We start from the raw sequence: 72089 nt of genomic DNA, 5'->3' as shown, positions 1-72089 counted from the left end.
CATAGTGATCCTGTATGTGTCTGGAGTGTTTGAAAAACTGAGGAGGATCTTCAACAAACACCAGATCCTTGTCTTTTTTAAGCCAAATAACACCCTCAGACAAAGACTGGTCCACCCGAAAGACCTCACACCACACAGCCAGAAGAGCAACCTGGTGTATGCAGTTACACACGTGAACAAAATTGTTGGTACCCCTCAGTTAAAGAAGGAAAAACCCACAATTCTCACTGAAATCACTTGAAACTCACAAAAGTAACAATAAAAATTTATTGAAAATTAAATCATCAAAAACAGCCATTACTTTTGAATTGTTGATTAACATAATTATTTAAAAAAACAAACTAATGAAACAGGCCTGGACAAAAATGATGGTACCTCTATAAAAGATTGAAAACTATTTGACCAGAGTGACATGATTAACTCAGGTGTGTCATTTAATTGACATCACAGGTGTTTCCAAACTCATAATCAGTCAGTCTGCCTATTTAAAGGGAGACAAGTAGTCACCCTGCTGTTTGGTGAAAAGGTGTGTACCACACTGAACATGGACAACAGAAAGCGAAGGAGAGAATTGTCCCAGGACATCCGAAAAAAAATTATAGACAAACATCTTAAAGGTAAAGGCTATAAGACCATCTCTAAACAGCTTGAAGTTCCTGTGACAACAGTGGCTCATATTATTCAGAAGTTCAAGACCCACGGGACAGTAGCCAACCTCCCTGGACGTGGCCGCAAGAGGAAAATTGATGACAAATTGAAGAGACGGATCGTTGGAATTGTATCCAAAGAGCCCAGAGCAACCTCCAAAGAAATTAAAGATGAACTCCAAGGCCAAGGTACATCAGTGTCAGATGGCACCATTCATCGTTGTTTGAGCCAAAGTGGACTTCATGGGAGACGACCAAGGAGGACACCACTGCTGAAAAAAACTCATAAAAAAGCGAGACTGGAATTTGCAAAAATGCATGTTGACAAGCCACAAAGCTTCTGGGAGAATGTCCTTTGGACAGATGAGACCAAACTGGAGCTTTTTGGTAAGGCACATCAACTCTATGTTCATAGACTCAAAAACCAAGCATACGAAGAAAAGAACACTGTCCCTACGGTGAAACATGGAGGAGGCTCAGTAATGTTTTGGGGCTGCTTTGCTGCATCTGGCACAGGGTGTCTTGAAAGTGTGCAAGGTACGATGAAATCTGAAGACTATCAAGGCATTCTGGAGAGAAATGTGCTGCCTAGTGTCAGAAAGCTTGGTCTCAGTCGCAGGTCATGGGTCTTCCAACAGGACAACGATCCAAAACACACAGCCAAAAACACCCAAGAATGGCTGAGAGAAAAGCGTTGGACTATTCTAAAGTGGCCTTCTATGAGCCCAGATCTGAATCCCATTGAACATATGTGGAAGGAGCTGAAACATGCCATTTGGAGAAGACACCCATCAAACCTGAGACAACTGGAGCTGTTTGCTCATGAGGAGTGGGCCAAAATACCTGTTGACAGCTGCAGAACGCTCACTGACAAATACAGAAATCGTTTAATTGCAGTGATTGCCTCAAAAGGTTGTGCAACAAAATATTAAGTTATGGGTACCATCATTTTTGTCCAGCCCTATTTCATTAGTTTGTTTTTTTTAAATAATTATGTTAATCAACAATTCAAAAGTGATGGCTGATTTTGATTATTTAATTTTCAATAAATTTTTATTTATTGTTACTTTTGTGAGTTTCAAGTGATTTCAGTGAGAATTGTGGGTTTTTCCTTCTTTAACTGAGGGGTACCAACAATTTTGTCCACGTGTGTAAATGCAGCGAGGAATGCTCAGATCTCTACATAGGGGAAACCAAACAGCCACTTAACAAGTGCATGGCTGAAGTCAATTCCTCTGGACAGGATTTGGCGGTCTTCCTTCACCTTAAGGAAGAGGGACACTCATTTCAGGACACCAATGTTCAGATTTTGGACAGGGAGGACAGATGGTTTGAGAGAGGAGTAAAAGAAGCCATCCGTGTCAAAGTACAGAAGCCATCTCTGAATGGGGTGGTCTGTGACATCATCTTTCGCCAATTTACAATCAGGTCCTTTCAAAACTCCCCAAAAGAACTACACAGCAGATTGACTCATGTGAAGTGGCTCATGCTAATGACCATCATTAGCATACGAGGGCTTAGTGACATCTGTGAAATTCGCATTTCAATGACCCCCATCGATACTCCCAATAACAATCGTTGAGGAGCCAGACAGGTTTTGGCAATGGTCGTTGGAATATGAATAGCACTGACCCCACCTCACAGAGGTTAAAAGCTGAGGCAACACCAACCACCACCAGAACTGAAGAAGCCTCTTGGATGAGAGGCGAAACGTCTTCAAGGAACTTTCTTAAAGTCCGGTGGATTGATTTAAACAACTTTGGATCACAGGACCCACAGTATTTACTGCCACCAGCCCGGTGCCACAGGACATCCCCAGACGTCCTGTGTCCATGCCTCACTGGGCCAGAGGAGTTTTAGCAGCATAAAGGGGACCAACACAATATTAGGCAGGTGGTCATAATGTTATGTCTGATCGATGTAGTCAAGCACAGTATTATTTAACTGACTGGCCTCAACTGGCCTTTGGAGAGTTGGCCATGCACTTTTCAGCAGTATGACTACAATAAGAAAGGAAGCAGAAATGTTCTTACATTCACCTCTCTGCTTGTAGGGGATCTAGAGATGTTCATCATTTAGTGATTAGATTAAAGGTATAATATGTAACATGTCCCTAAACATGTTGTTGATTTGTGTACTCACATTAAACCATATCTTTCCTACAAAGTTCAAATTCAGAAATACATAATTTTATTCAATGTAACAGTGAGTTACACTTTCAGTCACCTGTCAATGGCATCATCACTTTACCTGCTGTAGCAAGGAAAACATAGTAAACACTGGAAAGTATAGAAGGAAGAAGCAGGAGTCAGCAAACTGGTTAGCTAGCCACTCTGTATGAGCATACACAGTATCGACTGGTCAGACTTGCCTCCTCTTCATCAGGGTTAAAAAACCAAGATGTCTGAATTCCAAACTTGCCTAAGTCCATCATGCATGTACAACCTATGCCTCTTACTGCCTAAAGAGTAGGAGCTGCAGGTGGCGTTGCTTCACGGGCTGCACAAACAATAAAACAATTGCACTTCCCTGACATCTGAAAGAGAAAAGATTTGTTGTACTGGTAAATGTGGGGTGATAATATTTGTACAAATATGTTCTAGCTGAGCAGCTGTTTTCAGCAGATGGTCAAATGGTAACTACAGGGTCATTCCATATGAAATCAACCAATTTTAAGAAAACTTCCCACCTGACCCTCTCAGATTTTGCTGAGGTCAATATCAGCATGTGGAATAGGTGGTATCAAAAAAATAAAAGACATCATGTGAAATTACAGGAATTTCCCTAAATTTTGACACCAAGCACAGCTTGCTTCTATAAACCCTTCTATGTTTAATGTTAACCTTTGAATCCGAAGGTCGGACAGATATTTTTGATTTTTAGCTGTTCATATTGCATGCATTACATACCATAGCACTTTCATTTTATACAGATCCAATCATTAGATAGCCAAATTATACCACATAAAATTTGTAATGGATATGATGATTAGTTTTTGTGTAATGGGTGGCCAAATGTAGCAGTTTAGAAGTTCGTGATGGATAAAATCGCAACTTTGTCATTCTCTGTAACATCCATCCATCCATTCTCTATACACCACTTTATCCTCATTAGGGTCGCGGGGGTATACACCACTTTATCCTCATTAGGGTCGCGGGGGGAGCTGGAGCCTATCCCAGCTGACTCGGGCGAAGGCAGGGGACACCCTGGACAGGTCGCCAGTCTGTCGCAGGGCTACAAATACAGACAAACAATCACTCTCACATTCACACCTACGGGCAATTTAGAGTAACCAATTAACCTCAGCATATTTTTGGACTGTGGGAGGAAGCCAGAGTGCCCGGAGAAAACCCATGCATGCACAGGGAGAACATGCAAACTCCATGCAGAAAGATCCCAGGCCCAGGCCGGGATTTGAACCAGGGATCTTCTCATTGCAAGGCGAAAGTGCTAACCACTACTCCACTGTGAAGCCCTCGCTGTAACATGCAATTATAAATATAAATATATTCACATTTCTGAGGACTATAGGTCACTGTGAAATGATTCTGAAAATTTCAGATCTCTATCTTTTGTTGTTCAGAAGTTATAAAAGTCTGAAAATGGTCGAAAATTTCAAGTCTTAATTTTGGCTGCAATAATAGGGTACCCCCTACCTACTTCAAATGGCCATAACTTTGAAACTAATGAAAATAAAGCATTCAAATTTTGGATTTTCCCATCATATATAATTTACTAAATGCATGTAAAAACTTAGCAAAATCTGAGAGGGTCAGGTGGGGACCACTGGTTGAAATGATATGGAATGACCCTACAGTGAATTAGTTACAACCATTACATACATCTGGTATGTGTATTGCTTCATATAAAATCATTGACATTGGACGTCACTGTGTGGAGACTGGGCTAACATTGGTTTCATATCTGCTTGATATTATTATTGTCACTTTTGAAAACACCAGCCTGTTGATAAATTAATCTAGAATTGGCAACATTCCACAACCCATAGAACCATTGAGGGAGCCATTTTTACCTGCTGCATTGATAATCACAATTATGTTATTTCATGAAGACGATAAGTTGTTCATTTTCATCTATTTTTTAAATAAAAAGTTACATTTGAAAAATAGTGACTTAAAATTTGTTTGCTGGGTTTATTACATGTACAGTGGTTTTAGGGTTACTCATTACAGATACAAATATGGTTTCCTATGAGGGCAAAAATTGATCCTTCAGTGGTTTGAGGTATAAATGATGCGTTTTCTTTTTATCCAAAATTCCCCATAATTCATGAAATGATACATTTGCCACTTATAGGAAAAGTCAGAAAGTGAGAGATCTAAGGATTCTATTTTTGACAGAGTTACATGGATTTGAAAATGGCAAGGGGGTAAAATTAGTGGTTCTAATGTTAACTGTTAGATGTGTCCAATACATCTAGTCTGGTCTAATCTACGCACTCTAATGAAGGATTGAAGTTGTGCAGCTGTTGTGTGTTCTATAATTTGAATTCTGTTGGACCAGTTGCTGAAAAGCAACAGACAATTTTAATAAAACTATTATTTTGTGAGTTAATTTTTAAGTCAAATACTGTGATGTTTATTTACTTAAATGACATTCCCTAATGTACCTGCCCCTGATTTTTGTATGAACATGTGTCACTGGTAAGAACACTGACACAACTTTTTACCTGGAAAAAGTTACCACTGCATTTTAACAATTAATAAAGCTGGCCAGTTACTGATTAAGGAAACTGTTGCTACTTTGAATCGTTAAGGGAAAGCCTTACCTTTCTCAAATGTATCTTGGAAGCAGGAAAAAAAAGACAAACAGGATATTGTCAAAGCAGTGTACTATAAAAGCTGTTGTTTTGTGCAAAGCTACCGAGACTGCGATAGAACAAAGACTTAAGTGAAAATTTTTCTTACTTCTCTGTGACTGAGTTTCCATAGATTGGGATGAACAAAGGGAATAGATAGGGGGCAATGCAGGTGGAGACCAGCAGACAGGTCTGACTCTTCAGGAGGCTCAGGGAGGAACTGTACAGCCACAACCAGCTCTGAGGAACAAACCCTCTCATTATCACCATAACACAATACATCAACAACCCAGTGTGTACAAAGGAGGAGTTAGAACTGCCCACTACTCACCAGTTTTGTTCCTTCAACAGCATTTTTATACCTAGAGAAGCTGATCCAAGGGCCAAAAACAACAGTGCCCACAAAGAGAGCATAGCCCAGGAACTCAGCTAGGGAGGGGAGGGGGCCCACTGCTCCTCTGTCCAGGTCAAAGGCTAAAGAGATGGCCTTCATGGCTACCACCATCTGAGAGCCTTACAAAACACACAAACCCAATGTTATCTTTCCATCTCTTCAGAGAGCATTACCTTGACTTACCCTAACCCTAATCATTATTACTACTTTCCGACCTCTAACATTTACCCTAACTCTATGAGTGATTTAGATTATGAACACTGGCTTTTTAAGCCCAAAAGGGTGGCAGATCCCCACAATGTCACAGTCAGTACGTTTACATGAGATCTTTAATTCCTCTTTAATTCAGAATTAAAGTTAATTCTGCTTTAAAATCTCCTTGTAAACACTTAATTCCGAATTAAAAAGTTAATTCCAAATAAACTAATTCCTGTGTACATTCTATTCATGTATATAGTTAACTCCGCTTTAGTAAATTCTGGTCATTCTGTGCATGCTTGGTTCTTCACCTAACAATGTAGTGACATACATGTTCTGCTGACCTGACTGGCGCAACAGAAGTAGTATGCCATTGTCAAGTTGCTGTTTCAAACCGACAATAAAAAGGAAAGTGAAAAACGTGCTCATTAGTTGTTCCTCCATGTTGCTGGGGAAAAGAAACACCGCGGCAAATGAAGTTTGTTTTCTTCCGGTAAACAGAGACATGTCATGTCCACTCCCTGTCCAATCAGAATCCTTTCCAATGCCCAAACGTGAGGTCCATGTAAACCTTAATTTAGAATTAATATTTCCATGTAAACACGAAGCACAAAAATTCCGAATCAGTTAATTCCGAATTAATAATTTCGAATTAAAGAACTTCGTGCAACCGTGCCTAGTGTAAAGAGAGTTACACCACTACAACAAGACATCTGCCAGGTGGATGGTTGGACAAAAAGGCATGTGAATTACATTATCGCTCATCATGATCTCCCTGACATATGTACTTAGAGTAACAGTAGCTTGTGTTTAGGAATTAAAGCAGAAGTTGCCTCTCAAAAAAACATCTGTTTTTTGTCATTATTATGCAGGTATATTATGGACATCATCTATTCCTTAAGGAGTATCTATGAGTTAAGTTGGAAGCTTCCACTAAATATTGGCTTTAAGTTTTCATGTCAACAAGAAAACTCTGTCTCCTCCTAATTAAGGTAACTAGGTCATAAATTAACAAAGACTGTTGATACCCAAACTTTGTCCTTGCATTCTACATACCTCCTATCAGTGTGAAACCGTTTGAGAGCTTGATACTTTCTCATTAAGATATCTTGAGAAAGGTCCCTGAAAATGTAATCACTTCATGTACTCTATATGGAGTACCTAAATGTCAGGTTTCTAGTAAATAATGTTCACAAGAATCTGTCTACAGAGTCAGATACCTGCATGAGGACATCATGTACCACAGTGTTGATGGGGAATTCCTTGTTGTTCAAGATGTAATGGCACAGGGGAGGGCTGCTTGTTCTACTTTAACAATGACCTTTTTTTGCCAGATCCTGATATTGCAACATGTTCTGTGAATGTAGCTACAGGGAAAATAATTAGCAATATTTCCTTTTCTTGAAGTGAGAAAATACTTCAGTAGTCCCCTTACACATCAAGGTAAGTTCAACTCAGTCTGAAAACTATTGTTTACTGCTTTCTTTACTCTTAAAAAAACAGCCTTGATTTTGTATTCTTTTGGAGTGATCTTGATTTTATTGCTTTAAAAATATGATCATAATACACATTTGCAACTTGTTTCCAAGCTTAGATGTAGTATGGAAGTTGGAACTGTCTTAAACAATTAATTTTAGGGTTTTATATATGTATATGTATATACATATATATATATATATATAAATTCAGTCTTAACACCAATTAAGAAATGTACTGAGTAATACTTGGTTTATAACCAACAGAGTACTATAATGCAAGGTGCAATGTTTAAATTGTGACTCATTTCTTTACTCTTAACTGCATCATTCATTTTATACCATTTTCATTATATTTCTGACACACCCATTAGTCTGTGCTTTCATTTTCATGTTGCTGGAATGACAAATCACATATTACATTACTAAATGACTTCCTAAAATTTCCCTCTATATTCTGAAAGGCTAGTACACATTCCAAAAGTTATTACTTCAATGGTCCCTGTGTTCAGTGTTTCAGTATTTTCTCACAGTTCAGGAAGTACTGCACACAACCTTCTATACCAATATTTTTTCTATACTTTTCTCTAATTTATATGACCATAAATTGGATACTTGTCATTATCATAACTATAAACTATGCCGAGGTGTGTGTCTAATGTACTTTATCCACTCTTTAAAACACACACTGTGAGTTGCTGTGGTCAACAATATTATCTTTTACTATATAATAGTAAAGCTTAATCCTTCACACCATGCAGTAGCTGTGTGAAAACTAATTTATTAGAAACGTATAACATCAATAAGAGGAACTCAAAAGAAAAAAAAACACAAACACAATCTGAACAAAATTATTTCATAGTTACCTCTTATTTTATGCCAGGTCACCACATCAATTAAATGCAGCTCTCTGAAATGAAGAGGTATGAAATAATATTAAAAGACTTGATTTCTACACCAGATTGTAAAGTGTTTAAAGAACAACCAAGGAAATTAATTACTGGGAAAATTTGTACAAAATAACTGTGCAAATTAACTACAAAAGGAAAGATCGGCATTGATCGTACTGTCATGAGCAAAAACATTACCATGAGCAGGCACGTAGCCACACTCTCACAAACTATCTGATAGACATTCATCACTATGGCAGATTATTTACTCCCAAATTAACTGCTAAATCAAGATTGTACCTATTCTTGGACAGATCTTTTCATTTGAATATCTAATGACAATTACAATAACTTCACAATATTATTTAAATCTAACTTTATTTAGCTGCACTAAACTTTTTTCTTTGTAATGTTGTCAACATTGTCGGTCAGTTAGATGAACACTAGCCCCTGTAAGGTCTTGTCATGATTTTAGCCATATTAATATATACAATGAGTCATTATTCAACTAAGGTGCAGGAATTTTCAGGGTCTGACTTTCACAAACGGATGCTCTGATCATGTTTTACTACAACTATACAACTTGTTTAATGTTTTTACCTCATTAAACAATGTACAGGTCACACTTTAGACCTTCTCCATCAAAAATTTTGATCAGTTTTACAGCTGAATAGTTTTTCATGGAGATAAACAACAAGCTTTTTTCTTAGATTTTCAAAAGTGTCCTAAAATATTTTCAGGAAGTATCCACAGAGAGAAAATGTCTTATTGCAAATCTGTTGCAGCAGGAAGGTCTGGACAGTGTTAAGCATTTAGCAGCAAGGTTGAAGCAAGTGACGTAACGATATCAGATTCTCTCATCAATCTTAACTTCTCTCAGGATGCTAAATAAACATATTTTGGTTGTTGTGCCATTCAAAATAAATATCATTTAATATTGATATATTGTGCTCTGATGTATTATGCTATTTTCATGCTTTGGTCCTGCTTCTAAATGATTCATCAGTGGCACAAAACCTAATTCCTTTTCATCAGCAACTTCAGATACATCTGCATCTGCAGAGGTGTTGTCATGAAATCCCTCCAATATCAAAGAAGCTGTGTAAACTACTTTGTAAATGTAAACAATCTTGTGCATCATATATGAATATTTCACAGCAATGTCGACAAATTTATAGTGAGGGTCACGAAATAAGCGGCAGCCAACCAGTTAATGTTAAAGTGAGTGTAAACCCCACAGTAGAATACTACAGTCAGGTGGTTGTCTTTTCTCTGTATCAACTGAATAGAGCAGAGCCAGTGTGGCATGCAGGCAACTAGTGGCTCACCACCGCAGTCACTAAATGTTCTCTCACCCCATTAGGAGGTAGATGAGGATGACCGCTGAGAGGAAGATGCCTCTGCTGCTGGAGTGTCGGCTAAGAAGCAGAACGAGGTAACAGAGCGCACTGAGCAACAGCACCCACAGCATATGCAGCTCAAAGAACAGGTAGAGGCCATACATCCCAGCCAACACTGACACTACATGTTTCACAGTGGACGCAACACCTTAGGAACAAAAGCACAAAAACACGTAGAATCTCAAGTCCAGTGGCCTCATGTTTATATAATAAGACCACAATCTCACTGAAATAACAATTGTTCATTCCTTGCAGAAATTGTTGAATTTGTGTAGAGTTTTGCCAGGACAATAAACACGTTCATCATCATAGCTACAGTCCACAAAAATTTCGACACTGAAAAAGCTCACTGTCAGTTGATCACTTTACAAGGTATCAAATGCAGTCTTTCAGCTGAGGATAGGAATGCTGCTGAAATCCATATAGTCAGCACACACAAAATCCACATTTCTTTACAATTACATCAAGATCAAAAATACGTAAGACATGTCTCTCTTTAAATGTTCCTACTTGCCAATATGTAGTCAGTGCAGCTCACCCAGTCTGAAGCAGAGTCTGCAGATCAGGCAGAGGAGCAGCAGCCTCCAGACCTGCTGCAGGCCCTGTTGGACTGTACTGAGACCACAGCTCTCAGCCAGCTGCTGCCACACTGCCAGCCTGCTGGACATGTCTACCCTGCAGCTGCACAAATGCACACAGAAACTAACAAACACGCAGAGAGAGAGGGAGGGAGGGCGAGAGAGAGACAGACCATTACAAAATGTAGTATAACTTTCATCAACCTTTATAAATGACTGCATGACAAAAATAAATAAATAAAACAATAATTACTTCAACCAAAACTACACACCACAGTGGAATGGACAATCTTGCAAATCAGTGAACATGACGGCAATATTGGATTTTATGCTAAAAAAAATTAAACAATATGGCATTTGAGAAAGTAGGGCTTACTGGTTGTGATCTTGGAGCACAGATAGGCTGAGATCAGAAAATGAACAATGAATTATTCACCGACCCACCTGCACACTCAAAATATGCAGCGTGTAGTTATTACCTCGGCATACATTTCACCCAGCCAAATCTAACTTCCAATTTAACAAGCATTAAATGACTAGTAAAGTTCGACTATAAGAACGTTTCTAACTTTGAGAACTCTAACAGCGGCGTTAGTTATATAGCGTCACCTTTAACTTATTACTGAGGTCTGTTGTTGGCTCTGTTAAACAAATCACAGCTTTGAGTTAAACATAACACTTTACGTTAATAGTTTAAGTGAATTTAAATGGAACAAACCACTACCATAGCTTAGCAATGATTTTTAGATAGCAGAGATGCTAACCTGAACTGTAGAAGGAGGGGAACGTATGCCCGTAACTTGACTTCTTCTTCGTTTTTCTTCTTCTTCTTTGGTTTATTGATGATTAGCAAACCACTTTACAGCGCATTACTTCCATCTACTGGACGGAGTGTGGAAAAGAAGATTGGCAATAAAAAAACGAGATGTAACAAACTGTAACTTATTTACATCAGCTCTGTCTTTAACACATATCATTTGTTGGGTATATATTTGCCATGAGGTTATTTTAGAAGGACTCTGATCTGAGGCTAAGCTTTGCTTCTTGAAGTGCTTCTCTTAATCCCCTCCTTTTTTCCTGATGGACACTACATTCTGTTAACACTTGTTAAACCAACTCTGGCTGATGTCATCCCGCTGAGTGCTTGCCTTCAGTATGGGATGCCCTGTCTGCCCTATCCTGAGACAGCTGACCACAACTTCTTTATTTTGGTTTCTACCCACTCTCGCTCCAGCACCCACAGACCTTCCTTGGTTAATAACATCTGAGAGTTGTTTCTGAGATTTTTAGCCATATCACATATCACATTGTAGATACAAACTGCAGCACTTGTGTGTCCACTCTGTCAACTTAATGAACCATCAGTAAATACAATCCTCTTGTCTGCTAAAAGTTGTTCTATGTAGTTTTGAGCTATGTACCAGGCACTGGGATAAATGGTGCCACAAACTGTCAGGGAGGGACAGGAAACTTTGGACAATATTGTACATTGGACTGTGGGAGGAAGCTGAAGTACCTGGAGAAAATCCACACTTGTACAGGGAGAACATAAAAACTCCGTGCAGAAAGATCCCAAGCACAGGCCGGGATGCGAATCTGGTATCTTCTAGCGGCACAGCGACAATGCTAACCACCAATCCATTGTGCAGCCCCATCCTCAAAACAAGCAATTAATTTTTTTTTGCACTGTCTTGCCCTACATACCTGAGGTTATTGCTCTGACATCTCCCATTCTGCAAAACTCCTTTCATGTGGTCAAAGTTAAATACATTCTTTTCAGTGACATGCAATTCCCAGAGGAAAAGAAAATTCAAAAAGAGATCTCAAAAATGTCTCATTTACTTCTCTTAGACAACTTTGAGATCTGTGTGACACCAAACTGAGACTAAGGCTTATTTCTCCTGTGTCTCATTTTTTTCTCCTGAGCAATAAGATGCACTAAATCTCAGTTTAGTCTCCTTTAAAGTTTCAGAAGAGATCTCAACAAGCTCTCATATAATTATCAGAGTTTCTCAACTTTTGTGTCTCTTTGTGATCTCAGGCAGAGAAATCAGAGAGCTCTCTCTAAGAACTCCATCTATTCTCATCCCAGCTTCAGTTCATGCATCTCATACTAAGCTCAGAGAGAACAAATGAAGAGATCTCCACAAGCGGTCATTGAATTCTCAGACTCAGACCAAGGTTTTGGTTTTTTTTAATCATCTATCATGTTGACTTTATTGTAATCCACATGATATTTTTTTAATTAATTCATAAAGATTCAGATTACTTTATTCATCCCAAAAGGGAAATTCATTTGCCTGTCAGCTCATCTACTATTTGCTATAGAATTATAAAGCCTGATCGTTGTGGGTACAAAGATCTTCTATATCTTTCCGTCCTGCAGTCCAGAGAGAGGCCCATCACGATATTATGAGTGGATGATCCGTGGTGTTTAGAATGATAAATCCAGTCAAGTGGGAGGAGAGGGTGACATGATTGAAGTCACCATATATTATTATAAGTGCCTCAAGATGTTTAGGCTGTATCCTGGCAACTTCTTATTTGTTGCAGCATTTGTAAGGTGTGTGTGTGCAGATTAATACATGCATAGGGTGGCATAGCTCAGTGGGTAGAGTGGCTATCTCACACCCAGAAGGCTGGGGTTCAATTCCAAGTCTGTCATGCTCATGTGGAGCTGTGAGTGAGTTTCACATATTGCTCCACTATTGTTCATTTTCTTTTCCAGAGGAGAAATAAAGGAGCCATTAAACACACTGTATTGAGATTAGCAAGGTATCTCCCACAAGTCTCAAGTATGACTCTCTCTAATTATCCTGTCTCACCTATTTCTCCTAGTGAATTTTAGGAGAAACGTATGAGAAACCTTTAGACAAAATAGAAACTAAAATGAGGCTGACATGAGAATCTCAAATTTGTCTCCTGAGCTGTAGAAGAGCAAGCTTTGAGCAGTAAAATTTTCCTCTGGGTTTGCCCCAATTCCCTATTAGTCAGACAGCACTTTTTTTTTAACTAAATTGTATTTGATTATTGTATTCTTTTTTCTCTCTATTGTATTCTTTTTCTCTGCCAATGTAAACTGTAAATTAAAATTTAAATGGTGCAACCCTTTTCACTCCTTTCTCCTACATCCTTAGGATTATCCCTTCCTTATTTCTTTTCCTAGCAAGAAATACTGCTAGAATTTGCCCTACTGACCTCAGTCATAACCCCACTCTGCACCTTGCAGTTTTGTAACTGCATGCTCCATATTCCTTCCCCTCATTCTAACCCTTCATCTGCAATGGCTCGCCTATATTTATTGCTACTTTCGAGAAGACACCATTGATCTTAATTATGTAAAGTAGTAGACTTATCACACAGTGAAGTATGCCATTTCCAACCCCGTACTGATCTGACAAGTCTGACCCAGTCTGTGCTTGGATCTTTTTCCTAAACAGAAAATAGTACATACAGTTCAAAACTTTCCTTCCACACGCCATCTTATGTACCGTGAATAACAATCCTTCTATCCATATCATATCATAGGCCTTTACTATGCAGAAAACATTAAATAATTGACTTTTTTGCTTTTTTGTCACTGAATCCATGATATTCCTTCCTTTCCTAAAACCCCTCTGACAACCTGCCAGAATTTATCCCTTCTCAAAATCATACAACAAACTGAGGTAATTATCCTCTCTATTATCTTGCATATCTTGTATCTTGTGAATAAGTCTGTTTTGTGATTTGTGATTCACATCCTTAGCTTTCAGTCCCTCTTAAGCTTCCATAGATCATCCATGTAGTTGTTTCCTGTAGTGTACTGTACTTCCCTGCATAGATATGAATATATATACACAGGGCCGGATTGGGAGTCAAATTCGGCCCGGGACTTTTTGGACCAGACCAGCCCACCTGTGCAATCGCCCCCCGCCCCCCCCCCCAACCTCTTCAACAGAGTCAGAATCTAAATTGCTTACACTTGTATATGCTTCTTTCCTCCCACTATGTGGTGGACTATGTGTTGACATTTGAAATGCATCTTGAAACCATGAAGGCACCTGTCTTAATTCAATTAATTTCAATTCAATTAATTTGTGACTTCTGTCTTCTTTCTCTCCCTCTTGCCCTCTGTTATCTCACAGCACTGAGATTTGTCAAAGAAATGTAAAGTAGGCTACTTTACAAATGAAACGCGTTATTATTATTAATATTATTACTATTGCTACTACTACTACTACGACTATTATTATTATTATTATTATTATTATTACTATTACTACTAGGCTACTACTACTACTATTATTATTACTACTAGGCTACTACTACTAATACTACTACTACTACTACTACTATTATTATGTAGCACTACACTGTGGTCTTCTTTACCCATTCACACACACACGCTTTAGACACCAGCTCATAGAGTTGATTACAATTCAGACCATAAAAAATCCTTTTTCAAACATTTTACCTGTGACACACACATTAAGACCATCGGGAAAAAATATAATATGCAGATGGAAGAATATAAATCACATTTAAATATTTTGGCAGCTTAGTTTGAACACTGGTGTGAAGCAATCCAGCACTGCCGAGAAAGGCGTCAAGTGAGCAAGCACTCGTATTTAGGGGAGACTGTGTATACTTGACATTACGGTAATATAGAACTGCGGGAAAACTGCTAGTTTCCACAGACTCATTCCACTTCAGTCTTGTACTAGACCTCAACAGGAAGACCCCCACTCAATTTGGGGTCAATCTGATGTGCCATTTCAAAATAAAATGCTTTTAAAATCTTCATATTATTGCAAAATTATATACTATCTAATTTTGATAGTATTCATGAGTCTGTGGAAACTAGCAGTTTTCCTGCAGTTCTATGTCAAGTATACACAGGCTCCCCTAAATACAAGCGCTTGCTCACTTCACGCCTTTCTCGGCGGTGCTGGATTGCTTGACACCAGTGTTTGAACAGCTACATTTTGTCAGCGGATGCGTCCATGGAAATGACTCGAAAACACGTGAGGACAAGAAAAGTCAAAGTCTTGAGTGTCGTCCAGGTCCTGTCGTCAGGACAATACTAACTAGCCAGGGTGCTTGAGTGTGTGACTTCTTTCAAGTTCATGCAATTCTATACCATGGCCGAATAAATTTGTTTTCGTTGTTGCGCCCAATACGAGCTGCGTTTGTATTGCAGGAGACAGCTACATTTGACTAACTAGCCAATTAGCTTCTAAGGCAACCGTGGATAGACCTTGGGCTTGGGCTAAGAGTTTACACCACCGATGCTAACAGCTTGATATTTCTCTACTAAAGGCAATATATTCAGACATCCTTGAAGATATAGTGAAATGCAGGATTCTTTCATGCTCCCCACTCCAGCCTCGCTTTCTTCACATCGATCTGCATCCTCATTCTCGCTTATTGGCTCAGCCTCTTCATCAACAGGTGGCCCCTGTGCCTGTGATAGACCGGCAGCGGCTACAGCAAACATTTCTGTTATTGTTTTAGTCTGTACGGCCAACGCTTCGAGAGGTTTTCTTCTCTTTTCTCTGAGCTTTTCAGCCCCTCCTTTACGTTTTTTGACGTTCTTCTTCTTCTCCAACTGCCTGGCTGGGCTTTACTGCACACACCGTAATATCAAGTCTAAACTCTACTCAGCCCAGAGCTGTCACCTGAGGCCGGGGCTGAGCATGCGTGTGGTGTGACGCATGTGGGCCTGCATTCCTGTATTCCTGTACAGGGCTGATGAATGGTTGGACGCTCATCCCATTCGGCCGCATATGGATAAATAACCAAAACATTTTTTGCCTTTTTATTGTGATAGTCGCAGTGAAGAGTGGCAGGAAATGGGGAGAAGAGTAGGGGGAAGACATGCAGCAAAGGGCAGCAGGCAGGAATCGAACCCGGGCCGCTGCGTCAGAGACCAGCCCCTGTACTATGGAGCCATAATGCTGACAGTAAGTTTTGGCATTGAAAAATGTTGAATTGAAAGCGAAAATACAAACATTGAACTTTCAATCTTACTGGCAGTGTTTTCGCGGAGCCATAATGCTGACAGTAAGATTTGGCATTGAAAAATGTTGAATTGAAAGCGAAAATACAAACATTGAACTTTCAATCTTACTGGCAGTGTTTTCACGTGAGGGGCGGGGGCTGGGGGGGGCGTGGCTTATAGCGCGAGAACGCGCTTCTTGTTTTTGAGGAAAGGGGACAGGAGGAGATTGCCCTGTGCTGGCTAACGCCATTTTCGTTTGACCAAGCATGGATCAGAGTTCACCTCAGGGGCGGATTGAACGTTATGTCATTCGGTCGTTTGACCGAAGGGCCGGTCCACATGTGGGCCGGTACGCTGGTATTTATTAAATAATTTTGATTATTGGGCACCCGACGCCCGTATAGCTTATAGGGTTAAGCAGGCGACCCATGTATAGGGGCTAGTTCGGGTTTGATTCCTGCCTGCAGCCCTTTGCTGCATGTCATCCCCCTACTTTTCTCCCCATCTCCTGTCCCTCTTCACTGCGACTATCACAATAAAAAGGCAAAAAAAAATATTATTTTTATTTGTTAAGCTGCCAAAATATTCAAATGTGATTTATATTCTTCCATCTGCATATTATAGTTTTTTCTCGATGGTCTTAATGTGTGTTTCACTGGTAAAATGTTTGAAAAAGGATTTTTTATGGTCTGAATTGTAATCGGGGGGGGATTTGAGTCGATTGCACAGGTGGGCTGGTCTGGTCCAAAAAGTCCCGGGCCGAATTTGACTCCCAATCCGGTGTTCAACATTAACTGGTGTTCTGATCAACTGGTGATATTCAGTGAGCGAGGCAGCTGTTACAACGGCAACCAGAGCCCTAGAGATAGTAAGAGTTGCGACACTCCCATAGGGTGCCGTTGTACGCTTTCTTCCTGTCTACTTCCGGGTGGTGGAGGCTTGTTTAGTTCCAAGCACCGCTTCGACAGTGACAGCCACCGTTCATTTGCACTGCAGGTCGTTGAGTATATGTGGAGGTAAATTAATGAAATGCCTACCTCTTTTGAATTGTCAACTGCCTATATTTTATCAGAGGCTCTTTATGATGCATATGCTGAGCTTTATTTGTATTTGCGCAGCGTAATTATATATATTTTTTATCTTGGTAGACAACCGAATTTCTGCTACTTTTTTTTAGCTCGACTCTGCTGTTAGCTGTGAAGTTATCTCCAGGGATATATTGACGGATTAATTGTTGATGAGTCGCTACCTCTTTTTAATTTTAACGTCTTTATATTATATCAGAAGCCCTTTGTGGTGCATACATTTATCTGTATTTGTGAATATTGGCAGATGACCGACTTTCAGGCATTGCCATGTGCTTGTTAGCTCTTCTTTGAAAGCTACCTAGCTACATCGCTACCTCTTTTTAATTGTCAAGACTACGTCCTTTATATGAGACCCTTTATAATGCATAAACTTATACTTGTAAGTATTTAACAAATATATTTATGAATATCTATCGTATCTATCTATCCGCCCGTATCCCGAGAGCCCTCACTGAAGACATGAAGACCCTCATTGTTTCTCCCATTGTCAATAAAACATACTATTTCATTCATCAAAGCATAATGAGTTGTTATTCTTGAATATATATTTTGTGTATGTCTTAAAATGGTTATAGTGAGTCAACTCCTGCCTCATGAGAAGTGGCTGGACACTATCTGCTGAATGGACTGTTGTTACTCTGCTTTTCAATAACTCCCAGACTATGGGTAAGTGAATCAGAGAAATATAGACATTGTCTGGAAATACAATAATCCAGCTGGGCAAAAATTAACATCTTCAATCATCTTACATTTCTGTGTAAAAGTCGATTTTCCATGCTAACACGAATGTGAAACATTCCCTCCAAAACCCCAAAAGTGTCTTTAATATGTCACCTTACGGCTCAAAATGTAAAACTGACATTTACATACATACTCCAATGAATTAATAATCAAACAAGTACTTGGAGGTGTGATTTTATTCCTTTTTTACCGTGAAATCGCCGCTCTCAGTCCCATAGAAGGAAATGACAGCGCTGCCTGTTTGGAACTATTCAGGCTTACATGAACCACGTGACCGCCCCGCTGCGAGAGCATGAGTGTCGCAACTCTTACTATCTCCAGAGCTCTGACGGCAACACATAGCATAGGTGACTGTACCGATGCCTGTTCAAAACACACAGACGCCAATAAACTGTTCCGAAATGTTCTTGTTGTCAGCTTTAACGTTGTACGTTGTCGTTATTGCTCTGTTTGGATTCACGGCTGTTCAGTCTACCAGTAAAATACTGGGTTTAATGAGGACTTCCACCTAACGGAGTGAAAATATCACTTCACTGTGGTAGAGTGTGACGATCTGCATCAGATTAACGGGTGACAGTCTGTGGCCTCAGTCAGAAACAGTAAGAGTAGGTAAGGGGTCCTGAAAAGCCACGCCTACGAAGCATCCGTCTCAGAAACCCTGCTATCACCAGTTGATCGGAACACCAGTTAATCTTGAACACCGGCCCTGGGACTTCAAAAACGCCAGTAAGTCTGTTTCTCTTTGTACGTATTAGCATATAATATTTTTCCACACAGAACCTCGTGGCGTTAAAACCACTTTAGGCTTCATATTATGCTAATTTAGCAAACGTGCTAACATTCTCTAAGCTAGCTAATGTAAAAGGGCTTTGACTCATTTCTACAGACACATTTCCACTCACAGGAGGGATTCTTCATCAACTTAAATATTATTATTCAATATTATTTATTAAATAACCCCTTTAAGCTGCAGTCAATTCCAGCCATTTTCAGTACAAAAAATCGCTAATATTCTATTTGTAAATAAAAATATGACGAGAAATACAGGGACTATTGGACGCGCATCGCGAGGTGCATTTCCTCGAAAACGACCTATCCGTGGATCATATACCGTCTTCAAGACATGTTTTGGACAAAATAGTTTACTGGCTTGTTTCGTCTGGATGTCCAAGGTTGGATTACGGCCGTTTTTTGTGGAATATTTTCATCTGTGTGTAATAATGAACCCGGAAATGTGAGTCGCACTGTGTACATTGAAGCCGTGTATAGAGACCGGATGGATGGATATTCGTTGTTTGTCGGACAAATGTGTTTATATTACCCGCTGTGGTAATCACATCTGAAAGTGGTTTATACCGGCGGATTCATGAGAATCTAAGCTTTCCATCGGCGTATAGTGTTTGTATAATCGCGTTTGCAGTTTCAGACATTTAGCAAATTGCTTATGCAGATCTCAAACTGTACCGCGGGCGGGACACTGAAGCGCAACTGAAGCGCAACGGGTTAAATAACTTAAATATTATTTCACCACAACTTAGCCCCTCCAGAAAAAACGCAGGTAAAAATCCTTGATTCTGCGGGCTAAATCTTTGATTATGCATTAGCTAGCTTAGAGAACGTTAGCACGTTTGTTAAATTAGCATAATATGAAGCCTAAAGTGGTTTTAATGGCACAAGGTTCTGTGTGGAAAAATATTATATACTAATACATACAAAGAGAAACAAACTAACTGGGGTTTTCGAAGTCCCAGGTCCAGGTGAACTCTGATCCATGCTTGGTCAAACGAAAATGGCGTTAGCCAGCACAGGGCAATCTCCTCCTGTCCCCTTTCCTCAAAAACAAGAAGCGCGTTCTCGCGCAATAAGCCCCGCCCCCCAGCCCCCGCCCATCACGCGAAAACACTGCCAGTATGATTGAAAGTTCAATGTTTGTATTTTCGTTTTCAATTCAACATTTTTCAATGCCAAAACTTACTGTCAGCATTATGGCTCCTTTTTTTCGTAGGACAGATCCGGGAATCTCATAAATATTAATGAGCCGGCTGATGAAGGCGCCTCGTGATTGGCTGGGATGAACGCGCTTCGTGATTGGCTGGTAATCCGAGTGATGAAGGCGCTTCCGTGATTCGAGGTGAATCTGCGTGCGGAGCCTGTCATATCAGTCATCTGCTGTTCTCTTTTCTGTTATGCATAATGTCATATACTTAAAATCATCAGAAAGAGCACACTCAGGAAAGTTATTATTTTAGTCTTTTTAACGAGAGAGGATAAAGTGGATAAAAGGGTTTAAAAAAAATGCACCAGGACTGAACTAAACAGGCATGTGTATTGCAAAGTCAGTAGGCCTATCTTGTCCTTGTGCCCTCCTCTTAGCTCTGACCTGCGGCACAAACAGCAAACAAAACAAATGGCGGAACTAACAGCCAGCAAACTACAAGTATTTTTTTACCTTCAAAAGTAGCGACAGACTATTACATATTAACAACTTAAACAAAACCCTGACGTATTTTCTGCGTCTGTCAACACAGACACTGCATGTCACAGTCACTTTAATGTTAGCGGACTCTGTTGAATGGCTAATTTACATAACCACAAACACATCTCACAATATCACAGTAAATCGAGTTTGTGGGTTTTTTAAATTCATGCTGAATTAAAGAGCTGCTCCTCACCATTCACGAGTGTTTGTTTCATATTCGACATCCTTAACTTTATCTTGTAAATTAACGTCCGAAATTAAATGGGAACATTTGCAATGGAGTTCGCCAATCAGCCGCTTCCACCACTGAACGCGGTAAACTAATTAATAGGAACTGGACTTCAAACAATTTAGACACAGCGTTTAAAAGCGTAAAAACTACAATATCTAAAGTGTGAGAGGAGACAGTGTATTTTTGGTTAAATTATACAATGTTTGCCGTCAAAGTCATTCATATAAACTGCCTGTAATGTGCAGCAAATAGTAGTTAACCGGCGCCAGCTCTTCAGTGACCTTAACAGTAACTTTAAGATATCACTTCACCCACATCTCCTCTATCTGAAAGCTGTCCATGAGCTGTTTGTCTGTCTGTAGTATAAATAATGATGTTAGTTTATTTCCTGGTAGTCGGATCTACCGTCACGAAAATGGACCAATAAGATGACAGGAGACTATGAATATTTATGAGATTCCCGGATCTATCCTACGAAAAAAATATCGCCCCCTGTACATGGGTCGCCTGCTTAACCCGATGAGCTATACAGGCGCCAGGCGCCCAATAAACAAAATTCTTTAATAAATACCAGCGCACTGGCCCAGATGTGGACCGGCCCTTCGGTCAAACGACCGTATGAAATAACGTTCAATCCGCCCCTGTATATACAGTGGGTACAGAAAGTATTCAGACCCCTTGAAATTTTTCACTCTCTGTGCCATTGCAGCCATTTGCCAAAATCAAAAAAGTTCATTTTATTTCTCATTAATGTAAACTCAGCACCCCATCTTGACAGAAAAAGCAGAAATGTAGAAATTTTTTGCAAATTTATTAAAAAAGAAAAACTGAAATATCACATGCTCATAAGTATTCAGACCCTTTGCAGCGACATTCATATTTAACTCACATGCTGTCCATTTCTTTTGATCCTTCTGGAGATGGTTCTGCTTCTTTATTGGAGTCCAGCTGTGTTTAATTAAACTGATTGGACTTGATTAGGAAAGGCACACACCTGTCTATATAAGACCTTACAGCTCACAGTGCATGTCAGAGCAAATGAGAATCATGAGGTCGAAGGAACTGCCCAAGGAGCTCAGAGACAGAATTGTGGCAAGGCACAGATTTGGCCAAGGTTACAAAAGAATTTCTGCAGCACTCAAGGTTCCTAAGAGCACAGTGGCCTCCATAATCCTCAAATGGAAGAAGTTTGGGACGACCACAACTCTTCCTAGACCTGGCCGTCCAGCCAAACTGAGCAATCGTGGGAGAAGAGCCTTGGTGAGAGAGGTAAAGAAAGAACCCAAAGATCACTGTGGCTGAGCTCCAGAGATGCAGTCGGGACATGGGAGAAAGTTCCACAAAGTCAACTATCTCTGCAGCCCTCCACCAGTCGGGGCTTTATGGCAGAGTGGCCCGACGGAAGCCTCTCCTCAGTGCAAGACACGTGAAAGCCTGCATAGAGTTTGCCAAAAAACACATGAAGGACTCGTGTGGACACATTATGCAACTGCAGAAGCATAATGTTTATTTCAACCAGGTTTCCTGAACACTTACAGCATTTGAGAGTATGTATGTGAAATGAATATTACTGAGAGCTAACAGCATTGTACATGTAACACTAGAGTTACATTTGTTTTATGGAACATTTCTGACTGGACAAAATTGTCCCAGCTGTTTCTTATTGAATACCCTCTTGATATCAAATTGGGGAATACCTTCGTCTGTGAAAGTGGCAACTGATCCAACACTTAATTCCAGATTAAAATTCTTAAATTATGTTTTGTGAAACTGTTCTTACCATCACCTGCCTAACAACAGCAGAAATGAGTCCAAATCAAGAAATGAATTGCTGAATACGAAGAAAAGATAATAATACTGTGCTAAGAAGTTGATCTCTCCTTTCATCAGACAAGGCTGAAGTAGAGGTGGCGATCATTTTCAGCTCTGCGATCTGCCGTATGGTATCAGAACTCAAGATGAATGACATATGTTTTCCATCAGTCACTGCCTTTAAAAGTTGCCCTTTCATTTAACACTCAAATGCTGATGAAGGCAAGACTAGATTAAATTCAACTGATTCTTGCTGTTGAGGAGATGCTTCTAATAGATTATTATAGTTGTTATAGGTGACAATATTATTCATCCTTAATCAAATGTTTCTGTCAAAGATGCTTAGCAACTTTACACAAATCAACTACAACATTACAGCTACCTGGTTCATACTGTGTAGGTCCCCCTTATGCACCCAAAGCAGCTCTGACCCATTGATGCTTAGACAGGTGTCCTTTGGAAGTGTCCTGGGGTGTCTTTTGGGCTCTGTGGGTTGCAGAATGGGTCTCTGTGGATCGGGCTTGATCCACTGCAACCCTTGATCCAGTTTGTAGTCAGGGGAATTTGGAGACCAAATTTGCAACTTTCAATTGCTGTTTTATGCTTTTAGGCAAGATGGTTAGACTAACCATGCAGAGCACTCGGCAAGTGTTCCCACTTACCATTCACAATAAAGTGATGGCGTTTTTGTTTTTAAGATTTCAACTGAGGGTGCAAATTATGAAGCTATGGATGTTATGCATACTTTCTTAGTAGTTTTTGCAAGTAGTAGTTTGGCAAGGCCACAACTGTCATAAAGTGCTGTTGCCATGCATCACACAGATGCACAACTGGGTTCATATATTGTGGTAAAACAGTTTGAAAGGCTATTTCTAGGTGGCAAGGGTACTTCATGCTACTTCATGTTACTCAACACAATTTTTTAAAATGTCCAAAGCAGCTTTGTTGACAACTCCTCTCAAAACTTCATCCACCAGCCACTGAAACATAGCTGAAACCATGTAGTCCAAATGGCATTGTTCTGAAACAAGAAATCTTCTAGGGACCCTAACTGTTGAACACTTTTGGGCTTCATGGACTACAAAAAAGAAAAAAAGAAAATCCCATTATGTCTGCAGTGCCTGCACCATGGTCATATTATCACACCTGAACTTGTTTTGTCATTCTTATCCAGGTAGTTTTCTCATGACTAGATCCTTGCTTGTGTTGTAGCTACTCTAAGATATATGTCGCTAAAAGATTAAAGTATCTGCTAAATGAAACTGTAGAATTGTCAAAGTTGGTTGATGGCATCTGCCAATATGCTTCAAGGTCAAGTCTTGTCAGGTACTTACTGTTTCACAAGCACTAAATCAAATCCTCACTCTTGGAATAGAGTAGGCACCAAAACATGAACAGCATTCAATTTAGAGAAACTAACACAAAATTTCTGTTTTGTGTCATCAGCACACGTACACTTCTAGATTGGTCAATGAGAACCCATTACAAGCATGTCCTCCATCTCATGCTTCAGTGCAGGCATCAGCTTAGCAGGAACTCTGGAGGTGGTGCCCATGATGGCTTGCTGGTTAGGTCAATGGAAACACATGTCGTGTTGAATGAGATATGTGGAACCTGGCTTGGTGCTGAAGAGCCTCCAGCTCCCCTAACTGGTCTATTGACAGATGACAGCACTCAGGGATTGACTGCTCTTCAACTTGAGCAGGAAATAACTGCTCTTGTGGTTCCTCCTCCTCCTATGCAAGCCCACAACTGTGTTCATGATGCAGGTCTAACCAGTCAATGTTTCTTCAGATTCACATGAAAAACCTGGTGGTTCTTACGACAATCTGGAGTGTTCAGTTCATAGGTGACAGGACCTACTGTCCTGTTGATCACATAGGGCCACTTAGCTAGGAGACTGCTCTCTGTAATGGGAAGAAGAAGCATTTCTTTCTTCTTCTCTTTTACAAAATCTTCTGCCAAGCCACTTTGTTGTGGTTCTGCTTTTGATGCTGCTGAGCAATGATCAGATGAATACTGGCCAAATCCTACAACTGTTAAATCTTGTCTCACATCTTTTACATATATGTGGGAATATTAAATCTTTTTCAGGTTTCGGTTCCTCCAAGGCCTCTTTTAGCACATCCAGTGGACCCCATACTGCATGACCACACAAAAGCTGGAATGGAGAAAAACGTGTTGACATTTGAGGCTCCTCTCTGTAAACGAAAAGGAGAGATGGGAACTGTCGGTCCCAGTCAGCCCTTGAGTCTTCCACAAGCTTTCTCAGTATGGATTTCAGGGTTTTGTGGAAATGTTAAACAAGATTATCTGTCTGTGTGTAGTAGGGGTTGGTTTTGAGGCCTGAGAAATAAGCAAAGGATGCAGCTTTGGTATTCCCTCAAAATAGTGACAGAATCATTGTACTGTAACATTTGCTTGTAGGGAGAAAAGAAATAGTATTAAAATGGAGATTTTACTGAAAAAAAAATAGCAGGGCTGAGTTCTGCATGGTCCACATCCTCAGGAAAACTTGCAAATTTCAGAGTGTTAGCTTGCTAGCTTGGAGGTTGTTGTTGTATACCATATAGAAGGGAATTTAGAAAATTATAACAGTAGAAGGGAAGATCAAAGGGGCCAGAAATGAATGAGCTTAACCCATAGCCTACATCAGTGAGTCAGGCTACGCATAGCCAGATCGATCTCCACTAACCAAACTCAACTTTTCTCATTGTGAAACTAAAGCTAACATTTAAATGTAACTGGAAAACTGCTCAGAGGTACGTATCAGAGTGACATCCACATGAATGCAGGTTTGGAGACTTCCCAGCAAAACATTTCATTGTGACAAGATGATAATAGTTCTTCACTTCACCTGACAGTGATTTTAATGTTGTGGGTGATTCAGTATATGTAAGTGTAGAACAAGACCTCCATGTTTATTTATGGTTTACTTGTTTTGTCTTTTGTTGTTTTTGTTGTTTGTCCCTTTCTAAAATCAACTGTAAAGAGTTTCAAATATGTTTGCATTTTCAAGACATTTAACATTTGCTATAAAATACAGAATGATATAAACAGCAACAAAATATATGTCTTTTTATTCATAGAAGGTGTGCCTTTTCCAATTTAAAAATATTTGGTTACAACACATATTTTTTATTGCAAACAATACTAATCTGTCCTTATTGGCTGCTGTGGGACACAGGAACATGGCTGTGCTCTCTGATTGGTTTCTCTCCAGCAGGCATCGAATAACTGGTGAGGTTGTTCCAGAGGTGTGACCAATACTGTTCAGCCTACCATTTGGGTCATGTAAGTTAACAGATGGTATACAGTAGTGTGAAATTCTACTACTATCACCAGCATTATTAGAACTGCCTTAGGCCAATCTCCAGCTGCTTGGTGGCTCTTTAAATATTCACACCGTGTCCTCTTCATCCCAGGGAGCGGGCAGAAGAGAGCCCAGCCCCCGCAGGGCGGTCTCTCCAAGAGCCGTTTCCAGCTGCACCTCCGCTGGTGTCCTGTAGGAGGCGGTGCAGCAGGGCTTCTGTCCATGGTGCTGAAGATTCGGCTGGCTCTGTCCGGGGTGCTGAGCGGCTCCGGGGTGCTGGGCTCAGTGTGCGGCTGCAGTCGGTCCGTCCGGTCCTCTCTGATGTTCGGCTGCTCTGTTGTGGTCGTAGTGAGCGGATTGATCAAGTAACCGTTTGTCTGCCATGTCGGTGCAGAGGGGGAGGGGAGGACAGTAGACTGAGCGCAAGGTAAGGCTTTATGTCTCTGACAAAGAGCAGTTTTATTTGTCGGTATTTACGAGGCCTTGTCTGCGGGCTTCACGCTGGAATTCACACCGAGCAGGAAAGACGTGACGAGGCGACAGTAGGCCGCCCTCTAACGTGTCAGAGTGCTCCCTGGCGGTTTTGTATTCTGAGGAGAATAATTGAAACTCGGTCCAAATGTACGCTCGGCCCCTAACCCGATTATTGTCAGCCGCTGGGCTATTTCCAGCTCCGACATTGAAGCCTTGGAGTCGATACAGCGAATTTTGCGAAGAGTGTGAACGGCTGAACGCCGCTGGCTTTTGTACGTTTCCTGTTTTGTCATTGTGCCAGTTTAAGAGAGCAGAAGGCCTCGTTCCAGTTAGCAGCCCGGCCTCCATCTCTGCTGCCCCTGTACTCTTTACCTAATGTTGTCATTTTGCTTTTCATGTAAAATGTCAACAGTCAGTGCTGGTTCAAAGTGAAGGCACGGTGAGCCTTAGTGATGCCGAGGTCTTATAGAAGGTTGGAGATCCCTTCAAGTCTTCTGTGACTCAGTTCAAAGATCCACACACTGTCACGACCACAGCTGTCAGCTGTCAAACTGCCATATAGGACGAGCCTTTGTAATCTTCTCCAATAGCAGGGATCTATTCCCAAGTTATGGTTGTACTTTTCTAATATATTTTCATTATGAGTATATTGTATTTACACATGCAATAAAATTTAGGGACACCTTTGTATGCTAACACTTTTAAATAAACTCTTGAATTCAGTAAAATAATAAAGGTGTTTTCCACGTGTTCTATTTATTTTATTTGAACGATTATTATTTGGATTTTTTATTTGCTGTCTAATGAAAGCAGCAGTTTCTCAAGACTTAAGAAAAAGAACTTATTCTACAACATGAACTGGGTTTCAGTTTGTTCTCTTAGTCTTCTCTTAGAAAGACATTTAATCTAATTTATATGTAGAAATTTTAATCTTGGTAACGAAAAAATCACAATGTGTGATCTATTAATAATTTATATTGTTGTGGCTTTAAAAGGCACTGTACATTTGTTTACTTATTTTTCTGTTAGATTTTGAAATGATGGAGCTCATTTGTCATTGCTGACTTTCCTTCCTGTCTTTTTGATTGCCTGCTCCACCCTTCTACCTCCCCAATCAGCTCCTCATATACATTCATACACACACTCCCAGCAACTTCATTGCATGGTTGTTCGTGCCAGATGTGCATCTTCAGCTGCTTAAGAGATAGGTCATCTATTTTCACATGTAGCAATCTTTGGGGTTTTACAGAGAATGGTATGAATGGAAACTAAACTTGGATAACAGGAATCTAAGAAAATATTAGCTTGGTCTGATGAGCCTGGATTTTTGCTGCAGCATTTAGGATGGTATCAGAATTTGACATAAATGTTAAAGTATGCATCCATTCTGCCTGTATCAACTATTCAGACTGGAGACAGTTGTGTAAAGCTGTGGAACACATCTTTCTGGTCCATGTTAGGCCCCTTAGTGGCATTTAAGTATCGTCTTCTCAAGTCCCTCCCTTGTCATTGATGAAGGGCATCAGTTGCTACCTGGGTTCATAGACAACAGTGAATGGAATCAAAGCATCAAAGCAGCAGATTACAACTGTGTAAAAATAATTGTAATAATTGTGTGTGTGTGTCTGTGTGTGTGTGTTTCACTCAGCAGAAAATGAGTTCAAAGGTCAGATGCTAACAGTGCAACAGAGGAGAGCCAGTCAACTCAGTGACAAAGTATGCATCTTTACATCTCTCTATTCTACCTTCATCTATGTTGCACTTCCTCACTCATGACTCTTGCTCATTTAACTCTGGTGTTATTCAGATGAGTCAAGACACTACAGAACCACGAACACGAACCCGCTCCAAAGGCATCCGGGGTCAGTTTAAGCACACCCGCACGCACACATGCGTGCGCACACAAACACACACACACACACACACACACACACACACACACACACACACACACACACACACACACACACACACACACACACACACACACACACACACAGAGGATTGGATCTGAAATGACACAGTTGTGAAATTTAAACATAACAAAATGAGCTGCAATGCCCACCATGTACACTACAAATAATTGCAGTTGTTGGAGTATCACCTGTGCCCATGTTTACTTTGTGTCAAATTAATTTGTGATACACTGACACAGACTGAAACCAAAGAATTACATGAAACTGTTGACTTCTTTAAACCGACAATTCAGAAACGTTTGTTCCCTTGCTGACATGTTTCGACAGCTCCTGCTGTCTTCCTCAGAGCGTCATCTGACGTTTGGTGACGTGTCCAAAGAATTACAGTTGCCCAACTGACTATGTGGCATTTTGATGACAATTTTCTGTATCTTGGCACTTGTATAAGAAAGATAGCGTCATAAATTAAAAACATGCTTGTAAGTAATTGAACCTTTCACTGTGTGAAACAGTAACAACAATTGTTGTCTTTTTTTTGTCACTTGTGGCTTCCCAAGTTGTAAATTTAGCTGGGATGATGGCTTGCTCTTTTTTAGCAGCAGGGTCAAGAGGTTTTATGTGGTTTCCTTCACAACTTCCAACTTCTCTTTGAACCAGTGAACATGTCTGAACTGTTGTGCCTTTGAGAATGCACATCTCCTCGGCAAGCTTCACCACTGTAGTGCTTTAATTTTGCTTTTAAATTATCTGATTTGTGAATGGCACAAGAAATAATTCTTTGTCATCACCAGCTTTAGGTAAATGGTCTGTATTTATATAGCGCTTTACTATACCTGCAAGGTACCCAAAGCGCTTTACAAGATATGTCACATTCACCCATTCACACACACATTCACACACTGATGGCGGAAGCTGCCATGCAAGGTGCTAACCACGACCCATCAGGAGCCATTAGGGGTTAAGTGTCTTGCTCAGGGACACCTCGACATGAGCATGACGGGCCAAGGATCAAACCGGCAACCCTCCGGCCACTCTACCCATTGAGTCATGCTGCCCCCAATATCACAGGTGCTCCAATATCACAGAAAAAGCTGCTCTGAGCTGAACCTCTAACCAGCTGGAACACTCTCATGCGACTGTAGCTTTTATTACAGTTTTCTTAGTTGCTTGGGCACATTTCTTTAATCACCCTTAACATTTCAAACATATTAAGTGGATTTCTCAAAACAATTCCCTCAAACAGCACCACACAATAAATAACCTGCCAAATTGTGTACCCTGTTCAAAATCCGAAATCCAAATCTTAATGTCATTGTCATGATAGTTTGTCTACTTTTTACTCAGGGACATCAGAACTGGTGGGACAAGAGATGAAGCAGGAGTTAAAGTAAGTGATTCTGTGCTTTAGCAGAAGGGCATCATAATGTATGAAATGTGTGTTGTGTGTATGAAGTGTACATTTGTTTTTTATGTGTGTCAGTAGCACTTGTCCCACGCCTGGATGTGATGGCAAAGGCCACGTCAGTGGAAGATACTCACGACATAGAAGGTAGGTATTATTGTCCCACCTTAAACCTACTATAAATCAAACTTTGTGCAAACAGACAGCCAGTTAACATGAACACAAATTTAGGACTTCATGAGGTATAATATATTTTTGCATATATGAAAATATCTAGCCAATATTAAGCCAGTTATTGTGTAATTGCACATTTGGAACAATATAACAAACACAGTAGAGCTCATAAATTTAAAATAATACTGGTTTCAAACTAAAGTGTGGCAACAATTCAAGACATGGAGTTAGTTGTGAACAGTATTTGGAAAGGAATACGCTGGAACTTCCAGCTGGAGCATGGTAACCAGTGCCTTAGTAGCCTGTCTGACAAGGTGGTTAGAAGCAAGCAGTGAGCAAAAGGTGGACTCAGTCGAATTCACAACTCAGTCGAGTTGTGTAACTGAGAAGGCTGAAAGACAGTAAAAGATCAGCCAAGAGGTTCAGAGGACCTGGGGCAGTCAAAGCAGAGTTGGCTATGATGTTACAACCACATGGTAATGATGAAACAAACTGGTGAAGAGTGGAGTGAAGAGCTGGAGTTAAAGTACTGCAGAGGCCTGACTGGTGGATGAGGTGTGTAGATTGATAGACAACCAACAAGTCGCCGCATTTTGACATACACACACTAACACACAGGAAAGAAAAACAGGAGACAAATAAATGACAAAAAGGAAAGGGGAAAACAATAAAAACACAAAGAAGAGGATGAAGGGAGTAGCTGCACCATGACAGTTTCTATCTTTTGTGTTTATGTTTGATGTTAATATTCACTTACATACCCAGTCCTCTCTCCTCAGCATACTTGGGTGCCCAATTGTGAAGAAAAGGAAGCTAGAGGAAGCTGAGGCCGAGGAGAACCAGTCTGCTCCCAAGAGGAAGAACCAATCTGTCAAACAGGCAACAGATGAAGGTACCACTGCAGACAGTGACACAGCCGAAGAGGAGGAGGAACAGAAAGAAGAGGAAGGGAAGGAGGAAGAAGACATAAAAGACAAGAAGAAAAACAAAATAAAAGGCAAGCCAGAGTCATTAAAAAGTGAGTGAAACCAAATTACGGTAGACCTGTTACAACAAAAAAGCCAGTGAAGACAGGACATAATGACAGAACAAGTGAAATTAGAGTCTCACTTCCTCATGAAACAAATGTGCAGAAGAGCAAAGTTTTGCTGAACTTGCAGATCACAACACCAACAGCAGGCTAGGTTAGGAAGGTACTGGAACTCCCTTTACCTAATGTAAAGAATAAGTAAAAAATATACAATAAAATTGTGAAAACCATCCCTAAGGATGAAAAAAATGAACATGAAAACAATGATAGTATTTTTCATGGTTTTCACAAAGATTGTGGGTCTGCAGCCATGCTAGCAATTCGGCACAATAATGCTGAGCTGAACAGGACACAAATTTAAGAAAATATTACATAAAATGTTTCGGTTGTGCCCCCATGTGCTGCTTAAACAGGCAGCTTGACGCTGATTCTCTAAGACTGTGAATTTTTCCAGAGGGATAGACACCATTCTTCCAAAGGGTATTCTCTCATTTGGTGTTTTGATGATCTTGGTGGGCTACAATATCAGTCTAAAATCTTCCATAGATCTTCATCTGAGTTGAAATCTGTGACTCTGAAGGCCACACATAATTTGAGGCATCAGACTATTCAGTGAGCCCTTATACCCTATGGATAGGGGCACTGCCATGCTGGAAGTAACCTTTTCCATCAGGACAGAAATGTTTCATCACAGCATAAAGGTGATCACTTGGAACAACTTTAATTGATTTACAGTGATCCTTCCCTTTAAGGAGTCAAGTGGACCCAAAACATGCCTCCCACGGCATGAGAGAGCAACTGGATTTCATCACTGTAGGAGACGAGAGTTCAGGTTTTAATTTGTAACTCATCTGTACTAACATCAGTGTGCTAACATGCTATTAATGATTAACGTTAACATGCTGATGTTTAGAAGGTAATGGGTTTTTTTGTCACCGTAACAGTGTGTTATTATAGTTTAGCTTGTTAGCATGCTGATTACTAATTAATTATCACTAAACAGCACAGCTGAGGCTGGTGGGATTGTCATTAGTTTTAACTGATTTTGAAGACATGCACAAATTCTGATCCGAATCAGAACCATCGTCCATACAGATCATCATTTAATTAAATTCATTCATTAGCATCCAAAATGCAAATGGATGCTGTTTGCATATGTAGGAGATATTTAGGAAAGAAGCCTATGTAAAGCAGAGAAACATCATTTATGAAATGTATGATACCAATCAGTTTACAGCATCCAACCAAAAGAAAGAATGAGTGTTTTTCATTCCAATGTATGAAAACTTTCTTTGTTTAAAGTTGATATGAAGAAGTTTCAAAGTTGCACTGTGTAACAAGGTGTCACAAATGAGTTTGTACTCGAGTACAGAAGTTAAAAATCACAGCAATATTTCAGAACCAATAATATGGAGTAGGTCAGTTTGACTATAGTATTTTGCAGAGTGGGGACTTTGGCTGGAAAGAGTAGTGGCAACTAACTTTCAGGCTTCACTATATTTATGCTAAACAAGTCAACTACAAAGTCAGTCATAATGCATGTTTCCAGTTGTACATTACAGTAAAGAAATAACAAAGGCAAAAAATATGTGACAATGTTCTTTATCTATACTTTGAATCTACAGCTGATTGCTCACTGGTGAACACAGCAGACACAGAAATAGCAGTTTGTCCTCTGGCCGACGAGAACAAGAACAAAAGCGTCACCTCAGGGACTGAGAACAAAAGTGAAAGTGAGAATACTAGTGAGGAAGAGAAGCCAATATTGCTCACTGATGACCACCAGCAGGAGGACACAGAGACGAAGGACGAAGAGGATGCTCAGCTGGTGACACAGGAGCCACCATCAGAGCAACCTGCAGAGGAAACGGGTGTTAGTGAGATTAAAGAGACAAATGAGGAGGAAAAGAATGAAGCAACAGAAGTAAAGGAAGAGGAAGAACTGCAAGAAAAACAAGAGGATATTTTCGAGGAGAGAGAGGTGGAAAGACAGATGATAAGCAAGGAAAATTCTGATCACCAGTACTCAAGTGGAGATTACAACCATCAGGCCAAAGAATCAAACCGGGAACAGAGTGAGAGGGTTGAGCAGGATGAGGAAGAAGATGAGGAGCAGCAGGACGAGGAAGAGGAGGATGAAGAGGAAGAGGAGGGAGCAGAGAGGGATGTCCTCCAAGAGAATTACAGACCTTACACTTTGAGTCCATGCACTCAGGGATCTGAAGCCGAGGTGCTACTCAGGGAAGTAAAGGTTAGCACCCCCATGACTGAGGAAGAAGAGGAATATGAAGAGCAGGAAGAGGAGAGAGAAGAAGGGGAGGATGAGATGCAGGGAAAAGAAGAAGGTGAGGTACTGGAAGAGGAGGAGGAAGAGGAGGATTCCAGCAAGGCATCTCCAACTACTGTGGTTATCGAAGTCCACTCTGAGGAGGATGATGATGAGGAAGATGAGGAGGAGGAAGAAGAGGAGGAGGAAGAGGAGGAAGAGGTTGAGGAAGGTGACGAGCAAGATCGTATCTCAGAAGGTTCAGGAATCACAGATGACTCAGAGAATTGGGATATGACTCGGGGCAACCTGGGGTTGCTGGAGCAGGCTATCGCACTGAAGGCAGAGGAGGTGAAGGGAGGTCAGGAGATCCGCAGCTCCCCAGACTACCAACCATTCAGCACCTCCAGCAAAAGCTCTGAGGCTGTTGCTGTGGCACGCCGCACCACTCACTACAGTAAAGGTAAAGGTCTACCCATGGTTACTAATAACTCAGAAAAAGTCATGCTGTTTCTATTATTGTAGAGAATAGAGGTTATGATCCTGTTAAGATTGCTGTTAAAAATTTCGGTGTTCAGTGAATGCCCTATACTTATAATAATAAGAATGTCCTGATCAAGTTTTTTTGCCACCAATTTGATCCGTGTCATTTAATATTTAGAATCTGCCAATACTGAGTCCCAATCTGAGACCATTTTATTAGATAATACACATTGCAAGTACATTAAAGTTCCAAAATATCCATCCTGTGTATCTGCTTGACAGCTGTTCCACAGTGTTATGTGGGTGATTGCGAACTGTGTACTGAAACTCTGGCAGGACACTGTTTGAAATGTAGTGTGGAGAGGGTTAAGTGTACCATGGCTCCACAAGCTCCGGAAGACAGAGAAAACCTGTATTCTCTACAAGCTTGCCAAATGATGCATTGTGGATTAGCTGTAGCAGCTGGTTGCACCACCAGATGGTTGTTTAAGAATATTCTTTGAAATTCACATCCTAGTATCCTGCTACATATTGTAGTCTGTCTTTACGACACCTGTATCATAGTGGATGTGAACAAAGAATTGGACTTTGGTTCGAGTAGATTCTGATGAGTTAAAGAATGCTTTGGTCAGCCCCAATCCCAGTCTTTGAAACTGGATTAGGACATCCTTATAGTTTAGGCAAAAACATGCATTTTTTTTTTTTTTTGGTTTGTAATCATGTTTTATTAGTGAAATGGTCATAATAACATGTAATTATTTGGATAAAAAAGCCACCCAGGTTGGGAAGAATAGAAGAAAAGCAGCTCATGAGTCTTTAGTCACAATCAATAAGAGCATGGATCTAGTAGAGGCTGCCCTGGTCCTGGATCTGCCTCAGTAGTGCCTTTGAACACTGTATAATTCAAATGAAAGAGAAATTACCCAGAAAAAAATGAGTACTGAAGAGAAGTAAACAATGGATAAAAAGGATAAAATGGAGGAAAAAAACAGAAGAGATAAAAACAAGGAAGCCAACCTATAATCTAAGTCCAGTTAAACATTATTTTATGGAATTGTCTGGTGTTAATACTTTTTGTTGCATTTGTTAGTCCAGTGCACTTTTGCCAAATTTACACTATTCATAATTTTCTTAACCTAGTTTTGTTCAAGTGAGTGGCTTCCAATGGCAAACAATTGCCCTCTTTATGCTTTTGTGACTGTAATTAGTCAACAGTTCAAGGCTGTTGTGAAAATTCATAATCAAAATGCATTTATTTTGTACATTTTTTTTAAATTCAATCTTAATAAAACTAAACCTGTACCTAAGTCTGGTTCTCTAGTCAATATAAACTCCTCACAGGTTTTGTAGCAGGACCCACTCCTTATACTTGTTACTGTTGTAGTTTAATTTCTTATCTACATCACATTCTCCTTTTTCAGAAAAGAAGGAAGTGAAGTGTCCAACCCCAGGATGTGATGGGACAGGTCATGTGACTGGGCTGTACCCTCATCATCGCAGTCTGTCTGGATGTCCTCACAAAGACCGAATCCCCCCAGAGAGTGAGTACACGTTACCAAATACCAGAGACCGGTACACTAATGTGACTTGATGCATATTTCTGTCACTTTCAGAGTTATTGCAGTTGTCACAGTGATATCAGTCATTTTAACATCTTTATTTGGATGCTCAGCAGCTTGGGAGCTTTGATATTATATATGTATTCATGTATGTATGTGTATCATTGCTGTTTTAATTATTATAATTACTACAACAAGGATTTTTATTACAATTACAATCGCTACATCCTTCTGTTATTGAATAAATTGCTAATACTTTCATTACCACCACTGCTTTTTCAGCTCATGTTTTTGCTGCACATCTACTCTTATTACTCCTGTTTCTGATATGTAACTGATGTGTAACAACAATTTAAACACACTGACCTGAGTTTGCTTCTGCTGTGTGTCTGTAGTCCTGGCCATGCATGAGAACGTCTTGAAGTGTCCTACTCCTGGCTGCACAGGCCAAGGGCATGTCAACAGCAACCGCAACACACACCGCAGGTACATACATACATGCAGGGACAGAAACACAGTATAAATCTACATCAGAAGTAGCTCTTGCTACAGAAATCATTGACATTTGTTTTTTGTATACAGTTTGTGGTTTGACAGCATTTCAGCTTAATACAGCAATGGTCACAGCATATTTTTTTAGCCATTCAGAGTCTGTAGAATTTTGGAATGACTAGAATAATAATGGTAAACATTTCCAAATAAATTTGCACAGGATTTTGAGTGAAACCTCAAAGAGAACTAATCTCAGCTAATACTGCTGACATATACCTACAAGGCCTTGTCAAATATTAAATGTTTACCTATTTAATCAAGAATTTTATTTCATTAAATGCAAACATCTGGATATGCCTCCTCTTTCAGTCTGTCTGGCTGTCCAATCGCAGCAGCAGCTAAGCTGAACAAGAACCAGGACAAACAGGTTCATTTACAGGCTTCAGCCAGCGAACCCTCTTCCAACTCTGACAGAGTGCTCAGGTGAGACATGCAAGCAAGTTTTTTTTTAATCATTATTATTCTGTTTTTTAAAACACTGCTTGCTCATGTCTCCTGGGTAATAATACATAACTTATGACTTTTCCTCCAGGCCCATGTGTTTTGTGAAACAGCTAGAGATCCCTCAGTACGGCAGCTACCGGCCCAACACGGTGACCACCACGCCTCGAGCTAATCTAGCCAAGGAGCTGGAGAAATACTCCAAGGTGTCTTTTGACTATGCAAGCTTTGATGTCCAGGTGTTTGGAAAGCGTATGCTCATTCCAAAGACACCCAGCACAGCTGAAACATCACCTAAAGCCTTCAAATGTAAGATCCACACACTTTACCCCCCTGCCCCACATCTACGTTGGATTTTGATGTGGAATTAGACATAATTTGACATAAAATTGCACTTTTTTAACATTACCTCCACAATGTTGATGCTGTTTTGAAGTGTATTAGCACTGTGAGTTAGTGCTATTATTTGTCATTTGTAATTTTCTTAAATAATTAGACAAATGCAGTGATGTTACATTATAGCACATCCATTTCAGAGGTTAACCAGTGCTAGGTTTATGAGGCTGATACTGTTATTGATGTTTTACAGCCAAAAAAATTGTTTTAAAAAGTCAGTATATACTATATCAAACAATTCAGTTAAAGGTCCAAAATATTAATTTGTTTGCACAGATTAACAGACAACAAATTTGAACAACAGCTGTTAAGACAGCACAACTTTGTTCATCAGGTAGTTGGCTAAAGTATGTTTACTTTTCATCCTTGTTTTCTTATTTTTTGCAAAGGTTTTATCATTGCTGCTTTTTTCATAGTCCATGCTCCTTATCAAAATAGAGACTTCCAGAAACACAATGTCTAAACAACGGGGAAACTAAATCACAAAAACAAGACAATGACCATTTAGGAATAGCAAAGTTAGAGGATATGGTAGGAAAACACCCTAAAAACAACATCACAAAAGGCAAGACTGTTAATAGAATAGCATACCCAAGATACAAACATCCAAGGATGAGAGGAATTGATTAGATGTTTAATTAAGGAAATGTATATGATCCCCTTGGACCTCAAGAAGTTTTATTATGGTTTTGTCAGAAAGTAATGTGCAGATTCTGACAAATAAACAGGACTGCATCCTAAATCTATTGTATAATGTCAAGAATTTTATATATTTTATAATCCATGAAAATTTGTGTATATTAATGAGTTTGGGGGGGGGGGGGGTGCCTGCCAGGCTCCATACATTACTATGAGATTGCTTTCATTACACCACCCTTTATAGTTCATCATTTACAGAGTTGTAGTTGAAGTAGTCGCTGCTCAACTCTGGGACTGCTTTGATTATACATGCTTCCCATCAATGGTGCCCAAACACATTGGAAAGTTCTAAAGTTCCCAGAAATGCTGTATGTGTATGTCATGAATCAGCACACACACAGTGCTACAGCCCAGTGTGTATGTAGCTGCTGTACCCTGTAAAAAGTCAGTCTTCCAGAAACAGCTACAGAGCCCATGTGGATGACAGATGTGGCTACACAATATCTCCTCATGGTACAAGTGCTGTCAAGTCTTTTTGCAATGGGAACAGCCTGTGCGGCCACAAATTTTAGACTGCACATACTCATCAGCAGAGGGGTCCCATGTGTACTTGGGCACATTACTAAATTTATCTAGTGGACCATTGTGTTTTCATGGATACAAAAACTGCAGGATACACAGTAGCCTGATGTTTTTCTCTGGTTCTAGCAAATTCATTCTGTTTCATTCTCACACAGCTAAATCATTCCCCAAGGCATCCTCCCCAAGTCACAGTGCGTCGGGAGGCTTTTCTAAGAGCACCTTGTCCTCCAGTGGTTATGACTATAGCCAAGATGCAGAGGCAGCCCACATGGCAGCAACAGCCATCCTCAACCTGTCCACTCGCTGCTGGGAGAGACCAGAGGCTCTGAGCACCAAACCCAAGGACCCCTGCACCAAGGTACATTTGCTTTCCTTCAGACAGATTGTTCTTGGGATTTTTTTTAGCCTAGTTTAGCAAAGTATAATGGGCAGCATTCTCATATTCCTTGATATTTTAGAAATTTCAAGTACCTTATTCCTACAGGAGTCAGATATTGAGGTGGATGAGAATGGCACCTTGGACCTCAGCATGAAGAAGACCAATAGGGAGATCATGCAGTCTCCCGAGCCTTCATCCTCTTCATCTTCCTCCTCTCAACATATGGGAGCCACCTTGTCTCAGGGCCATTCTCAGCCAGACTGGGAGGGGCCACTAGACTTCACCAAACCAACTGGAGTCAAGGAGGAAGACCATGAGGAGGTACTGAACAGACCAACATTCCTGTGATAAAAGACAAGTAAATAAAAAGGAAGTAATTCCTAGTGTTTAGTAATACACAGCATAATTTATCAGAGGGTACCTGAATTTTGGGAAACCTATATATTACTGTTCTTCAGGTGGAGTATGCAGCCCCCTCATACACTTCATCTGAGGGTGAGGAAGAGGACCAGGAGAACCTGGAGGACAGGAAGTACCCTGGTGAGGTCACCACCAGCAGCTTCAAGGTCAAGTTTCAGCCCAAAGACAGCAAAAAAGAGGTTCTTGTGTAAGTCACTTTTTTTTTTTTTTTTTTTTTTTTTTTTTACAAATTCCTCCATTGAAAGTAGGCCCAAAAGTATTCCATTTGTCATTTCACAAGTGGTAACTATAAAAAGCCCTCTTTATGAGTTTTGTTTTCTGAAATAAACCAAAAATAATAGATATTATTCAAAAGGAGTCTTAAGGGTATCAGACTATTAGATTTACTCGAAGTACCTGGAGTTTGAATAGACCTAATGTGGGACAAGAATCAACCAGCAAAAAATATTGTGATTGGCTGTCTCAACCAATCCAATCTGCAATACATCCAACCAGGCACAGGTAAATTTGCAGTCTGAAAAGACAAACAAAAATGCACATTTCAGCTAACGTCCATTGTTTCAAATAATTAAACCCCACTGTGCTGAACACAGCATTAGGTTCACAATTGTCACTAAGACATCATGACCATGGCATGAGTGAAATTCAGTCCTGAAAGCCTAGATGTGGTAATACTTCATAATACTGTCTGGCGTTTAAATGAAAAACAATACAATAGTTATTGCTTCTTACTGGTAGAAGACAAGAAGAGAGAAGCAACAACTGGGACTCTTAGAGAAAAGAAGAAAAACATTTTTGCTGTAGATACTGGAGGTCCCCAATAGTTTGTAATCCAGAAATACTGACAAAACTGTGATTGTTTTAAAGGTTGTACACATTTTCTTTTCAGATTTTCTTACCTCAATGTACCCCGAGGTTCTCTGGTGTACTAGAGGTATGCCAGTGAACCTCATTCTTTCACTATCACCACTCCGTAAATGAAGCACAATTATTTCAATTCATTTTTAACTCCTAAAAGTACTCCCATTTTTAGCCTACTTTGTTAACCTGCTTTGTGTCTATTAGGGTCAGTGGGTTACCAGTTTTTCATACTGCTAGTTTCACCTCTTTTCTACAACTATGTCATACTGCAGCTCCTAGTACTGGGTTGCCATATCCAGAGGCCTTGGAAGACAAACTGCATCTATTCCTACTCTCAGATTCGTTAGCCAAACGTTTATTAGTTCTCTTCAGCATCAGTGATTCCTCCTTCCAGCGTACCAGCCCCGAATTGTCTCTAGTTTCAGTGCATCTACATCAACAATTAATTGTTGGTAATTATATGAACTTAGCACGTTCCCCTCTTGCCTCTAGAGTAACCTTAACCTGAACTGTCATATATGGTACAGCTCCATACCATTCCAAGGACTTGACCACACTTCAATTTCCACATGCCTGCTCCCTCTGCAGAGGCATATTCTGTCTCTCTTTGCCAGCTTGAAGAAAAGTACTAGATGTCAACTGAACAGTTATCATCAACCTCATTTTGGTGGAGCAAGTTTCTACCACATTCAGTTCATCTTCAGCAGTTCAACTAGGACACCTTCTGGGAAATTTTGACTAGAAACTCTACCATTGCATCTTTGCCACCTGCTTATGTTTTTCCTGCATGTGCCGCTCCTTCTCATCTTGCTACTGCATACAACATACCTGCTTAACACATCCCACAACCTCCTAGCTTCTTCTCGATGACTCTGAGGGTGAATGTTGTGCTTGTCATGCAGTTGAAATGGTGCAAGTTAGAAGAAACTGTACACTTCTTTATCTCTTTACAGAGTTACCAGACCAGCACTGACTTGTCTCGGTACTCTTGTTGCTTGAAAAGTTAGCTTGCAAACTTTCTCTCATAGCTGCTGGTGCTTGCAAAATTTGTTTAAACTCAATTAGCAGCATATGCAGGAAGGTTCTTGTGTTGATGCCGTGGAGAAGAATTCATTGCGCCTCCCAAAGTACAGTATCTCTGCTCAGAGGTCAGAGCTGAGAGGAGAGAGACCTAAGGAGACCAGAAAACAGGAGCTTTAGTTTGGGTGACATGCTCTGGGACAGTGGTGTAGGTAAAACCTGATCACAGCTACAGGAGGTGACTGGAGGAGGAGTACCAGATACAAGTTCAGTTTAGCTTAGGTCTATTAGGTGTAAAGACCTGAAGTCTGCTCAAAACAGTCCCAGATTCTGTGGACTCACAACTGTTCAAAGAGATAAAGATAGCGGCTACGATCACTTTTTTTCTCAACTCCTTTTCCCAAAATTCTAAATTAGTCCTATCAGTATAGCACTAGGACATATTCCAGGGAAAAAAAACATATCGTTATAGACTTTTAAGCTCTCTATGGCAGTCATAACCCAAGCATTAGTAGCATAATCTCCACTGACAATTTTTTCTATTCCATTTGTAAACTTGCCCCCAGAAGTTGGTGACTTTCAAAAGCCTACCCAATTTCCGTCTACCCAGTTTCTAATTTGTTGACTCTTGTCTTGTCTATTGGAAAAGTCAGCCATACTTCACAGAATGGCTCACATTTAGCTGCAAGAGCAGCCTCAAACTGATTTACCCAGTATCCGAAGCCTTGTGGTGTTTCCTGAACAATAATGCTGAAATTCTGCGTCTGGTCCATCTCCTCAGTGATTTCCTAGTCATATCTTCTCCTTCATCACCTCCAGTTCACAGTAGGCTTGGGCGGTATCCAAATTTTGATACCGTCAAACTTCCTTCACATTTTACTGGGGTATACCGTATTACCGTGACTATTACTGTTACTGGCTTGTGCCTTCACGTTCGGAAATTGAATACTCACAGCAGTGAGTGGGTGGTTGATTCGGAGATGCGTCCTTAGGTTAGAGGCGTTTCCATCTCTTGCGATCACCTTTTGATTGCACAATTTACAAATTGCTTCATCAGTATTTACCGGCTTTCCTTTCTCGTTTGCCTGGAACTCGAAATACTCCCAAACTGCAGAAGTTGTGTTCTTTTTTGACACCAAGTCAGTCCGTGCGAGATCTGCCATCTTCCCCCCCCTCTCTCTCCTCCGCGCTGTCACGTGACAATGTCATGTTCATAAACTTTATGGAAAGTCTCCAAAAGTAGGCTAAAACATAACTATTTAAGTGCTACTGGACAGAGAATCAATTTTAGGCATTAAATTACTTTTATTTAATATTTAATCCTTATGTTAACCTTTCCTGCTCAGCTCCCGCCCGTGGTCAGGAGCTGAGCATGGTTGGGAGCAGGGGGAGGACAGTTCTCCTGGGCCGAAGTTACTGTTGTTACTTCGAGGTTAATCCCCTTCACTTCCTCAGCAGTCGTAGAAGGCAAAGACACAGGAGCCCGGCCTTATTGAAGAATACTGCAGCCTTTATTGTAAATTAACAGCGGCTGAACCATACAGTCACGCTAAACCAGCAGCTACACACCTCTTCTCTCTTACTCCCCGAATCGACTGCCGTCTTCCTCGCTCGCGCTGCATTCAGGGTCGCTCGGACATCTCACTCTCCTAGGAGCCTCATAATGGAGCCACACACTCTCATAACACTTATCTCCTGTATAAGAACATTGCTTATTCATGATGGTATTGGAACTGATAGATTCAAGCTACACGGGCCAGAATAGCTAGCAACGCCATCACTGTGAATGCACGATTTGACACTATCGAAACAGACATCCATGAAGTGAAAAATGACATGTCTACTTGGTCAGATGCTGTAACCGATCTGCAGACCACCGTAAAGGGACTCCAAAGTGAGGTAAAACTACTGCGTGACAAGTGTGAAGATATGGAAGGGAGAACGAGGCGTGGAAACATTCGCATTATTGGCATCGATGAACAGCCAAATTTCAGCCGCCCAAACGCCGTGTCGAAGATTCTCAGGCAAGTTCTGCAACTGGACCGAGATGTGAAAATTGACAGGGCGCATTGCACCCTAGAGCCTAGAGCAGTGGTTCTCAACCCTGTTCCTCAGGACCCCATGTCCTGCATGTTTTAGATGCTTCCCTGCTCCAACACACCTGACTCAAATGATCAGCTCGTCATCAGGCTTCTGCAGAGGCTTGATGACGAGCTGATCATTTGAATCAGGTGTGTTGGAGCAGGGAAGCATCTAAAACATGCAGGACATGGGGTCCTGAGGAACAGGGTTGAGAACCACTGGCCTAGAGTACCAGGAGATGATAGACCCCAAGTGATTGTCGCTAAGATGCACTACGATGGAGATGCTGTGGACATATTGAGAAGAGCCACATTCTTACATTCAGAACACTGTTCTCTCCACAGCCGAAAATGACACTAAAGGTATTTCCGACTTTTGATGAATATACAGTTGGCATGCAACATAGTCTGTTTCCATATTTTGACTTAAACTAGATATTTTCTAAGACAAGGGTATTTAATCTCATCTGTAATCACCTATCTTGTTGGAGCACTGATGCATATTTTACATGGTTTGCAAACCCATGCGCGTTGGAGGCTCTTCGCGCGCGGACACATTGCTGCGCGTGTGCAGACCACGCTCCGTGCACCCAGTGTCTCATGAAACTGTCCTCCTTCATGCGTGGAGCTGTGATCTACGCACGCGGGGAGAAGACTTTTGACCCTTTGTGGGCGGATACCAGTGCTCGCCACAACCTCCCTATGATTGGCTGTCTGCAACAGCAAGAACTCACCCCCCACGTGGGATGCCACTGTATACAACAATCTCACTATTCTATGGACGCACACATCTCCGAACACCACACGAACGCGACGATCTCCGCCTCTATGTCTCACCGTAACGCAGTCTGCCGTCAACATCGGAGGTCGAGCTTGTTGGTGCAAGGATAGAGCACAGTCCCGAAGCGCCCTCCAGTGAATGAGTAAAACATAGCACCAACCGCAGCCCTCTCTACTGTGACAGATGATGTCATTTCCTCTCTTGTATACATCCCATGTGGGGGGTGAGTAACAATCATTGTTACTCATCACTAATACATCCAAGACTGCATTAGTTTTAAATATTTCCTTTAGCATTGTTTGGGTAAAACTCAGTTTATTTTATTTTTTCACAATAAACAATAGTGATATAATGTAAATGAACTGGGAATTAAAGGTAATAAAGAAAATGTTAATACTCTGAAAATGATCAGTTCAATCAAAACTTTTATTATCTGGACTGATGGTTTAAATATCTAACTATGTAAGAGGAAAATGATATTATTATATAATAATTTTATTACAGTTTTTGACTTGGACATTTTTGTCCCATAGTACTGCGTATGACACTTTTTGTGAGAGGATGCATAAGGGTTTAATAGGGTTACATACAAATGTATTTACCTGATCATCTGCACGTTGTCGGTGAAATGCTGCGTCACTCTGTGGACAAAGACCGAATCGATGGACCACTTCTGGAGTTGGCTGTAGAGCATGTCCACATGAGGCATGATGTGTTGGAAAAGCTCCAGGAAGAAGCAGAAGGTAGCATCCTCCAGGAGTCTCACAAAACCTCCAGCTTCACGGACAGTGGTAGGATCAAAGTCACCTGAGTCCCTAATGGTTTCGAAGCACTGAAGAAGGTTGTCTTTGTGCTCAAGCACAGTGTTGACAGCCCGGCTGTGGAAGTTCCACCTTACTGTGCTTGCTCTTGGAAGCCTGTGTGCCACCACTCTGTCAAGCACACTGGTTCTCTTGGGGATCTTGAAAAAAATCCTGAGAATCCAGCGAGGTCAGAGAAGAACTGACCAACTTTTGGGATACTGGATGTCACCTGCTGCATGATAATGTTGAGCTGCTGAGCATAGCAGTGGACATAGTGTGCATTCGCATACACATCGCTCACTTTCTTCTGTACACCACCTGTGGCTCCTCTCATGACACTCGCACGATCATAGGCCTGGGAGATGAGCTTGCTCTTCTGGTCATCAGGGAGAATGAGGCTCAGCCTCTCCAAAAGTGCTGTGGCAATGGACTCAGCTGTGGCAGATTGCAGAGGTATAAACTCAAAAAATCTCTCCTGCACTTCATTCATTTTGTCGATGTAGCGGATCACAAGAACAAGCTGACACTGGGTGGAGATGTTCATTGTTTCATCAGCCTGGATGGATATGAAGTCTACACACTGAATTTCCTCAATAATGGACTCTCTCAAAACTGCCAGCATGCAGTCAAGGAGTTCATTCTGCACTGTTTTGGATGTCCCTTTAAACACAGTGGCAGTCTGAAGGTGCTCATGGACAGCTGCATCTAGTGATGCTACAAAATCCACCAGCCCTCTGAAAACACCTGGATTTTCGGAGCTTTCATTCTCATCATGGCCTCTCAGGGCAAGCTCAAAGGCACCACAGAACTTAATGCAGTCTATTATTTTAGACAGCATATGTCTATTTTTGTCGACCTCCTCGTTATGTTTACGGATGCCTATCCTGTAGCCATCATCAAGCTGAGCTGCTATGTTAGCTCTCCCAAACATGCCCAGACGCTTAGCATTTTCCATGTGGCTCCTAGCTTGCTAATGCCTTCTTACTTTCTCGGAAAAATGCTTTAAATCCGCCATACCTGCTCCTTCACTCTCAGTTTCTTCTGCAGTGTTCTCCTCTCGAACGGCGTTGTTTTCAGTGACTTCACTGCATTTTCTCTCTCCATTTTCTCCTTTTTTTGGCTCTCTCTATGACTCGTTGATAGTCTTGCTTGCTAATCACTCCTACACTCTGCGCTGAACGTCACTCGCCTGGCGGGTTTAATTAAAGGCAAGCAGACGAACAAACCGCTCACTCTCTGCTGCCACCCCATGGCCACAGGGAGACAGCAGGGCGTGGTCAGCCTGCGCCCCACTGTCTCCAATCTCTTGTATTGAAGAGGAACGAACTGCGCATGTCAAAGTTATAACGAGAGTCAATGGGGAAAGATGAGTGCACCCCGGGCCAGATATATGTCCACTATTAGTAATTGTAGACAACGTCGGACATTTTTAATCTGACTTTCTATTACAAATTATACATTTTAGTAACTCTCTACAGGCTCTATTATCCATTTTGATTGTTAAAAACATAGGATATACATGTAAATGCAATTTTAAAAACGTTTTATTAAAGGAAGGGCTGTAACTCTACATGATGTGAGACAGAGGGGGCGGTGCCCTAGCGCCCTCTATTGACCAGCCGTCCCTGGTAGTTACACAGACCACTGTAGGGGACTGTGTTTTTTGCTGCTTTTTCATAGTGGCCAGGGACTTGAACCCACGATCTTGTTTTTCACTAGTTCTAATTATTGTGAATCTCTATGTTTTTTGCTCTTTGATCCCACTGTTCCCAAGGGATCTAACATTTAAAAATACAACAGAGCTTTTTCTTTTTATTTGCTTGGTTGGAACCTTCTCAGAGAGACAAACTTTAACTAATGGGATAGTTTTATGCATTGCACTGTTTGTAGATTCCCGCAGTTGTACTCCTGTACATCCCAGATACCTTATTCATATAATCACCTCTACGTTTTAAGTCATGAATCCATTGACAATCAAAAGGTATAATGTGAAGGGTCTGAATAGCCTTATCAACGAGAAAAAAATACTATTGCAGCTTAAACACTTCAACTGTCAAGTAGCATACGTACAAGAGACTTATCAGATGATGAACACCTAAAACTAAAAAAATCCTGGGCAGACAAAGTTTATTACTCATCCCACCGTTCTGGGAAAAGAAGAGGGGTGGCGATACTGATACATAGACAAGTGAATTTTATTGAAACTATGGTACATAAAGACAATGAGGGTAGATTTATACTGGTGAACGGGATGCATGGCATTCCTGTTTCTTTTGTAAATGTTTATGCCCCAAACGAAGACCAACCAGGTTTTTTTTTAGCTAATATTTAATAGGATTACTGAATACAGTTCGGGTATCATCTTACTCATAGGTGGAGACTTTAACTGTGTTATGTCTCAACAAGACAGGCAACCCCTATCTAAAACCCCCATACCTAAAATGGGTAAAATTCTAAAATACTTGTCTGCAGAGGCCGGTTTAGTGGATGTATGGTGATCTAAACACCCAAAAGAAAGAAATTAAACATTTTATTCTAATAGACATGCATCTTATTCAAGGATTGATTTTTTTTACACCCAAAACTGAGCTGCATAGAGTTGAGGATATAACTATTATGGCCATTACAATTTCAGATCATGCTCCAGTTTTGCTCCAGTGGGGTGTATGCCAGACACCATCCTCTAAGCAGTGGAGACTAAATACTTCTCTTCTCAATGATAAAGACTTTATTGTACTTATTAAAATGGAGCTTAAAAATGATCTGGACACTAATAATACACCTGATATATCTCCCATAGTGCTATGGGATTTTGCAAAAGCATATTTGAGAGGAAGCATAATTTCCTATGCCTTGGCAAAAAATAAACAAAAGATTGCGAAACAAATAGAATTGGAGGGAAAAATTTGCGAATTGGAACATAGGCACAAACAAGGTTCGTGGCCTAACCTTTTTGCTGATCTAAATGTAGCTCGTAAAGAACTTCAGGAGTTGCTAGCGGAAAGGATAGAAAGAAAATTGCGATTTGCCAAGCATAAGTATTACAAAATAAATTAAAACTGGGAGGCAGATCCATTGTTAAGCCTAAGGAAATAGCTGAAACTTTTGCAAAGTTTTATGAATCTCTTTATCAAGATACTGATACATGTCCTGACGAACCTAAAATAGCTCACTTTCTACAGAATATAAATGTAACTGGACACTATCTGATACGATGGCAGCAGACCCAGATGAACCAATTCAGGCCTGGGAAATTAAACAGGTTATTTCATCTCTCAAAAACAATAAATGCCCTAGTCCAGACGGATTCCTAAATTAATTTTATAAATGTTTCCAGGAGGAGCTTACTCCACTTCTCTTAAATGCCTATCACTATTCATTAGAAACAAAAACTATGGCTCCATCATGGTCAGACGCCACAATAGTTGTATTATATAAAGAGGGCAAGGACCCCACTGATTGTGGCTCTTACAGACCTTTATCTATGATGAATGGAGATGTTCGTATCCTGACAGCTGCACTGGCACGTCGATTAAACAACATAACAGAAATCATTAATCCAGATCAAACTGGATTTATCGCCGGCAGACATTATGGGAATATCTTGTGTTGTGTACTTAATATTATATCTCATCAAAAGCACAATAAAGTTATGACAACTGTGTTGTCTTTGGACGCTCAAAAAGCATTCGAGTATCATGGAAATATTTAACTCAGACGTTAATAAGATTTAATTTTGGTCCTAAATTTAGAGATTGGATTGAAACGATATATTTTTCACCCCAAGCAGCAGTCAGAGTTAATGGGTTTCGATCTGCGAGGTTTAATTTGGAACGTGGATGCCGACAAGGGTGTCCACTGTTCCCCCTGCTCTTTGCTATCAGCACTGAGCCCTTAGCTCAACTTATCAGAGATGATAATGACATAAAAGGAGTCACAATAGGTGAAGAAGTACATAAAATATCTCTGTATGCAGACAACGTCCTCTTCTATTTAACTGAGCCGTCCATTCTAAAGATAAAAAGGCGTCATCCTCAGTATTATCTTCCTCCATGTCCTCTGGGTCACCAGACATCTCCATGTCAGCCAACCCTCTGCCCAGTCTGGGTTTTACAGGCATCGAGGTGTTCAGTGTTTCTTCAGCTTCCACAGTTACTGTTGTGGAGTTCATCTGGGTATCAGTCATGTCGGCTGTTGTGTTGTTGGTGTCATCCAACTCCTCATCATCCAAGTAGTCATCCAACTCATCTTCATCATCCTCATCAGAAGAGTCATCCAATGCATCCAGGTATTCTGAGGAGTGGTCTGCCATCTGTCGGGGTTCCACACTGTGCCAATGACGAGGATTCACCATCCGGTCCCACTGGTCCTGGTCCTGTTCCCGTTCCTTGTTTACTAAAAAAAGATATCATCTTACAGATATTTTTCGGGGTATGAAACTAATGTCGACAAGACTGAGGCAATCGATGTCTTGGGTGATATACCACTGGAGTTAAAACGACAAAGTGCCTTTCATTGGGCAAAAGATAACATTAAGTATTGGACAGTGGACATTTGTAGTTATTTCCTCCATTTTGTTCTGTGTTTTTTCAAATGACAAGAAAGGGAGTGGTTGTCAGAAGCAAAGTGAATTGTTGATGGAAACTCAGATATTGAGTTGTCTGATGAAGAAAATCAAGATGCAGTGTTTGAAGATGATTCAGAGAGCTCTGAGGAAGGCACTGGAGAACAAGCTGTTCTTCATTTGGCCAAGTCTGTTCCCCGAAGAACCCACCTGTTCTTCGACAGGTTCTTTACAATGGTCAACCTCCTCGACAGCCTGATGACAAAAGGGCTAACAGGAACTGGAACTATGGTATTGAAACTACGCAGAAGATGGCCCAAGAAAGACAGAAGATTTGTCCAGATGTCAAGGCCACTGGCAATTGCTTAGTACAACACCAGCATGGGCGGTGTGGACTTGATTGACTTAATGTTGAGTTTCAAAAGTATGGCCTCTGGCACTCAGAAATGGAGAGTACATGCAGTTCTCCACTTTTTTGATCTGGAAATCACCAACTCATGGCTTCAGTTTAAGAGTGACTGCAAGTCTGGGGAAGATACCACTGAAGTGTCTTGAGTTCAAACTGGTCTTTGGTGAAGAGTTGATTGCTCGGGCCCAAGTAGGAGTTGTAGGTGACAGCGAAGGTGACAACACTCCCCCACATCAAGCGTGGAAAAAGCAGCCAACTGCAGCTCTAAGACACTATGGTGCCATCCATCTTCTAGAGATGGTGGACGAAACACATGCATCAAGGTGTCGCAGATCCGGCTGCAAGAGCAAACATTTGATGTGCATGAAGTGAAAGGTAGTCCTTTGTGTTTCCAAGAAGAGGAATTGCTTTTTGAAGTATCATACCAAATAAGCACAACAAAGCCAAACAAAACACAACAAAAGTGATGATGGACAGTTATGTGGATGTTAAACTCATTCTTATGTTGACTTCTTAGTATTTTCTTTGGGACTAAATGATTGCCATCAAGGTTCAGTTTCACATGTATGGCATTCCGATGTCCACTGTAGTGGACACATGATATCTAAAAAATCAAAATTTATTTTTCCAAAAAAATGTTTTCAGTATTCTAATTACCTTACAAAGGTTGGGGACTTTAAAAAAAAAAGTGATTGGACAATATTTTTTTTTCCTGGTAGTCAGGAGGCTAGGACGCATTGAATCAATTCCTATGAATATACTTCCAAGGTTATTATATTTATTCCAAATGTTACCCATAGCGATTCCAAGGGCAACCTTTGAAGAAATGGACAAAGTCATTTCAGAATTCATTTGGCAAGGCAAGCGCTCACGAAAAAAATATAAAACACTCCAAAGACTCAAGGAAGGAGGAAAACTCAACCTCCCTAATCTAAAACATTACTTCTGGGCAGCATAATTAAAACCATAGATTTCGTGGATGCAAAATAATGTCCATACAAGATGGTTGGGCATCGAACAAGCAATGTGCTCTGAATCATTACAGGCGCTGCCATTTGTTGATACTCCAGTTAAGAGTACTTTAAGGTGGACTAAAAACACGCTTGACATTTGGAAGAAAGTCAGAGTTGCTTTCAAATTACCAACTAAATCATCAACTCTGTCTAATATTGGGCATATTAAATCCTTCACACCAAGCAGATTGGATTTGGGCTTTATAAAATGGGCTAATCATGGTCTTGTTTATATCCATCAGTTGATTGATGGAGATGGCATTTTGTCATTTGAACAGTTAAAAAGACTCTTCCTACTTAAAAAAAAAAAAGATTTCTTTAGGTATCTCCAAATACGGTCTTTCTTGTTGTCTCACAAAGAATGGGGACAAGTGATCGACCCATCACCAATTGAAAATTTCTTGATTCAAATTCAAAAGCAGGAAGAGGATAAAAAAAAGTAATTACAAAGTTATACAAAATATTTGCGACAACGGCTCAAAATAAGGCTGTTGTGACAAAACAAAGATGGAAGGCAGAAACAGCCCAAAGTATGTCTGATGAAATGTGGAAGAGGGTTGCACAGTGGCACACCAGACCACAAACTCAAATATATGGAGAGAATTTAAATGAAAAATAATTAGTAGATATTTTAGAACCCTAGATATTGTTGCTAAAATGCCCCTAATGTCCCCAGCTTGTGTTGGAGAAATTGCGGCACTGAGGTGCTTAACCATACACATATCTTCTGGACATGTTCCAAAATACAGACATTCTGGGATGATGTTTATAAGGCAACAATCCAAATTTTTCAAGTTGTAATACCGAGGGACCTAAAGGTAGCTATACTAAGTATCACCCCACCAGGGGTACAAGGTCGAGCAGAGATGTACCTTCTGAACATACTTTTTGCAGCAGCTCTGAAATGCATTACAATTTTCTGGTTGAGAACAGAGCCACCCTCTCTTCAAACCTGGATTCAAAAAGTGAAAGAACTCTATCATATGGAAAAGATAACTTATTTACTGAAACTCCAAATACATATTTTTAGATCGCAAAGGCATCCAGTAGAGGCTTTCTAACTTAGACACTTTTTATATTTTCCTTCTGGTTGTGTCACTTAGCCTGAACCTCTTTAATGTTGTGCAATCACAGGATCCCAGTGTATTTGTTTTAAGAAACAAGTCTTTTGTCTTGTTTTTTTTCATCTTTGTATTGTTTTGATTAGTTATTTTTATATGAAATGCTCTGCTCTCAAAAAAATTCAATAAAATGTAAGTTCCAAAAAAACAAACAAACCTGAATTTAGCTTTGTAACATCCCTTCACATGGTCACACTCATTTTTCACTTGTTCTCGCCCTTACTTTTAGACAAGGTTATCCTTGACAGCTCATCGAAAGCAGAAATTCTGGTCTGGCAGCACCTACTCACTGGAAATTTCTCCTGGCATGGGGATTAATTAAGGATTATCTTATCTTATCACCAACAGGAATGGCATCACCCTCTTTTAAAATATCCCACTGCCCCACCCAGACAACGTTTAGCTCTACACAAATGGCTATGAACTGTTCCCACAGTTCCTCCAAGACTCTTTCCAGTCATCTTCATTTAAGAAATATATCCAGTACTCATTATTGCCCTTTTGTGGGGGCATGAATGGTCAACAAGATCTATTGTTATCCATTCTGGCAAAAAAATTGCTCTCTCCCTCTCTCTCTCCTGCTCCTTTGGAACTTCCCTTGAAGGGTTAAGCCCTCAACATGTTATTAAAAAAATAATAGCAGTTATAACATTGTTCTTAGTGCATATTCTACCTGCATACAGGTTTTTCTATGTTCAACCAGCAAAATCAACAATGTTATTAGGTGGAAATGATACACTTTTATGACCACACTAAACTCAAATAAAGCTAATATGCATAATTGTCCAAGATTTATTTTCTCCAAAGAAGCTTAAAAATGTTTTGTGACAAGTTTTTTTTAACAGTCAAAACTGAACAATCTTTGACTTTAAAAGAAATCAGATGTCTGTCAAACTAGTCATCTAGTGATAAGTCATGGTGATAACTACTGGACTAACTACTAGCCTACAAAAAATAATAAAAATCTTCCAAAATATGGATATCTCTATAGAAACAAATCAAATGTCAGTAAAATATAAATTGGGCTTATATCAGACATTAATCAGTCCCTCCAGGAATTTGCGATGTTGGGATCGCTCGAATTCACGTAAAATCAACCTATCTCAGCGAATTTCGTGCGGCTTTGCAATTTTGTTCAATCACTGCAACTTTCCTACAATTTTGGCCCACCTCCCGTGAGTTCCACCAATCATAGAAGCTCCCAGTGCAAACGTAATGCACTTACGTCACCAAATTCACTTCCTTGTTTCTAGTTTAAAGATGCAGACATGTGCGATACTAATGTCTCTCATTTACCAACAAAAATTACTGCTGAAGACCGTGACAAACAATTAATTCACTGATGTTCTTCACCAAAGAGGAGCTAAACAGTTTTACAACCGTGCAATATTGTGGTGGAAAACAAAAAAGAAAAAACATAATCGATTGATACACTTTTTTTTTTAAAAACACGAAACATATTAGAACAGCTGAAATGAGCGGACAACAGACCAGACAAATCACCATGATGGAAACTGTTGGTATCCAGATCCGTTAGGGCACTGAAAGAATGAGGTAAATTAGATTAATTATTCCACCAAAGAAGGGGGCTGCACAGTGGCATAGTGGTTAGCACTTTCGCCTTGCAGCAAGAAGATCCCTGGTTCATATCCCAGGGTGGGCCTGGGATCTTTCTGCATGGAGTTTGCATGTTCTCCCTGTGCATGCGTGGGTTTTCTCTGGGCACTCCGGCTTCCTCCCACAGTCCAAAAATATCCATCCATCCTCACTAGGGTTGCGGGGGGTGCTGGACTGTGTTTAGTGGTAAATTTATTTATCCTGTCCTAAAATGTCAGTTTGTTACTCTCTTGTTCCCTACAGTCTTGTTTTCTTTCACTGTACCTGTATTTCAACTCCAACAGGAAGTGGTAAATGTTTCATTGTAACTGATTCATATAATGGAATCACACTGCAAATTGAGAACTATATCATAGAGTGTGACCCTAAATTCATCTGTAGGAAAAACAGGAAGAAGACCTATTTTTCTTTGGAATGTCAGTATAAGCACTGGACAGATCTGTGAGCGTGTTTTTTGCCCTAGATGTCCCACCCCAGGCTGTGATGGCAGTGGACACATCACTGGTAATTACGCATCACATCGAAGGTAAGACCTACACTCTGACTGAAACACTAAGCAAAGTGGTATTTTTTATAGAAATGCATTGTGTGGTTGCAATAACACACAATTTGCAGAGGATGAACTGTAATTTGATTTTAGCCTCTGCTCCTAAAATTGATTCTGATTAGAATTGTTTTAGAGAGGAAATTGCTGATTATATTTTTCCAGCCTGATGATTGCTCTTGGAAACAGTGGAAAAAGCCGACAACATTAGAAGCTCTGCTAAATTTTATCTCTATCAAAAACTCAGCAAATAAGATTCCAGCTTGTGGAACTGTAGATAAGCATGCAACAAAGAATAAATTACAGCAGTACTCACGAGGACAGAGTTCTGTCTTCAAAAAAGCAAGTTGTTCTTCAATGTGTGTCTGTTTTTTGGAGTCTGCTGGTTTGGAATACTATTTAAGCATGACAGACAGCTTGGAGTAGCTTAGTATGATGAATCTTTTTTTATATTACTGAAAATTAACATTGACATTATTCTATGTGACTAATGTTTAATTGGTCAAAGTACACATTCAAACTGCCTCTTCAATTCTAACGTGACATGATCAGTCATCAGTACCTGCAGCGCCTTAGTGGTTCTCCACGTGCAGCTTAGTTAAGACAGCTTGAGAACCTCATGACACATGGAGAAGGAGCATCATACCACCATTTGATTACTGTATGTATGACCAGGAGAATGAGGAGGATTCCCCACTTGTTGGTTGAAGTAAAGAAGACTCTCAGATGAGCAGCAAACAATATTCCAGTGGACTGTTTAATTTATACCTGACATCATTCTGATTGAATGATTTAGAAGATGCTGCAAACACATTTTCACTGTTGCTACTCTACTGAGGAATCAGTTAACACAATAACTGCTGTCCTCCTTGTGTGTCCTCAATCCTGTCCTGGTTCTTTAGTCCAGTTAAGGTTCTGGCTCTTTCCTTCTCTCATACTCGGACATCCTGTTCTCAGTCTGGTTTTCTGACATTCTCTCTCTAACCTATCTTTCAGTCTGTCAGGCTGTCCTCTTGCTGATAAATCACTTCGGACCCTCATGGCTGCCCACACAGCTGAACTAAAGTATGTGTACTTTTTCCTGTCTCTCACCTCCAACATGTTCGCTGAGCACTCTGCAGCTACAGATCTGTCCCTGCTCTCCTTTTACCACAAAAATCAAATGCTCCAAATGAGTCGTAATTCTCTTTCAGTGTTTAAAAAATCTAAACACTAAGCAATGATCCTAAATTATTTTGTGACAAAACTGGTTTCTGCCTGCAGTCTGCTGATAATGCAAACTGAAAGAGTGTCTGTGTGTGTCTCAGGTGTCCGACTCCGGGCTGTGATGGATCAGGCCACATCACTGGAAACTACGCTTCACACAGAAGGTGGGAGCTCCTCTCTGGTTTTGCCTGCCAGACCATGCAATTGGTTTATCTTTGTTTAGTTTAGTTATATTTGACTCTGCCAAAGATAAAGGAAGTCTTTACATATAGTTGGAGATATTTCCTGGTTATCCCCGTGTTTATCATGCTGATTCTTGGAAATTATACAAACTAAAAACTAACAAAAGTCTTTCCATGAACATACAGCGTGAAAGAGGCATTAAAAGGAATCTTGAACAAAGACAACGCTAGTTGCCCAACATGTTTTAAGATATACAACACTGGATTCAAAAATATTTTTAAATTTGACTGACAGACACTTCATTAATTAATGGAAAATCTTCAGTATCTTCAATATTCAGTAGCTTACATACAACAACAGAAAAAATTAGAAGACAAAACAGGCAGGCTAGTAACGTTAAGGTTAGTATATACTCTAAAAAAACTTGCTGTTCAATACTATAAACAAAACACTTCTAATTTTAAAATCTGTGGAACTACTAAATGCATGAACAGTCTACATGCAGTATTTACACATTAAGGCACAGTGATTTAAGTTACATAAAGTGATTTGAAAGGTAATTAGAAAACTCATAGTAAAACTACATAAGGTGCATAGACATTCTACAGTCACATTGGAACAATACTAATGTGGTCATGACTGAGACAGAGAACTGTATGTTTAAGGAATACCATTTAACAGCTTTGTTTTCATCAAAGTTTTAACTTTTTTTCTTTGTTCCTTCATTTTTCTCTGCCAGTTTGTCTGGATGTCCTCGAGCCAAGAAAGGTGGACTTAAATCAACCCCTACCAAGGATGACAAAGAAGACTCTGAACTGTTGAGGTGAGTGTAGCTCATTAGCTTTTGTCAATCAAGCAATCCATGTGCAGAGTTACAAACCAGCTTATTTTTCATGAAAGTCATTGTTGATATTAACAATTAGCAGAGGATGAATGATTTTTTCATGATGACCTTCCCTTTTATTCTTCACCACTATTAGAACTAAATTCATCTTTTACACAAAGAATATCTCAGTGTAACAGACAAGTTGTCATGAAATTAACTGAACACAGACATGATCCTCTGAGATTGAAAACTACTTATACTACTATCTTTTCTTTACAATGTGTCCACAGAAGAAACTCTATTTTATCATTCCAAAGGCATATCACCGTCAAATATGCAGAGGACACTGACAATTTCACAGTTAAGAAAGTCTTTTTTAGCTAAACAGTAATTTATACCAATTATGTATTTGAGACCCAATCCGAAACAAAAAAAAATCTAACTTAAACAAGATTTGTTGGCAAAAATGGAAAACAGTTGAATTATTTATGTATGAGTTTTGAAATTTTATTTTTATGTAAATCATAAACTATTAGAGATTTGATGTTGTCTGAGGCATTTAGATGTGGTTGTCTTTATTTATAATTAAAAAAAAATAAGTACACAAGATTTGGATTTCTGTTTTTTCTCCATCTCTAGTAAAACTTGAACCAAACTAGTCAAATGATGTTTTCCGTTTGTCTCTAGGTGTCCTGTTCCTGGCTGTGACAGTCTAGGTCATATCAGTGGGAAGTATGCCACCCACCGCAGTGCCTATGGCTGTCCGCTGGCAGCACGTCGACAGAAGGAAGGCCTTCTTAATGGCACTCCCTTCTCCTGGAAGGCCTTCAAGACCGAAGGCCCAACCTGCCCGACACCAGGCTGTGACGGCTCTGGTCACGCTAATGGCAGCTTCCTGACACACCGCAGGTTTCCTGAATATCCTAAAGTTACAGCATACAGAGAAATATTTCACTCCAAAGTTTGCCTCGAGTTTAACGTAAACTTACAGGGATTTCAACTCAATGTAAGCAGGGGCATTCAGATTAAAACACAGAATTTTTTTTCAGCCTTCAACATCCTCTGTTGTTAGTGATGTAGATATAAATATTGAATTCCATTTAACCCTAGTCAGACTGATTTTTATGTATGTGGAGATATGGGTAGGCTGGAAGTTAGTGTTACCAAACCTCTTAAGTTGTTTTTTAAAGCCAGGTAACATGAAAGTAGTTCACACAGCATTAACGGTTAATCAGTTGAACTAAGTAACCACAAGTTGCAACCATTGGTCATCCCTTTTTGCAATCTTCAACAATGTCCATATGTTTTTAAATGTGTATCAACAGCTTTGTTAAAATCAAAAAGTATCATCTCAACAGGTTGGATGGGGTTTTCAGGGTTTGACAGCAGCTGGCATGCTCCGGAGTGCGCTTAGTGAGCAGCGACAAAGTTAAGGCATTTGCACTGTAGCTACGTATATAGCATGGGCAGAGAGCACACCCAGTTACTGAAGAGGAGGAGCACAAGAAAAGCTATATATACATACAGTAGTATGCCGACACTTAGCAGCTGATTGACTGTCTAGCCTGCAAACTGACAAGAACAAGTCACTTTTCCCCAATTGTTTCTTTGTGGCTCAGTCAACAAGCTGACATGCAGGACTAAATATATGTTTGTAAATTATTATAGAAGAAAATATCAGTAGGATAGATAATGAGGTTGTTGTTTAGAGTCTGTGACAGGTGTTGTGTAGCAGCTGCTTCCAAGCACATTGTGACTGATACAAAATGGACCTTACTGCCATATGTGACATTTGATTAGTGATATTGAATCCAGGCTCCACTGAATCAGAAATGATCAAGGTATTCATGCGGTGACTATTAGCTAAAATCTGTTTAAAGACATGTATTATATAAAATCCTGATATCCCTTATTTTGTCATCATATTACCACATTTTAATTTGATCAGGTACAAGCCATGGGCATGGCAGGATTCCAGAATATGAACAGTGCTCAATATCTGGGCCAAGGCTCAAAATAATGTTGCTTAGGATGAACAGGGGTTTTTAAATCTTTTTGCCCTGGGGCCCAGTGATCGGATAAGTCAATGTTGCACAATAAATTGTTTGGTTTTCTGATATAGCACACTCTCCTAAGAAAACCAAATCACTTTATCTCCACATGGCCTTGTATCTTCATACCCCAATATAAAACTGTAATATAAAAGTCTTCACTTTATTGGATGAAGTGTCCTGAGGCCACCTTTTTTTATGAATTGGCACTGTATACATAAAACTGAATTGAAATTGAGTCAGAACAATTTCAACATTGTTCAAATGTAAGAGCTTTTAATCCTGATCAGTTACTTCTCTCAGCCTGTCAGGTTGTCCCAGAGCATCAGCCAACAAGAAGAGAGCCAAGTTCCCTGGAGATGAGTATATCACTGCAAAGTTCAGAGCCAGCGACGGTAAGAAAAAGTGCTGTTTCCTCTTTTCCTAATAGTGTCCCCCAGTGTCTCCCAAACCATTTTTGCTACTGTTCTTACCAGCATTAAGACATGGAGGCAGCAAAACAAGAAAAATTCATCAGGCTTGTTAGGGACTTGCACAGATTTCAGATAGCAGCCCAGTGCAATGCTTTATGCAGTTTCATGGATTTGTAGCCGCTACATGCAGTGACATTTTGGGCCACAGATATCTGTAATGACAATGTCTAAAAGCCAGACTAGAAGTGGCAGTTCCTTTGATATTCTATCTGCTAACTGTGTGTTATTGTGCTCACTCAGTTTTGGACAACGATGAGGACATTAAGCAGCTCAACAAAGAGATCAATGAGCTAAGTGAGTCCAACTCGGAGATGGAGGCCGACATGATGAACCTGCACACTCAGGTGAACTAAGCACACTCACTACACTGCTGCAAGCAGGACTTTTGATGTTTTAAAAGACATCTGAGACACTGCTGTGTGATGGTAGGGGTGGATATAGTGTATGAGTTACTTATAAGTTTCTCAGTTACTAACAATGATACTAAACCCTAAAACATCCACTAAAACAGCAAAGAACATTTTTCATATAGACTGCTATTTTTAAGAGGTTAAGACAGTGTTCTGTGTGTCTGCTTTAGATTTCTTCAATGGAGAAGAACCTAAAGAGCATAGAGGAGGAGAATAAACAGATTGAAGAGAGGAATGAAGCCTTGTTCCTGGAGCTATCTGGCCTCAGCCAGGCTTTGATCCACAGTTTAGCAAACATCCGCCTGCCCACCATGGTGAGTGTACCAACTTAACTCTGAAAAGGAAGACCTTCAAATCTTGTGAAATATAAACATCCTCAAATTCTCCTAGTGCCCAGATCCAATGTGGAATATATTTTACAGTTTTTCTCAGTTGCTTTGGTACATTTCTCACATCAGAATTGAAATTTTCAAAACTAGTTGTTCAGTCTTCACATCATTGTGTCACTTGGTCACATCAATAAAGCAGTTTCTCAGTTGCAAATGCTTTAGTACATCCATGCAAATGACTATGTACAATTCTCTGCTGTTTCCTACATTATCAGTTGCTTTTGTCATGTTGATCAAAATGTATTGTAATGGGTCTCTGTTGAATAGTCTCACCCCCCACAACATTTAGGCATTAGCAGTGGCGGCTGGTGGTGAAATTTGTTGGGTGGGCTAACAAATGCATAATACCGATTAAATAGTTAACACAGCTGCAAAAGCAACATCACCTATGATATGCACAGTTACATCAATTACAGGTACACTATACTTTAGTGCTCTACATCATCTCTCTCTCTCTCACACACACAGATATACATGCCACATCAGTTGTCTCATCAGCTTGCACAGCCACAAATGCCGTCTGCGATATTTCATCAGTCACTTTTTGTTCATAAACAGCTAACATACAATCAAGCAACTCGTTTTGGCTAGTCTTGGACGTGTACTTTGCAACTTGTGTGTTTGACTGGTGATCTCCTAACTGGTTGTCTAAAAAAGAAAATTGGTCAACCAGGTCCAGAAATACGCCGCGTTGGGTTGAAGTGGGGGATTCGTCAGACCCCCGTAAAGCTAGCTCGTGTGCTCCACAAAATTTAATACAGTCCACAATCCTTGACAGTGATGTCTATTCATTTTCACCAGCTCGTTGTGCCCCTGTACAGTGATGCGGTGGCCCTCATCCAGCTGACAGGCGATGTTAACTTTTCCTAACATGGGCAGCTTGACGCCATTTCCGATGTGACTTATGCTGCATTTATGTTTTCTAATTTTGTCCAACAAATGTTTCAAATCCACAATTCCTTGTTGAGTTCATGTGGTATCTCCTCCAAAAAGTAAGCATGGGAAACAGAAAAGTGAATTCTTAGCTCCACTTGCCGTTAGCCAGTCCTTTCTGTCAAACCAAGAAACGCAAAACTTACGATTTTGTCATTTGAGTTATTTGAACATCGTTTGGCCGATGTGATCCTAGTCTCTTAACTTCCAGCTTTTCCTCCAAAGACATTGAGGAAAATGGACAAGAAAGCAAATGATCCACCTCGTTCATGCTCACGCCCACCATAGCTTAACTTTTTCTCCCTCCTTCCCAACTCTGGTACAAATAGCAGCACCGCTGTGTTAACTCGCTGCTATTGGTCAAAAGTCAGTGGCCTGTGGGCTGACTGTAGTTAGCCCAAATGATCAGTAAATCACACCTGTCAATCATTTACAAGAACAAAATGAATGAAAGCGGACTGTATCTGCTGGGGCTGTAAAAAATAAGCCCTTTTAGAGATATTCTGTTTTTCTTTTGACTGATTGGTGCTGTTGCTACCTTTGGTTTCACCTAAACTTAAAACAATCTGTTGTAAGTTATTTAAAAAAATAAATTTCTCATCTTTTTTGTGTTAGCTTGGGAGGGCTTAGTCCTGTTAGCCCATTTATACCAACCATCCCTGGGCATTAGTTCATCGCATAAGTCTTTACATGCAAAATGGTTAAACAAATTGTCAAAATATCCATCCATCCATCCTCTATACACCACTTTATCCTCACTAGGGTCGCGGGGGGGCTGGAGCCTATCCCAGCTGACTTAGGGTGAAGGCAGGGGACACCCTGGACAGGTCGCCAGTCTGTTGCAGGGCTACATATACAGACAATCACTCACTCTTGCATTCACACCTACGGGCAATTTAGAGTAATCAATTAGCCTCTGCATATTTTTGAACTGTGGGAGGAAGCCGGAGTACCCGGAGAAAACCCACGCATGCACAGGGACAACATGCAAACTCCATGCAGTAAGATCCCCGGAAAGCTGGGAGACAAATCGGGGATCTTCTCGCTGCAAGTCGAAAGTGCTAACCACTATTCCACTGTGCAGCCCAAATTGTCAAAATATGTCAAGGATATTTCTATTAGATTTTTTTTTTCTAAATCTGTCCTTAATTGGTGAATTGCTCCTAGGTGAATCTTGACTTTCTCTAACAAAGTGAAATGTGTGAAGGGTTAGAGTTTTTCGAAAATCTCTCAAAGACGCAAGAGTCAGATAAGAGTCAGTATTTATGATGTGGATAAGAATTTGAGGCCCAACAGACAGGAACATCAGGAGTTATAGGACGACTGCATTGTAATTCCTACAGCACTGCAAGTACAGTTTTCCCACAGGAGATTGCCCTATGCTTACATTTCTAATTTAGGTTTTTCTTTGTGCTATGTAGCACTGTTTTTGCAATGACGTGGTCTGTCAACAATTTACAATACAAACAGTAAAAGCGTAAATTTAAATCTTGTCCAGTCTCTTGCAATCAATCTCCCACACAGGCACGTGCAGGGTGGGGGACAGAGGGGGCTTTTGCCTCTTGATGCCCAAAGTGCCCTTTTGCCAAAGTTGTTTTTTTTTTAATTTTATTTATTTAGTTTCTTTATTTTTAAGTGTGTGTGTAAAAGTATTTGAGGCCTAAAATAATAAATAAAATAAAAATAATGATAATTCAGATCTACCCTCGGTTGGTCACATGATCTACGCAGAGGTCCCTCACTGCCCTGACGTGTCCAGATGCGCTTGTAGCTCAGCAATAGTGTTGCTAGTCTAGAAACCGCACACCAGAGAGAGGACCTCAACAACTGATGGTCTGATGAGGAGGAGTGGGATTCATTTGTGCACGTTGTACTCTTGATGACTGATAAAGTGAAGTGAGCATCCTCTGTGTGTCTGACTCTACACACACCTCTCATCAGTTATAGCTGCTAGTTAACCACACAGCATGCTGAAAGGATAAAGAATGCCAGGCTTCTTTTTGTTCCTGTATTTTTCTTTTGACACGGGCAAAGTGCATCAGAGAGATGTATTATTTTACTGTCAGTGAGTTGCAGTGGGTTTTCTGTGTTTCTCGAGGCATTTCACTAAAACTATGTACATAATTTTGGACTATTGTAGTATAAATAGAATAACAATAATAATTAGAATTTGAATTGTGATTTTCTCAACCTCTCATTTAAAGATATCAGTACTTGTTTATAACATTTATATATATAGACAAATTAAATCTAATAATAATATTTAACTTTTTTAACCTCGCTGTCTTGCGCAAAGTGGATAGTCAAACTTAATAAAAGCACAAATACATTTAAATACATGATTTCTGTATCATTTAGGTTTTTTTTAAACTTTATTATTAGCACTACGAATAATAAAGGGCAGATTATAAATCAGCACCATGGAGCAAATTCATGCCTATACAGTATATGTCTTGAAAAGGTATGAAATTTAAAAGCAAGGACTCCAGGAAGAGCAGCTACACTTGAACAGTCTGGTGTCTAATGGCGATCTAAAGTCAGCTCCAAAATTACAACAATAATTTGTCAGCATTGTTGAAGCACCTGATGGTGGCCAAATTAGGGTTTGAACCACTGACTTTCTGATCAGCAGTCCAGAGACTTACCCGTTGCACCACTGTTTCCATGTTGAATTTTCTATGAATACGGGTTGCTACAATTCAGCCAGTTATGTTGTAAGGTATGTTTCTGGATGGCGTTTCAAATTCGCGTTCTATGTGCCCCCTTTTAACTTTGAGCACCTGCCCCTCCAAAGGTCTCTGCACGGCCCTGCCCCCACATACACTAAGGTGTAACTGTTAAGAAACGGGCAGTTAGAACCCAAGCAGCAGGCAAACAGACAGGTGGATGAATTAATAAGGTTTAATTAAAAAACTCAACAAACTCTCCATATGAGGAGGAACGGAACAAACAGAACGGGGATGAAAACTAAACTAAAGGGGACGGACCAGTCGGCTGTGAAGGGAACTAAACTAAACTAAACAGAAGGTGACTCACGATAATGTCCGGGGGGAGTTGGAAGACAGAGCAGGCGAGAATATCCAGGGTTTGGCAAATCCAGACAGCAGTGTAATCCATACAGGGAATCACAGTCAATGGCCCAGCATTGAGCTGTGGGAAGAACCAGGCTTTTATTCTGCACTGATTGTTAATCACGGCCAGCTGCACTCCTTCGCAGCTGTTTCTAATTAGGCTGAGAGCCAAGCAGGAGAAGGAGGAGCCCTGACAGTACCCCCCCCCCCTCCGTCAGTGTGCGCCTCCTGGCGCACACCGGGCTGGTCGGGGAATCGGCGGGGCATCTCGGGGACCGGCAGGGATCTGGCTGGAGGGACTGATCCGGGGTGTGGCCCAAGGGATGGGTGGGCTGGGATCGGGTGGGTGGGTGGGAACAACTCCGGAGGATGGCCCAGGGGCTGAACAGGCCGTGGCTGGACAGGCTGGAGGGACCGCTCCAGGGGCCGAGGGACGGCCCGAGGGATGGGTGGGAGGGACTGCTCCGGAGGACAGCCTGGGGGCTGGACAGGGAACTGATAGCCAGGCCAACGGGGACCTTCTGGAGGCTGGGCTGGGAACCGGCAGCTGGACCGACGGGGACCCTCCGGAGGCCGGGCCGGGAACCAGCAGCTGGACCGACGGGGACCCTCCTGGGGTTAGACTGGGAACCAGCAGTCGATTTCGACGAGAATCCTCTAGGTGCCAGACTGGTAATCGGCGGCAGCGGGACCCCTCTGGAGGCCGGGCCAGTGGCAGGACTGGGTGCCGCCGCCGGCGGAACCCCTCCGGGGGCAGAATTGGTACTGGAGCCGGGGGCCCCTCCGGGGGCAGAGCTGGAGCCGGAGCCTCCCCCGTTGGCAGAACTGGAGCCGGAGCCAGTGCCTGAGGCCCCTCTGGGGGCGGAGCTGGAGCCAGTGCCTGAGGCCCCTCCGGGGGCAGAACTGGAGCCGAGGGCCCCTCCGGGGGCAGAACTGGACTGGACTGGAACTGAACTGAGCAAGGACTGGACTGGACTCGAGCTGGATTGAACAATGGCTGGACTGGATTAGTACTGGACTTGAGCTGGACTGGACTAGAATGGGACTGAACTAGAGCAGGACAATAGCTGGACTGGACTGGAACTGGGCTGAACTAGACTATAGCTGGACTGGACTGGACTGGACTGGACCCGGGGGCATGATTGGGCTTAGGATTGGGACCTCCACAGGGAGTAGGACAGAGGACTGCACAACATAGGGAATGCGGAACCCCTCAGGGGACAGGACTGAATTAGGGACTGAGGACCCCTCGGGGGGTAGGATTGAGGACAGGACTGGGTTCTGAACTGGGGACGGGGCTTGATTCGGGACTGGGGAATAAACAAAAGAAAAAGCCGAGGACTGAACTAAACAAAAGACTGGGGATCTTTTGAGGAGCTGAACTGGGGATTTCTCGGGGTGCTGGGCAGGACCTCGGACAAAAAAAACGGGTTACAGCCGTGGTGGGAGCTTTTAACTCCTTTAAGGACGCCGGGGAGGCTTTACACCTCTCAGCAGGCGCCGTGAAGGTTTTATGCCTCTTCAAGGCTGCAGGGCCCGCAAGGGCCGGAGACGGGGCGATGGCCCCCACTAGGACAGAAGACGGGGCGTTGGGCCCCACAAGAACAGAAGACGGGGCAATGGGCCCCACAGGAACAGAAGACGGGGCGATGGGCCCCACAGGAACAGAAGACGGGGCGATGGGCCCCATGCGGCCAGAAGAAAAAAAAGAAGTCAGGTTTGCCGACGGGGAACGGGGGAAAAACTAGATGCTCAGGGGTGCCTGCTAGGTTCTGGTTTGGCAGGGCCATTCTGTTAAGAAACAGGCGGTTAGAACCCAAGCAGCAGGCAAACAGACAGGTGGATGAATTAATAATAAGGTTTAATTAAAAACTCAACATAAACTCTCCATATGAGAAGGCACAGGGAACAAACAGAACGGGGATGAAAACTAAACTAAAGGGGACGGACCAGTCGGCCGTGAAGGGAACTAAACTAAACAGAAGGTGACTCACGATAATGTCCGGGGGGAGTTGGAAGACGGAGCAGGCGAGAATATCCAGGGTTTGGCAAATCCAGACAGCAGTGTAATCCATACAGGGAATCACAGTCAATGGCCCAGCATTGAGCTGTGGGAAGAACCAGGCTTTTATTCTGCACAGATTGTTAATCACGGCCAGCTGCGCTCCTTCGCAGCCGTTTCTAATTAGGCTGAGAGCCAAGCAGGAGAGGGAGGAGCCCTGACAGTAACTTACAATTTACAGTAACTGCCATCAAAACTTTAGTCATAGTTTACATTAGAACATCCCTCCAAAGTACACTGTTATGATGACAACATGACTAAGCAAGTTGACTGTCTTATCCACACACAATGTCACAATGACTTGTCTTCTGATAGTACTGGAATGTTCATTGACACATTTATTTTTGAGAGCTGGACTAAGGATTTTGAGGAAGACACAGGTTTTTGCAGGTAATCCATGGTTTTTTGCTATTTGTACAAATTGCTTTGAGAAATACAATTACTTTTTTGATCGATATCGAGGATGATTCGAGAAATGCAGCAAAGCGACTGAGGACAAACTGTAAAAAAACAACAGAGAAGGATTTTTTGGAGGGTGTGTTGACCCGCTGGACTCAGAGACTTGCATGGCTGCATGATTCTGCCTCAAGTCTCAGGAAACACACACAAAAAAGCAGGGATTGATTTTAAAGATGCACTTTTGGGCCTCTTTGGGAGAGTCACTGTGTTTCAAGTAGGCAAACAAACAGGCACATCCTATCGTTGTCTGTAAATGACTATCATTATCAGTTACTGATGCTTTGAACCAGAGGTCTCCCAACACGATACAAAAGCTTCTCAATCACAATTAATGAAAGCCACCAAAGCTGTTGGCTTTAAGTCATGAAGGAAATCTTTTGTAACTCATGGATTTTAAAAATGCGGGTGGATCTAGATATTAAAGTTACTGGCTTTGTCTTTGTCAATTTCAATTTTGTAACTTTTTTCAAAGGTGAAGTATTCAGACAGTCATTCTCATTCACACAAACATCTCGGAGACCTCCTTCCACTCCCAACTGTGTGAACCACTTGACACTGATTTTGATGTGAAAATGTCGATCTGTCAAACTGTCAACATTACTTGTACTATTTATGTCTGAAATTTTGTGGATTGAATGTTTAATTTTCTGACTTCTGGACTTGTGTGTGTTCAGCAGGAGCCGCTGTCAGAGCAGAACTTTGATAGCTATGTGGAGACCCTGACACACATGTTTACCAATAAAGATTGCTACCAGAACCCTGAGAACCGAGCTCTGCTAGAGTCCATCAACCAGGCCGTAAAGGGCATTGAGGTGTGACAGATTAAAAGAGGGCGTGAAGCAGAGCATCACATTGACACCAATCTTTCTTTCCAAACCCTTTAGATACTGTATGTAATTAATTCTTCTCATTTGGAACTTTGTCCTTTGTTTTTGCATTTGTTTCATTTTTGCATGTTGCTTTATGACGGTATGAGCGTGAACAGATCTAAAGTATGTGACAGCACACTGGAATCAAAATGCTACTGTCAGCAAGGGTATCTAAAGGTATACACAGACAGGTACAGAGAGTGCAGAACAAAGTTAGGAGTGCAGTATACAGCCTAAGCTGAACAGATTCTTAGTTAGTAAACATATTCCATCTCCACTCAATAATGTTGATAGTATTCTATATGAGCATAGTGATGTTGCACCTCAAGGACTAGTTTGTAGATTCATTCTTACTATTGCTGTGTAACTATTCAAGTCCTTTGCAACTGTCCGTTTAATAACTTACTTACTCATGTCTGCTGTTTTATTTTTATTTTGACTATTTATTTTTAATTTCAAAATGCTACCTGTGAAGATTTTAAACAGTAACCAATAGAAGGGAATCATTTCCTCTGCATTGTTGAACCAAGAGGAAATATTTTAAGATATCAACTATGAATTGTTTTATATATCTTATTATTTATTTAAAAATACTGGGATCTTTTTAAGTGCAAATATTTTGTAACTGAAAGGTTTTTAATAATTTTCTAAGGATTTTTTTTGATGCTTCCGTTTATATGATTTCCTTTTTATTTCCACAAACTATTTTGTGTACACTGCAATACACTAGAAAAATTGAGCTGCGCATATTTGTTATTTATTTGGTGATGACAAAGTGATGGTGAATATTTATTTTGTATTGTCTGTGTTAATGATGGCTGTGTATGGATTAGTATTTAAGTTGCTCTTGAAATAAAAGTTAACCCACAGTAAATGTGGACAGGATTGATTGTATTTCTGTTTTTACATACAAATATTTCCATGCAAAACTGTTTGATAAAAAAAAACCTTGTTTGCTTGAAATAGCCATTCTACAGATCACTTGTCACTGTAAAAACCTTCCCCAAAGCTCAGTTTAAATTATCTCTTGCAAGCAACTGAGCATTGTTTCTTCATATCATTATCACAGCGTCTCAGTCAACCTTGGAATAAAACACTACGAAAGGAGAAGAGATCACCTGGGCACTCATGAGTTAAATCATGTTACTACACAGAGCTGGGTGGACTTCAAGCTAAGTTTGTGGTCACAGTTTGGTACAATTCTGGCACACCTCCTACATCTTCTTCAACATGCCCTTTAGCCAGTTAAACGCATGTGCATAGCTATGCATATAAAATACCTTTGCCCTGCTGTCCCATGTATGGCCTACTGCTAGTCTCCCTTTGCAGTGTCTCTCATCTCATTTGAACTCAGAGAATCACATTAATATGTACCCTGAATTTGATGACATTATCATTTGTGGAAATTTATATATATATATTCAAAAGTAGGATATCAACAACACACTGTCATTATTGCGCTTGCTTAAAATAGAGTGTTAGATGCTTTATAAATAACAAAATATTGTATGTTGTTAGGGGCTGCACAGTGGTATAGTGGTTAGCACTTTCACCTTGTAGCAAGAAGATCCCCAGTTCAAATCCCGGCCTGGGCCCTTTCTGCATGGAGTTTGCATGTTCTCCCTGTGCATGCATGGGTTTTCTCCGGGCACTCCGGCTTCCTCCCACAGTCCAAAAATATGCAGAGGTTAATTGGTTACTCTAAATTGCCCATAGGTGTGAATGTGAGTGTGCTTGTTTGTCTATATATGTAGCCCTGCTACAGAATGGCGACCTGTCCAGGGTGTCCCCTGCCTTCGCCTGAGTCAGCTGAGATGGGCTCCAGCAACCCTAGTGAGGATAAAGCGGTGTATAGAGAATGGATGGATGGATGTATGGATGCTGTTACACGGGCATCAGAGAACCCCGGTGCAGACACAGAAATGGGGAGACAAGAGGAAAATAGGAAAAGGGAGACTAAACTGAGGGAGAAACTAAACCAGACTAAATACAAGAATATGCAAAAACCCAAACAAAGCCCAACACGGAAATCCAAAGAATGAAAACCCAAAAAGTAAAACTAAACTAAGCAAACAACTATTGTACTCACAAGACCCAGTGAACCTAAAGTAAAGCAGAAGGCAGTCAGACACGGGCAGTCCGGGAGCTGGCAAGGAGACAAGGCAGGACAACAGCAAGCTGAAGACAGAGATAGGAGTGGCAGAAATCAAGAGAGGGGATGGCAATCTGGAGGCAAGGCATTGAGTGGCAGGAATCCAAAGAGGACACTAAATCCGTGAGAATCTGCAGTCTATGGTCTGGCAGTGAGTTAACGACAGAGTCGAGCATATATTGCTAGCTTGGAAAATCCAAACTGAATCTCCATGTAATCTCCTATCTCCATGTTAGGAGATACAGGAGACTCAGTTTGGCATTGGGCAAATTGATTCGTGTTTCCCTATCGGGACAGTTTGGTACAACCAATCATAGCACGGGAGGCGGGAGTTAATGCTGCGTCATCTTCAGCGCCTGGATTACCCATAAAACACCTGCGCACCTCCCGTAACCAAGTCTCTTGGCGTTTTGGATGGCGTTAGTCGTTGCATCTTTTCACTTGACGTTTCCGACGATGAGGAGGCAGTGGATGGCTCATTACTTTCGGCTTCTTGCCATTGTTTGTACAGAGGAAAATCCCGTTCCAAACGTGTGAGTAAATTTAAGCAACTTTTACACATATGCACCGACTTGGTTTGGCTCCGATATAAAGTTATTCCTAACACCGCTAATCGTTCGGAAGGAGTCTTTTGTTGCGTAGCCTTTTCAAAAATAAGTGTTGTACTTGAGAGTACCCCATGTATTCGCAGATTTTTGTGACAAAAACGGCAGTAATCATTCACCGCGACGCTTTCTCGGCTGCATGCCATTGTTGTTTGGACTACATGGACTTCAAGGTCGACTTGTTTGTGCGTCACATCCGTGTTACGCTGATTGGTTCTTTCTCGTTCAAGCTGCATTCATTAGCCCCTCCTTTTTGAAATCGTCTCCTCTCATCACAATGCCAGACTGACTTTATTTGTATTTATATTAATACATAAATAAAGTCAGTCTGGATTTTAAAGGCAAATATATTGCAGGAGGTGATTACTGACAGGTGTGCTAATTATTGCAGCTGTGTCCACTTGATGTAATCAGTAGACTGCAGATAAGCTGAGGAGCAGGAAGACAGAAGGGAGAGAGAGAAAAGAGGGCGAGACAGACGCAGGAAGAAAGAGAAAAAATGCGAAGAGAACAGGGGCAGGCATAACATACGTATGTGCTGTGTTTGCTGTGTGTGTATATATATGTGACCATCAGAACTGGACCATGACACAATGAAGAAGGTGGCATGGTCTGATGAATCACATTTTCCTTTACATCAAATCTTCTATCAAGATCGTTGGCATATATGTGCTGTAAAGTGCAAAACACAAATTAGCACACTAATAATTGGGTATGGCTATTATTGGTAAGTGTAAAGAAGGACAAAAGTATTAAAAATTTTTTGAAGAAACTGTCAGGGTAGATTGACAGTTTGACAGTTTGGAAAAGGCTGCTTCCTCACACTCAGGCCTCAGCTCCTCCATAAAGTCAAGCAGGAAGCAGAGCTGAACAGAGCAGGTAAGTCTCTATTTTTAACTTCAGGATTCAGTTCATCCATGAAGAGGGGCAGGAAGACTACTTCATGGATCAGGGAAGAGCAAAGCAGCATCGGGGTCTTTTGAAGGAAGAAAAACTTAACTTCAGGTCTTAGCTCTTTACCAAGCAGGATCAGGGAAGACATAGGAATGGCTATCGGGTTTCATAAGGGAGTGACATATGTGTTCAGTGGTGGCTGACAACATAGATATATACAAACACTAGATGGCTCATGAGCGCTGTCAGCCTATGGGGAGCAATGTCGCCACATGGTGGCCATCTTGGGACAGGGCTGCTCGATCACTCATAACATTAAAGTCAATGGAGCATAGATTTTAAAATCACTGTAGATTGCTCAATTTTCAACCGATTTTACAACAGCTTGGTTTGTTATAAACGTCAGAGATGTACTTCTTTTACTGCTTACTTAAGAATAATTAAAACCATTGAATTCATATAAAAATTATATTAAGTAGATAGGTAATAAAGAAATAGCTATACACACACAGATATTATACTGTCAATCTTTAATATTTACAATATTCAAATAGACAAAATAAATAAATGATGATGAATAAATAACAAAAAAGTAATGCTAAAATGAAAAAAAATGACATTTGAACAAAAAATAAATAATGAATAAAGAAAAATAATAACAGGGTTCCCACTCTTTTCAATAAATCATTTTCCAGCTGCACAGTATTATGTTAAGCTTTTGAATTTATTTATTTCTAAATCTCAGGCATGAAAATTGTCTGCTAGCTGTCTTTTTAGTCAAAGGTTATTTAGTGTCTTAGTATTCTTAATTTATGGTTTATACTTATATTGTAATCTTAAGAATTTTATCCTGCTGGTTTGAGGATTGCAGCGAGGACCTTCCACTTGTCTAAACTTCAGGCTGCCACTGCCAAAAAATAAAAAATGAACACAGATATCATCTTTTTTCAGCATAAATGGATGTAAATGTAATTGTAATATTTAGCATTGCACTTCTTTATTACTATCAGCTTTCTAATGCACAGATAAAAACAAAGCTCAACCAAAATCAATGCACAACAAACAGAGATGCTGTCTTTTCTTTTCATGAACCTGGTGCCTACATTACCCACAATGCATTTCGGCTGCAGGTTAACTAATCCAGGCATAGATGTATACAAACAATAAGTCTAAGGTCTCAATCAAAGTCTCTTAACAAGCAAATAAATACAACCACAACCACAAAGAATGTAATTTCGCCTAAAGATTAGGTTCTCAAAAAACGTTGGTCTCAGGAAAACCTAATAATTGAAAATCATATTGTGTTCTCAGCCTTGAGTAGCCAGGCAGAAAAGACACACAACTATGCCGCATTTTTCAAAACGAAAAGCTGCGATTTCGGAATTTAGCCTGAATCATAGCCACGTTAATAAGGTTTATAATAAACTAAACCGTTTGTAAATCAATCAAGAATTGAGCGAGTTATGAGTGTTAAAGTGAGGAAATCATCCACCTTACCATTGACTACAGTACAGCACGCCAGAGCAGTCCCCTGTCCTAAGATGGCCGCCAAGTGACGACGCTACCGACTCCGTCTTGAGACATCTAGTGTTTGTATATATCTATGGCTGACAAGCACAGAAATGCAGAGCATTCTGGGAGAAGTCTCTGGAAGAACATAAAGCTTGTCTGAAGCAGAATCACATATGTTTCTGAAACTGCACTTCTTCTAACCATCAGGCGAAGAACTGTAAAGTGGAGATCCGGTGTGCAGAATGTAGAAGTGACTCGATACACCCTGCCATGGGAGCCCATTACTGATGACAGTGGGGAGCAGGAGTCGCCTCCACCTACTGCCATTTTTATATGCACACAGGTGTGTGGAAACAAGATTGGTGGACAATCAACTGCCAAGATCTGTCTCATTTATGTCTACCCAAAGGATCACTGC

At 40.7% G+C, this 72089-nt stretch overlaps 2 protein-coding genes across 14 annotated transcripts in view; one reads left to right on the top strand and one right to left on the bottom strand.

Annotated features, from left to right (window-relative positions):
* The window catches only part of LOC110967959 (protein-serine O-palmitoleoyltransferase porcupine-like), a 20639-nt gene extending 9382 nt beyond the window's left edge, over positions 1 to 11257 (bottom strand). The window contains exons 1-7 of one of the 4 annotated variants that reach the window (XM_022217722.2): positions 11166 to 11257; positions 10778 to 10804; positions 10362 to 10525; positions 9779 to 9971; positions 8400 to 8443; positions 5798 to 5979; positions 5576 to 5706 (exon numbers count right to left, since the gene is read on the bottom strand). In XM_022217722.2, the coding sequence (XP_022073414.1) occupies positions 5576 to 5706; positions 5798 to 5979; positions 8400 to 8443; positions 9779 to 9971; positions 10362 to 10491 (680 nt within the window). In that variant the 5' untranslated portion in view covers positions 10492 to 10525; positions 10778 to 10804; positions 11166 to 11257. The remainder of the gene's footprint in view (positions 1 to 5575; positions 5707 to 5797; positions 5980 to 8399; positions 8444 to 9778; positions 9972 to 10361; positions 10526 to 10777; positions 10805 to 11165) is intronic. The other 3 variants (XM_051949392.1, XM_022217723.2, XM_051949391.1) reach the window with 3 other exon arrangements.
* A 14958-nt stretch (positions 11258 to 26215) lies between these two features.
* On the top strand, positions 26216 to 67393 carry LOC110967960 (myelin transcription factor 1-like). 10 transcript variants are annotated; one of them, XM_051949348.1, is made up of 23 exons: positions 26224 to 26476; positions 28175 to 28239; positions 28331 to 28385; positions 29784 to 29826; positions 29920 to 29988; positions 30795 to 31012; positions 32671 to 33774; positions 35216 to 35335; positions 35749 to 35839; positions 36215 to 36328; positions 36438 to 36655; positions 38119 to 38321; positions 38448 to 38663; positions 38801 to 38949; positions 53496 to 53558; positions 54573 to 54641; positions 54884 to 54946; positions 55705 to 55788; positions 56479 to 56700; positions 58146 to 58237; positions 58556 to 58659; positions 58896 to 59039; positions 66314 to 67393. In XM_051949348.1, exons 2-23 carry the CDS (start codon positions 28195 to 28197, stop codon positions 66455 to 66457), a joined length of 3630 nt encoding a protein of 1209 aa, XP_051805308.1. In that variant the 5' UTR covers positions 26224 to 26476; positions 28175 to 28194; the 3' UTR covers positions 66458 to 67393. The 10 variants fall into 10 exon arrangements, with proteins under 10 accessions (XP_051805310.1, XP_051805308.1, XP_022073422.1 ...); XM_022217730.2 differs by having other exon boundaries at positions 30795 to 31033; positions 66317 to 67393; XM_022217729.2 differs by having other exon boundaries at positions 26225 to 26476; positions 29923 to 29988; positions 30795 to 31033.
* Positions 67394 to 72089: the final 4696 nt, after the last annotated feature.

The sequence above is a fragment of the Acanthochromis polyacanthus genome, chromosome 6 (genome assembly GCF_021347895.1).
Source record: "Acanthochromis polyacanthus isolate Apoly-LR-REF ecotype Palm Island chromosome 6, KAUST_Apoly_ChrSc, whole genome shotgun sequence".
Taxonomy (NCBI): domain Eukaryota; kingdom Metazoa; phylum Chordata; class Actinopteri; family Pomacentridae; genus Acanthochromis; species Acanthochromis polyacanthus.
This window is presented reverse-complemented; position numbering and strand designations above follow the sequence as displayed.

What these genes read in the sequence shown, in the direction of transcription:
- LOC110967960 (XM_022217727.2), top strand. Translation starts at nt 28,195, where the DNA reads ATGCTAACAGTGCAACAGAGGAGAGCCAGTCAACTCAGTGACAAA. An exon ending in GAGATGAAGCAGGAGTTAAA is followed by an intron (nt 29,827 to 29,919) that starts GTAAGTGATTCT and finishes TATGTGTGTCAG; the next exon opens with TAGCACTTGTCCCACGCCTG. An exon ending in TGATGAACCTGCACACTCAG is followed by an intron (nt 58,660 to 58,895) that starts GTGAACTAAGCA and finishes TGTCTGCTTTAG; the next exon opens with ATTTCTTCAATGGAGAAGAA.